Below are 61,624 nucleotides of genomic sequence, written 5' to 3'. Positions count from 1 at the left end.
AGAACAGATATCTCTTTAGTTCTTCCGGAGGAACTACCGAAGCACATTCACCCGAATCTGGATCGGAGTAGCCTGACACCTCTCCTTCTTCGGAACTCTCATCCAAATCCCATCTGGGCCTCTTGCGATGGGGGGGGGGATTGTGCTGGTACGAGTGCAGCGACTGTAGTCTACACCTCCTCTCCAGGAACAGCTGGAACACACGCCAGCCAACATCGTGATGCCCTCTCTCAGTGCCCCTTTGGAAACCACGCTCCCTTCCCCGACACATCAGGTATATGGAGCGCCGAAGGCCCCGATGCTAAGAAATCCCAGTGTCACGGGTTCGGAATCCCACAGACCCACTCCCGGATGTCATCACTGGCACACCTCCTGATGACGCGGCAGGCCGGAAGTTCTGAGCACGAGACGCCGGCTGACACTGCAGCCGACACAGCAGCCACTGCCCACGGCCTGCTGAAGGGATGCAGCAGCTTTGGGAGCACCCAGCTCTACCAGACTCCTAGTGACCTACCTCGGTATCAACGTCGTTGCGGAGTCTTATTTCCAGGCCATGACTCCACCGCCAAGAGCCCGATAGAGGGATGTGGCCATTCCGGGAGCCTCCTGCTTTATCAGGATCTGACGTCCCTAGGGTCCGCCGGCATGCAGGTACCATCTCATCTTCTGCGCTCCTCTGCATCTGTCCCTGAAAGGGACAGGAAAAACACCTGAAGGGTGGTGGTAGGGAGGGGCCATTTAACCTCTTCTGTGTGATATGAAGGACAACCTCCTGGTGGTGCTGTTAGGAGGGACGTCCTGGAAAACTAGTGTATGGGCACATGTTGGGGCTTGGAAGAGAACTGGTGACGATTTGGAATGCGACGATATCATGTCGCATTTGGAGAGCCCCTGATGTGCCTAATCTGTGGAAGCCATCCACAAGTGACCCCATTTTGGAAACTACACCCCCCCAAGGAACTTACCTAGATGTGTGGTGAGAACTTTGAACCCCCAGGTGTTTCTCTAGTCACCTCCCACGACAGCCACTTCGGAGGTTGTCTTCCCTGCCCTAAAAGGGGACAGGAACACAAAGAGGTTAAATGCCCCTCCCCTTCCTGCAACCACCAGTGTTTTCCTGTCCCCTATGGGGCATGAAGAGGATCTGAACGGGCTGCCGTGGCCGGTGATCGGAGCTCCACACACACTAGCTTTCAAGCCGGGCAGCCAAGGTCAGGGGCTTGTCTCTCCTGCGGTGCTATTCCTGTCTCCTAGCCTCGGCAGGACTTGGGACCTTCCCGCCTCTCCTGCGCCCCCCCGGGGGTTAAAGTGGGGCGGTGACGTGCATGCCGGGGGCCTACGATAGCCCCCCAGTTTCCTCCTCTGTTATGGAGCACTGGGGGAGGGTGGCGCGCGTCTCGGCGCTTTGATGCGTCACTTCCAGTCTCTTCCTGTGCATTCCACGTGGATCGCACTCGCACGCCGGCCGTTGATTCCTTCAGCGGGCAGATACCGGGGTGTTCCAGAAAGGATTCCCCCCAACTGGGCCAGGATTGGGGGAGGAGCACAATTGACGCTGACCCTCGATCCCCTTTAAAGATCCGGGTGGGGGAGACACCAGGTAAGACCTGTCTGACGCTGACTGTGAACGGACATGGACGCTGACAAACCCCCTTGCTCTGCATCTGCAGAACCCAGCGTACCCCCTCCTACTGTAAGTAGCGGGTGTTGGCCCCGGCTATCCCATATACATTCTTATAAGCGGCTTAGTGACCCCCTTTTTCTTGCTTATAGGGAGAAAAGGTCTCTGATCCTAGAAGAACAAGCCACAAGTGCAAAGTGTGTGCAGCCAGACTCCCATCTACATATGGGAAAAAGCTCTGCCAGTCTTGTACAGATGAGGTCCTACACACTGAGCAGCCCTCTCTTTTGGATAGCATAAGATCGCTCATTAAACAAGAGGTCCAGTCTTCCATGACTACCCTCTCCCAGATCCCGGGGCCTCAAGTTCAACCACCTCCTCCTAAGAAGAGGAAAACGGCCCCAGTAGAATCCAACTCGGACTCTGGGGAGATTCAATCCTCGGGTTCGGGGGACATTTGGGAAAATGAGGGCTCCACTTCCACCACCCCTAAATCAGAGAACAAGAAATATTACTTTAATTCTGAGAATATGGGTGACCTAGTCAGTATAGTAAGAGGCACCATGGGGGTGGAGGATGAGGAAGTTAAACTTACGGTACAGGATAAGATGTTTGAGGGTCTAAAGCCCAAAGATCAAAAAGGGTTTCCTGTACATAAAAATATACAGAATCTAATTCTACACGAATGGGGCCTCCCTGAAAAAGGTTTCAGTATCCCCTCAGAACTAAAAAACCGTTTCCCCTTGGACGGAGATAACTCCTTATGGGAGACCCCAAAAGTGGATGTACAAGTGTCCAGGGTAACTAAAAAAACAGCCCTTCCATTTGAAGACTCTTCCCAGCTCAAGGATCCAATGGATAGTAAGATAGAGAGCTTGTTAAGAAAGTCCTGGGACACCTCCACAAACTTACTAAAGACTAACACAGCCTCCACATGCGTGGCCAGATCTTTATTCATCTGGTTACACAAACTTGAGGATCATTTGGAACAGAGCACCTCAAGAGAGGAGATTTTAGACTCCCTACCCCTGCTACAAAAAGCAACAGGGTTCCTAGCCGACGCTTCTGCTGAGTCTGTCAGAGTAGCCGCAATATCTTGGACAAGGCAGCGGATCAGAAGAAATCTCTCCCTGAACAAAGAAATCCTAAAAGACACTTTTTTTGTCCCCCCGTGATAAATCTTCACAGAAGGATTATAGGGGAAAAGGCACACAGGGAGATGGAGTTATCCCAAATGAGGCAAGGGCAGGAACATCCTTGCCCCTCAGACTCAACAGACCCCAGATAAACAATGACGGTGCTCCGGTCGTAGGTAGACTCTCACTTTTTCACCCAGCGGACAACATGACCACAGTGGCCTATCTGCGACACCAGGGAGGAACGAAGTATGCCGGTCTGAAGGAAATCGCAGCAAGAATTTTTTTCTGGCAGAGAAAAACCTTCTGTCAGTCACAGCGGTACATCTAAGAGGGTTAGACAATACTCAGGCAGACTTCCTCAGCCGGAAAGACATACACCCAGGAGAGTGGTGTCTTAACCAAACAGTGTTCATGTCCCTAACCTTGAGATGGGGAACTCCAGAGGTGGATCTGTTTGCCAAGAGACAAAATGCAAAGGCGGAGGCATTCTTCTCCCTCTATCGCACGGATGGAGCCCATGGAATAGATGCGTTCTCACAACCGTGGAGGTTCAACCTCACGTATGCTTTTCCACCCATCCCCATGCTGGCAAAGACACTACAAAAAAAATCAGAACAGATCGGGTCACCACAATCCTAAATCACTCCACTGTGGCCCAGGAGGAGCTGGTACAGTGCCCTACTGGGCATGACTCTAGAGGGTCCCTGCCTTCTACCTCAAAAAGTCAACCTCCTTCACCAAGGTCCCCTACTGCACCCGAACCTACACAAACTGAACCTGGCGGCATGGTTACTGAAGCCAGAATTTTAAGAGCCAAAGGACTCTCGGATAAAGTAATCCAAACTCTCCAAAAAAGCAGAAATTCAGTAACCAATGCCATCTATGCCAAGGTCTGGGAAAGGTTTACGTCCTGTGTTCCCCTGAAACCCCAGACCCCTTCCATCCCAATATAGCACAGGTCTTAGACTTTTTACAGAAAGATTTAGAAATGGGCCTTACAGTTAGCACACTCAAAATGCAAGTATCTGCCCTTAACACCTTTTTTGATCTAGACTTAGCCGGCCACCACTGGACCAAGCGCATTATGACATCAGTATCCAGGATTCGTCCTAGACTCCGTAGTAAGGTGCCTCCTTGGGACCTTAATATCGTTCTTAAGAGCCTAACCCAAGATCCGTTTGAACCCCTGGAATTTTCTTAGTCGCAATCACTACGGCTAGACGTATAGGAGTTACAGGCCCTGTCCATACAGGAACCCTACCTGATGTTCACTACGGATAGCATTATACTGAGACTAGATCAGTCCTTTCTACCTAAAGTAGTCTCAGATTTTCATAGGGATCAGGACATTGTGCTGCCCTCATTCTGCCCAAACCCATCCAACGCTAAGGAAGAGACCTTCCACACCCTTGATGTCCGCAGGGTGGTTCTATCTTACCTACGACAGACTGAAGCCTGGCGAATTATAATAATATCTATGCTAATATCCATGGGGTTATGTCGGTATCTATGTATGAAAAGATAAGAGTCTAAATGGCTTCTGCACTGGCACTATTTGCATCTTAACTTCTGGTCTCTATTGAGATACTGTAGCTATGCACTTTATCTGTAATATATGTGACCCTTCTATCGGTCTATATATTTATTTTTAATTAAATATACATATCTTCACACTTTGCACTGTTCTCACTTGTATTTACTGGTTGGGAGTATAATATCTGGATTCTTCACTGCATGTATATATATATATATATATGCGTGTATGTGGGTATATACATATACGCAGGTATGTACTCTATATATTTAGTTCACACTGTCGGGGGTCACCCTTGGATGTATAAGGTAACCCTCTAGAGACCTTATGGTATCCAAATTGGATGGATCTCAGATTAATTGGGTCTCTGCACTTTTTCTTGCACTTGTCTACTTTTCTATTTCCATTATTATATTTTTTTGGTCACTTTGTACCTAGTCTCGTGATATATACCTTGCCATACTGACTCGTAGGTGCAAGTTGGTCGTTTATATGTCTATTTATTTTACCGATCTGTTTTAAGTATGTCCTTGTATACATAGAGTTGGACTAAGACACACGGGAGATAGGGCTTTCCCTCTTTATTGAGGGCGAATCATATGAGGCTTAAGACTCACCCAGATTCGGGGTGTGATGACTGATGTCCGATCTGCACTATTGATACGGACAATCCCCTTAGATGTTCGTAGTCCGCGGACAGTGAAGTATGGCTGTGGCGCATGCGCTCAGGCACTCCGGGGGAGTGGCCAGCGGTGGTGCTCGTCACATGCGGTGGGCGGACTGATGGGCCGGGTCTCCCTCCGTATGCGGCTGCGCGGCTGGGGACTCTGTGCTCATTATGTCGTCAGCTGCCGTGGGTGTGCCTACCTTTCCGGCCTGCTCCGGGATCGCCAATGTCGTGTGTGCCATGTTTTGTTAGTACTGAGTGGGGAATCTCTGTGATCCAAGACTACAAATACCGGCATGCCACTCGGCTGGGCTGTGGCACCATCTCCTGAACACCAGCAAGGACTGATATATCTATGTAAGTACCTCGATATACACTGTTCTTACCATTATGAGTACTACTGGGTAGTGGGAGCCGGGTATGCCACTATGGCTTTAAGTCCCTTACGGGGTACCTGAGGTATTGCTCTCTGATTCCCACCTAGAACTATGCTAGTCCTATGAATGTATCGATGTGGGTATTACTATTTCTCTGTAATGCTGCTTGTTCAGTAGTGGTGCCACATATATTTGTTTGGCTCACATCCCGAGCATTTTTTGGCTACCAGATTTTAAATTGTGTATGTTTCAATTGTTTTTAAGGCAATATTTTCTCTATTCTAATAAAGATTTGTTCTTTATACGCTTTTTCTGTATATGCTTTCTTTATATATGTAGGGTAGAACACATGCTGACTACGGATTTATGTGGACGCTGTACTATATATTCCTTTTTTTAGTCTGTTTGGATATGCGTCCTTTAGATTAAGGGGTATTTGTTAGGCTTCCTAAGAAAGAGACCTTCCACACCCTTGATGTCCGCAGGGTGGTTCTATCTTACCTACGACAGACTGAAGCCTGGCGAATTGATCAAAATGCATTCATCCAGTTCTCAGGACGGAACAAAGGCAACAAGGCGGCAAAGAACATGATCGTGAATTGGATCAAACAGTCTATCTGCCTGGCTTATTCATCACAGAAACTTGATCCACCTGCTTCACTGAAGGCACATTCTACCCGGGCAATGGCAACATCATGGGCAGAGAGGGGGAATGCTACATCAGAGCAGATATGCAGAGCCGCCACCTGGTCGTCCGTGCACACGTTCACCAGACATTACCGGCTAAATTTCAATAGAGATTTAACTTTTGGCAGACAAGTTCTGCAGGCTGTGGTCCCGCCCTAGAGAAATTAGCTGCTGGTACTACTCCGAAGTGGCTGTCGTGGAAGGTGACTAGAGAAAATAGAATTAGGCTTACCGGTAATTCGGTTTCTAGGAACCTTCCACAACAGCACTAATTTCCCTCCCTATCTGATGACTTATTGAACGATTCCTGCACTTTTGTGGTAATTAAACATGCTACTGTGTCCAGGAAAACACTGGTTGTTGCAGGAAGGGGAGGGGTATTTAACTTCTTTGTGATCCTGTCCCCTATTAGGGCGGGGAAGACAATCTCCGAAGTGGCGGTCGTGGAATGTTCCTAGAAACCGAATTACCGGTAAGCCTAATTCTAATTTCACTAAAGTTTATAGCGCAGAGGCGTGAAAATAAATAAATCATATATTTTCCACAAACATGATCATTTAGTCCCCAATTTTTCTATTTTCCCCAAGGGTAACAGGAGAAATTGGACCCCAAAAGTTACTGCACAATTTGTCCTGAGTACGCTGATACCCCATATGTGGAACCACTGTTTGGGCGCATGGCAGAGCTCAGAAGGAGCACCTTTTTTTTTACTTTTTCAACACAGAATTGGTGGAATTGACCATGTCGCGTTTGGATAGCCCCTGATGTGCCTAAACAGTGGAAACCCCCCAATTCTAACTCCAACCCCAACACACCCCTAACCCTAATCCCAACCATAACCCTAACCACCTAATCCAAACACAGCCCTAACCCGAATCCAAACCGTAATTTTAACTTTAGCCCCAATCCTAACAACCCTAGTGGGAAAATGGAAATAAATACTTTTTATCTTATTTTTCCCCTAACTAAGGGGGTGATAAAGGGAGGGGGGGGGGTGTGATTTACTATTTATATCAGGTTTTTATGTTTGGCAGCGGTCACACACTAAAAAACACTTTTTATTGCAAAAAATTGTTTTTGCATAACCACATTTTGTTTTGAGAGCTATAATTTTTTCATATTTTAGCCCACAGAGTCATGTGAGGTCTTGTGTTTTGCAGGACGAGTTGACGTTTTTAATTGATACCATTTTCGGGCACATGACATTTTTTGATCGCTTTTTATTCCAATTTTTGTGAGGCAGAATGAACAAGAACCAGCAATTCATGACTTTTTTTTTTTTTTTTTTGGGGTGGGAAGGGGGGGAGTTAGGGGGGCTGTGACGTTCAGGTCAGAGGGCACCATGACGTGGTTAGTGTGTGCCCTCTGCCAAAACAGTCACTGCAGAGAACCGGCAACGCGGAGGAGCAGCAGGCAGCGACAAGAGGTATGTAATTTATTTTTTTATTGCAGCAGATATACAGTAATATCAGCAGAAGCTGCACTGATATGATGAGCATTATATGGGACAAATTTTCTATGGAGCATCTTATGAGGCTCCTGATTCAATATGGATATTCAAAAACATTTAACATAATGCGGTCTCAATTTTACATTTATTTGTATCTAGTTTTGTGTGGCAAAATTAGGTACCTCGGCTTATACTCGAGCATATACAGTAGTTTGTGAAAAAAAATGAAAGGGACTTAAATAAATCAGTATTTGGTCAGTATTTTACATCAGTATGCGTAACCCAAAACCAAGAGAGGAACAATCAGAGGAAAAGTATAATAGAAACCAGTCACCACTTCTGGATTTATCAGCCACTCCTAATTTTGGCACATGTGGAGGTAAAATAGTAATACTGAATATGTGAATGTTGCCTAGCCCTGGGATTCAGCCTTTTTCTACAACATTTTAGTGTTCAGACATCATCAACTGATGATCAGACACATTAATACTTCATGTAATATGGTTTAAACTGGTTAACCCCTTCCCGACCCATGACGCCACGTAGGCGTCATGAAAGTCGGTGCCATTCCGACCCATGACGCCTATGCGGCGTCATGGAAAGATCGCGTCCCTGCAGATCGGGTGAAAGGGTTAACTCCCATTTCACCCGATCTGCAGGGACAGGGGGAGTGGTAGTTTAGCCCAGGGGGGGTGGCTTCACCCCCTCGTGGCTACGATCGCTCTGATTGGCTGTTGAAAGTGAAACTGCCAATCAGAGCGATTTGTAATATTTCACCCATTATAACGGGTGAAATATTACAATCCAGCCATGGCCGATGCTGAAATATCATCGGCCATGGCTGGAAATACTAGTGTGCCCCCACCCCACCCTTCCGATCGCCCCCCCACCCCCCCGATCTGGCCGGTACACTGCTCCGGCTCCCCTCCGTCCAGTGCTCCGCTCCCCCCCGTGCTCGTGTCCGCTCCCCCCGTGCTCCAATCACCCCCCCGTGCTCCAATCACCCCCCCTGCACTCCGATCCACCCCCCCCGTGCTCCGTTCCACCCCCCCGTGCTCCATTCCAGCCCCCCCGTGCTCCGTTCCACGCCCCCCGCGCTCCGTTCCACCCCTCCCGCGCTCCGATTCCCCACCCCGTGCTCCGATCCCCCCCCCGTGGTCCCCCCCCCCCTATCATACTTACCGATCCAGCCGTGGTCCCGTCCGTCTTCTCCCGGGCGCCGCCATCTTCCAAAATGGCGGGCGCATGCGCAGTGCGCCCGCCGAATCTGCCGGCCGGCAGATTCGTTCCAAAGTGCATTTTGATCACTGAGATATAATCTATCTCAGTGATCAAAATAAAAAAAATAATAAATGACCCCCCCCCTTTGTCACCCCCATAGGTAGGGACAATAAAAAAATAAAGAAATTTTTTTTTTTCCACTAATGTTAGAATAGGGTTAGGGTTAGGGGTAGGGTTAGGGGTAGGGTTAGGGTTAGGGCTAGGGCTAGGGGTAGGGTTAGGGGTAGGGGTAGGGTTAGGGTTAGGGGTAGGGTTAGGGGTAGGGTTAGGGTTAGGAATGTGCACACGTATTCTGGTCCTCTGCGGATTTTTCCGCTGCGGATTTGATAAATCCGCAGTGCTAAACCGCTGCGGATTTATGGCGGATTTACCGCGTTTTTTTCTGCGCATTTCACTGCGGTTTTACAATTGCGATTTTCTATTGGAGCAGTTGTAAAACCGCTGCGGAATCCGCACAAAGAAGTGACATGCTGCGGAATGTAAACCGCTGCGTTTCCGTGCAGTTTTTCCGCAGCATGTGTACAGCGATTTTTGTTTCCCATAGGTTTACATTGAACTGTACACTCATGGGAAACTGCTGCGGATCCGCAGCGTGTGCACATACCTTTAGAATTAGGCCATGTGCACACGGTGCGGATTTGGCTGCGGATTCGCAGCAGTATTCCATCAGGTTTACAGTACCATGTAAACATATGAAAAACCAAATCCGCTGTGCCCATGGTGCGGAAAATACCGCGCGGGAACGCTGCGTTGTATTTTCCGCAGCATGTCAATTCTTTGTGCGGATTCCGCAGCGTTTTACACCTGTTCCTCAATAGGAATCCGCAGGTGAAATCCGCACAAAAAACACTGGAAATCCGTGGAAAATCCGCAGGTAAAACACAGTGCCTTTTACCCGCCGATTTTTCAAAAATGGTGCGGAAATATCTCACACGAATCCGCAACGTGGGCACATAGCCTTAGGGTTAGGGTTGGAATTAGGGTTGTGGTTAGGGTTAGGGGTGTGTTGGGGTTAGTGTTGTGGTTAGGGGTGTGTTGCGGTTAGGGTTGTGATTAGGGTTATGGCTACAGTTGGGATTAGAGTTAGGGGTGTGTTGGGGTTAGTGTTGGAGTTAGAATTGAGGGGTTACCACTGTTTAGGCACATCAGGGGTCTCCAAACGCAACATGGCGCCACCATTGATTCCAGCCAATCTCGTATTCAAAAAGTCAAATGGTGCTCCCTCACTTCCGAGCCCTGACGTGTGCCCAAACAGTGGTTTACCCCCACATATGGGGTACCAGCATACTCAGGACAAACTGCGCAACAATTACTGGGGTCCAATTTCTCCTGTTACCCTTGTGAATCTAAAAAAATGCTTGCTAAAACATAATTTTTGAGGAAAGAAAAATGATTTTTTATTTTCACGGCTCTGCGTTGTAAACGTCTGTGAAGCACTTGGGGGTTCAAAGTGCTCACCACATATCTAGATAAGTTCCTTGGGGGGTCTAGTTTCTAAAATGGGGTCACTTGTGGGGGGTCTCTACTGTTTAGGCACACCAGGGGCTCTGCAAACGCAACGTGACACCCGCAGACCATTCCATCAAAGTCTGCATTTCAAAAGTCACTACTTCCCTTCTGAGCCCCGACGTGTGCCCAAACAGTGGTTTACCCCCACATATGGGGTATCAGCGTACTCAGGAGAAACTGGACAACAACTTTTGGGGTCCAATTTCTCCTGTAACCCTTGGGAAAATAAAAAATTCTGGGCTAAATAATTATTTTTGAGGAAAGAAAACGTATTTATTATTTTCACGGCTCTGCATTATAAACTTCTATGAAGCACTTGGGGGTTCAAAGTGCTCACCACACATCTAGATAAGTTCCTTTCAGGGTCTAGTTTCCAAAATGGGGTCACTTGTGGGGGGTTTCTACTGTTTAGGCACATCAGGGGCTCTGCAAACGCAACGTGACGCCCGCAGAGCATTCCATCAAAGTCTGCATTTCAAAACGTCACTACTTCAATTCCGAGCCCCGGCATGTGCCCAAACAGTAGTTTACCCCCACATATGGGGTATCAGCGTACTCAGGAGAAACTGGACAACAACTTTTGGGATCCAATTTCTCCTGTAACCCTTGGGAAAATAAAAAATTCTGGGCTAAATAATTATTTTTGAGGAAAGAAAACGTATTTATTATTTTCACGGCTCTGCATTATAAACTTCTATGAAGCACTTGGGGGTTCAAAGTGCTCACCACACATCTAGATAAGTTCCTTTGGGGGTCTAGTTTCCAAAATGGGGTCACTTGTGGGGGGTTTCTACTGTTAAGCCACATCAGGGGCTCTGCAAACGCAACGTGACGCCCACAGAGCATTCCATCAAAGTCTGCATTTCAAAACGTCACTACTTCACTTCCGAGCCCCGGCATGTGCCCAAACAGTGATTTACCCCCACATATGGGGTATCAGCGTACTCAGGAGAAACTGGACAACAACTTTTGGGGTCAAATTTCTCCTGTTACCCTTGGGAAAATAAAAAATTGCAGGCTAAAAGATCATTTTTGAGAAAATAATTTTTTTTTTTATTTTCATGGCTCTGCGTTATAAACTTCTGTGAAGCACTTGGGGGTTCAAAGTCCTCACCACACATCTAGATTAGTTCCTTTGGGGGTCTAGTTTCCAAAATGGTGTCATTTCTGGGGGATCTCCAATGTTTAAGCACACAGGGGCTCTCCAAACGTGACATGGTGTCCGCTAATGATTGGAGCTAATTTTCCATTTAAAAAGCCAAATGGCGTGCCATCCCTTCCGAGCCCTGCCGTGCGCCCAAACAGTGGTTTACCCCCACATATGGGGTATCAGCGTACTCAGGACAAACTGGACAACAATATTTGGGGTCCAATTTCTCCCATTATCCTTGGCAAAATAGGAAATTCCAGGCTAAAAAATCATTTTTGAGGAAAGAAAAATTATTTTTTATTTTCATGGCTCTGCGTTATAAACTTCTGTGAAGCACCTGGGGGTTTAAAGTGCTCAATATGCATCTAGATAAGTTCCTTGGGGGGTCTAGTTTCCAAAATGGGGTCACTTGTGGGGGAGCTCCAATGTTTAGGCACACAGGGGGCTCTCCAAACGCGACATGGTGTCCGCTAACAATTGGAGCTAATTTTCCATTCAAAAAGTCAAATGGCGCGCCTTCCCTTCCGAGCCCTGCCGTGTGCCCAAACAGTGGTTTACCCCCACATATGAGGTATCGGCGTACTCGGGAGAAATTGCCCAACAAATTTTATGATCCATTTTATCCTACTGCCCATGTGAAAATGAAAAAATTGAGGCGAAAATAATTTTTTTGTGAAAAAAAAAGTACTTTTTCATTTTTACAGATCAATTTGTGAAGCACCTGAGGGTTTAAAGTGCTCACTAGGCAACTAAATAAGTTCCTTGGGGGGTCTAGTTTCCAAAATGGGGTCACTTGTGGGGGAGCGCCAATGTTTAGGCACACAGGAGCTATCCAAACGCGACATGGTGTCCGCTAACGATGGAAATAATTTTTCATTCAAAAAGTCAAATGGCGCTCCTTCCCTTCCGAGCCTTACCATGTGCCCAAACAGTGGTTTACCCCCACATGTGAGGTATTGGTGTACTCAGGAGAAATTGCCCAACACATTTTAGGATCCATTTTATCCTGTTGCCCATGTGAAAATGAAAAAATTGAGGCTAAAAGAATTTTTTTGTGAAAAAAAAGTACTTTTTCATTTTTACGGATCAATTTGTGAAGCACCTGGGGGTTCAAAGTGCTCACTATGCATCTAGATAAGTTCCTTGGGGCGTCTAGTTTCCAAAATGGGGTCATTTGTGGGGGAGCTCCAATTTTTAGGCACACGGGGGCTCTCCAAACGTGACATGGTGTCCGCTAAAGAGTGGAGCCAATTTTTGATTCAAAAAGTCAAATGGCGCTCCTTCCCTTCCAAGCCCTGCCGTGCGCCCAAACAGTGGTTTACCCCCACATATGAGGTATCAGCGTACTCAGGACAAATTGGACAACAACTTTCGTGGTTCAGTTTCTCCTTTTACCATTGGGAAAATAAAAAAATTGTTGCTAAAAGATAATTTTTGTGACTAAAAAGTTAAATGTTCATTTTTTCCTTCCATGTTGCTTCTGCTGCTGTGAAGCACCTGAAGGGTTAATAAACTTCTTGAATGTGGTTTTGAGTACCTTGAGGGGTGCAGTTTTTAGAATGGTGTCACTTTTGGGTATTTTCAGCCATATAGACCCCTCAAACTGACTTCAAATGTGAGGTGGTCCCTAAAAAAAATGGTTTTGTAAATTTCGTTGTAAAAATGAGAAATCGCTGGTCAAATTTTAACCCTTATAACTTCCTAACAAAAAAAAATTTTGTTTCCAAAATTGTGCTGATGTAAAGTAAACATGTGGGAAATGTTATTTATTAACTATTTTGTGTCACATATCTCTCTGGTTTAACAGAATAAAAATTCAAAATGTGAAAATTGCGAAATTTTCAAAATTTTCGCCAAATTTCCGTGTTTATCACAAATAAATGCAGAATTTATTGACCTAAATTTACCACTAACATGAAGCCCAATATGTCACGAAAAAACAATCTCAGAACCGCTAGGATCCGTTGAAGCGTTCCTGAGTTATTACCTCATAAAGGGACACTGGTCAGAATTGCAAAAAACGGCAAGGTCTTTAAGGTCAAAATAGGCTGGGTCTTGAAGGGGTTAATGAAGAAAAGCAGCGCAAAGGGGGTGGAAGAAGAGAAAAAAAAAAACATTCTCAACAGAAAAAAATAAATATAAATTATGACACATTTGCTATGCATATACTTAAAGCATGCGATAAAATATTCGGACATTGCATTACCTCAATTTATGGGCAAGGGCTGGGATGTGTGGTCTTTCTAATGCTTTGAAGAAGTTAAAGGAATTATGTGGTCTTAAATTACAAGCCGGCAGTCACTACACATTACTTCAGTCATGTGAATCCGAATGTGCACTGTGAGAATTCTCCAGCACAGGTAGCGGGAGGTCGTGTGACTGCAGGTGTGTGATATGTATATTCTCAGCCACATTCCGAGTAGCCAGTTTCTTTTCTTGCTCAATACGCTAGCATTGAGAGAGGCCACCCTCATCTAGCTGGAATGTGGCCAGGAGTATGTATATGGCATATTTGCAGTCAGAGGACCACCGTTCCCAGCACAGACACTGTACAATCCTTAGAGAACGCATAAATGTGAGGATTCACAAGTCTGCAATCACACAGAGTGGCTGCTTTATTTGTAGCTCAAAACAGGACAAGCACTTTAAACATGATGAAGCTTACCTGCTGTGCAACGTTTAAGGACCTACAGAATATTGGCTTAGGCTACAGCTTATATTCTGGTGTTCTCCCTCCAAATCAACTATGATCAGTTCAGTGACATCATACCTAGCTGTGATGGATGAAAGTCCAGCAATATAATGGAATTCTCTAAAAAGTCACAGCTAAAGGTACGCAGCACAGACGTCGGTAAAAGAAAAACCCCAACCTTAGTCTCATAAGGCATGCATCTGCCATAGTTATTGAGCAAGTGTGCTCTGACACATTAGCAAAGTGAGTTTATTAATTTTGGGTAGAATAATAACATTTAATAACATTCTGTAGGTCACCAATAACATACAAGAGCATATAAATATGCACTGCAAATGGGACAGGGATTGTCATAAAAGTAATACCTATAACTGGAATATAACACATGGGCATTTTAAGAACAGTGAACAAAAAATACTGATGAATCTGTAACAAAAACAACACTTGCATGACTATGCATTTTGGATGGAGCAGCCCTTCATATTGCTTGTTGTATTTTTGCTTGGAGACATCTCTCACGGGTTAAATCCATGTATTCACATAACAGAAACCACACTTTGTGGAGAAATACCGTTACCCTCGGTGTGAGTTTTCTTATGTTTTACAAGATCCGAATTGGTGAGGAAACCTGTTGAACACTCAGGGCAGGAATACAACTTCTCTATTGTGTGAGTCTTTTGGTGACTGAGCAAGTTGGAATGACGCCTGAAACACTTGCCACACTCCAAGCAGCAGTGCGGCTTTTCACCAGTGTGTATTTTATTGTGATCAATAAGATTTGATACTCTTGAAAACCGTCTTCCACATTGCAAGCAAGCGTACGGCTTTTCTCCTGTGTGAATTCGCGCATGTTTAACAAGTTCGGACTTACTGATAAAACACTTCCCACACTGACAGCAGGAGAAAGGCTTCTCTCCTGTATGGATTCGCTGATGGCTTAAAAGATTGGAATTCAATTTAAAGCTTTTTCCACATTCAAGACAAGAATACGGCCGCTCTTCCATGTGAATCTTCTGATGTCGAAGGAGATGTGACTTGTATGGAAAATTCTTCCCACATTCAACACATATGAAACACATGGGATCTTTCTTTTTAAACTTGCTGTCACTTTTGGTAAAAATCCATAAAGGATGATCCATGATATTTTCTTCATCACCTGAAACAGGTTCATCTTTAATATGTGAAAACGAACCTTTACGAACACTATGTATAGGTGCAAACGTGTCAGTGTACTGTTGGAGATCTGTACAGATATCCGAGCTGGTAAGATTTTCTTCTGCATCCAAAATAGACTCTTCCTTATTATGCAAATATTTATTAGGGGATTGCTCGGTGCGCACGTTGAGGGCAGTATTTGAAGTGTTGCCTCCACCACATAACACAGATTCCTCCTTAACATGAGAAGGTGAGTAATTTGTGTATTGTGCAAATTTATACATTTTAGTCTTGGTGATCGATGGTTCTTTACATAAAGCTGGTGTCTCAATAGTGTTTTGTGGACTGTCGACAATATCTGGGACATCCGATGCGTACTTTCCAGTTCCTATGGTAATATCGTTGTCAATCATATCATCCTGAGAAGAAATAGGGGAAGGAGACCCCCCTGATATTTCTGTATCAGTTAAATCTGTTGGGAAATGAATACATCATGTTAGGAGGTTAGAATTACTGCCATGCTTTAGTAAGGCTTCTTGCTGTGACAAGCACTGTCAATCAACATAACATTATACCAGATGAAGGCGTGATGCATCTCCATACAAGCACAACTCCAACCACTTAGCACAGACTGGAAATTGGTCTAGTTATAGTCATCATATAGAATATGAATAGAACCCTAATTCAGAGAAGTAGGTCGAGTTCCTAATTAATTCTCTTTTCTCATAAAAAGAACAGATTTGAACACTTTGGGGATAGGGGAAAATATGTGTAAGTGGGTTAAGAGCTGGCTCAGGGATAGGAAACAAAGGGTGGTTATTAATGGAGGAAACTCGGACTGGGTCGTGGTCAGCAGTGGGGTACCACAGGGGTCAGTATTGGGCCCTCTTCTTTTTAACATTTATTAATGATCTTGTAGGGGGCATACAGAGTGGAATTTCAATATTTGCAGATGACACTAAACTCTGCAAGGTAATCAATACAGAGGAGGACAATTTTATATTACATGATTTATGTAAACTAGAAGCTTGGGCTGATAAATGGTAAATGAGCTTTAATGGGGATAAATGTAAGGTCATGCACTTGGGTAGAAGTAATAAGATGTATAACTATGTGCTTAATTCTAAAACTCTGGGCAAATCCGTCAATGAAAAATACCTGGGTGTATGATAAACTCACATTTAGTGGCCAGTGTCAGGGAGCTGCTGCAAAGGCAAATAAAATAATGGGATGCATTAATAGAGGCATAGATGCTCATGAGGAGAACATAATTTTACCTCTATACAAGTCACTAGTGCGACCACACTTAGAATACTGTGTACAGTTCTGGTCTCCGGTGTATAAGAAAGACATAGCTGAACTGGAGCGGGTGCAGAGAAGAGCGACCAAGGTTATTAGAGGACTGGGGGGTCTGCAATACCAAGATAGGTTATTACACTTGGGGATATTTAGTTTGGAAAAACGAAGGCTAAGGGGTGATGTTAATGTATAAATATATGAGGGGACAGTACAAAGACCTTTCTGAAGATCTTTTTAATCATAGACCTGAACCAGGGACAAGGGGGCATCCTCTACGTCTGGAGGAAAGAAGGTTTAAGCATAATAACAGATGCAGATTTTTTACTGTAAGAGCAGTGAGACTATGGAACTCTGCCATATGATGTTGTAATGAGTGATTCATTACTTAAATTTAAAAGGGGACTGGATGCCTTTCTGGAAAAGTATAATGTTACAGGGTATATATACTAGATTCCTTGTTAGGGTGTTGATCCAGGGAACTAGTCTGATTGCCGTATGTGGAGTCGGGAAGGAATTTTTTTCCCCAGTGTGGAGCTTACTCATTGCCACATGGTTTTTTTTTGCCTTCCTCTGGATCAACATGTTAGGGCATGTTAGGTTAAGCTATGGGTTGAACTAGATGGACTTAAAGTCTTCCGTCAACCTTAATAACTACTGTATTTTCTGGCGTATAAGACTACTTTTTAACCCTTGAAAATCTTCTCAAAAGTCGGGTATCGTCTTATACGCCAGGTGTCGTCTTATAGGGCAGGTGCGGAGTAATCTGCAGTCGCCGCATATTGTGGGGGGAGCGACCCCAATGACGAGGTGAGGGGGCACCTCACCGGGAAGGTGTAAGTGAAGCAGAGGCAGAGAAGGAGATAATAGGATACCAGGGTGAGACAGATTAGTGAAAGAGGAGTGTTTTTCTAAGCACAGCACCGCTCTCTCTCTTTTTTGCATAACCCTGGCATCCCAGACGCAGACAGTTTGCTTCACTTACACCTTCCTGGTGAGGCGCTCCCTCACCTCGTCATCGGGACCACTCCCCCCCACTATATACGTCGACCGCAGATTGCTTCGCACCCACCCTATAAGACTACACCCGGCATATAAGACAACCCCCGACTTTTGAGAAGATTTTATATTTTAACTGGAAAAGTTGGGGGTCGTCTTATACGCCCAGTCGTCTTATACGCCGGAAAATACGGGTATGTTACTTTAAAAGATCATTCTGCACACTGGAGCTAGTTATAGTAACCCTCTTACCAGGTGATGTGCAGCTTTGGCGAGATTCCATCTTGATTTCCACGTTCTGATTCTTGCATCTTTCTGAATATTCCCACTCCTCCATTGAAGAATCATCATCTTCCTCTTGAAAACAGTCAGGGACCTGAGAAGGACAATGATACATACAGGTGTTGTGTGAATGATAAACTGTATAATGATTTTCATGAACAAATTTAGCTGTATGTTCTTTGTACTATAGTCCTCATACTTATTTGCCCAAAATGGATCATTCAGAAGAAATAATGACATGATTAGGGTTGTATTAAATGGGTTGTTGGGCATTTATAATAGATGGCCTATCTTTAGGATGGGTCCGATGCTCGGTATCCCCAACCATCAGTTATTGGCACAGATGGCAACCAGATGTAATAAATAAATAATCACTGATCTGTTCAAACTGTGGATCATCTTCAGGCCAGATATATATCAGTGATAGATATACATAGTAAACTAATTAGATACCTAGTTTAACACCTTGGTACAAAATGATATACCTATATAGTGCTTCTAGTGGATGCTCAAGTCTGCACTGACTCTATATTGAAAAAGAACCCATACATGTTTGGTGTCTATGAACTCGTAATGACCTGGGGAATCATATTGGCCAGTTTTACAATTTAGTGAATACGGTAAAAAAACAAAAACAACAACAACTGTGGAATTGCATTGTTGTGCAATTTCACTGGACTTGGATTTTTTTTCATTTTCCAGTTAAAACCAATGGTGTTGTTAAAAAGTACAACTCATCCCACAAAAAATAAAACAAGCCCTCACATGGTCATATTGACCAAAAAAAAAAAAAAAAAAAAAAAAAAAGAAAAAACTTATGGTTCTGGGAAGAAGGGGAGCAAAAGATGGAAACACAAACAATACCACCTCCGGTCGTTAAGGGGTTAAAGAGCTTTTGAAATGTCCAATTACTTTTAATCTCTTAAAAAAAAAAACAAAAAAAAAAACCAGCTAAATATGAAAAGAATTGTGATTCCTAAACCCTTACTCCAATTATGAAGTAAATGCACTCAAATTAACCGCTTTACCCCCGAGTGTGGTTTGCACGTGAAGGACCAGACCAATTTTTACAATTCTGACCACTGTCCCTTTATGAGGTAATACTCTGGAACACTTCAATAGATCCCAGTGATTGAGACTTTTTTCGTGACATATTGTAATTCATGATTGTGTCAAACATTCTTTGATATGACTTGAGTTTGTGGAAAAAGAAAAAAAAAACAAAAAAACACAGAGACTTGGGTAAAATGTTGCAATTTTCCAAATTTGAATTCTTAAATCAGAGAAAATATGTCACACAAAATAGTTCATAAATAACATTTCCCATATGTCCACTTTACATCAGTACAATTTTGGAACCAATTTTTTTTGTTTGTTTGTTAGGAAGTTATAAGGGTTAAAAGTTGACCAGCGATTCCTCATTTTTACAACACCATTTTTTTTTTCTTTTACGGACCACATCACATTGGAAGCCATTTTGAGGGGTCTATATGATATAAGATACCAAAAAGTGAAAGCTTTTTAAAAACTGCACCCCTAAAAAAAACACATTCAAAAAGTTTATTAACCCTTGAAGGTGCTTCACAGGAATTTTTGGAATGTTTAAAAAAAATAAAAATAAATATGAACATTTAGCTTTCAAAAAAATTACTTCAGATCCAATTTTTTTTTTAAATTTCACCAAGGGTGACAAAGTTGTGAAATTTCTCCTGAATGTGCTGATACCCCATATGTGGGGGTAAACCACTGTTTGGGCACATGGCAGAGCTCGCAAGAGAAGGAGCACCGTTTGACTTTTTCAACGCAAAATTGGCTGGAATTGAGATCAGACGCCATGTCACGTTTGGAGAGCCCCTGATGTGCCTAAAGAGTAGAAACCTCCCACATTTTTCTAAGGGCTACTAAGAAATTATTATTTTTTTTTTTTACAACAAACTGAGGTCAATTTTTTCCTGAGTGCACCAATACCCTACATGTAATCAGGAAATATTTTTCAGGCACAGTGCAAAGCTCAGAAGGAAAAAGAGCACCAGATTTTACCATTATGGTTTGCAGGTGCCATGGCCCACTGGGAGAGCCCATGAGGTGCCAGAACAGAAGAACGCCCCATAAGTGACCCCATTTTATGAGCTACACCTCTCAATGAATTCATCTAGCTGTGCAGTGATCATATTGACACCACGGGTGTGTCACAGAATTGTATACAATTAAACAGTAAAGACAAAATATCTACATTTTTCCCACCAAAATTTTGTTTTAGCCAAATATTTTACATTTTCACACAAGAAGTGGGTGAAAATGGCACCAAACTTTGTCCCACAATTTCTACTGAACATGGCAATACCCCATATGTGGCTGTACAGTACTACCTAGCCATGCGGAGAGACTTGGGAGGAGCGCAGCACTATTTGCCTCCTGAAGCCCAGATTTTCATAGAAGAACTGGAAGAACTACCGAAACGCACATTAAGGGGGTCCACTGTTGCAGGTTGGAACTCTTGTAAATATCAACACACCGAATAAACAATGGACGGCACTAGAGAAGCACAAATCAATATGGACATTAACTCCTTAAAGAACATCCGAAAAATACACAGGTGGCACGTATGTTCTGGGTATACGGTGCTCAGCACTAATAAGCAATCCACAGTAAATTCGATGAAACAAGAAAAGAAAACAGTGCGGCACTCACCCTTTTTTGAAGCTGTGAAATCGTGCTCTTTATTGGAGAAAAATATATTTAAAACATCCGTTAGGACATCAGGTCAGGTCTCCCCTATGCCTCCAAGCTACTGGAACAACACGTTTACCTTGAACTGTCCTCCCATCTCTCTTCTTGCTCCCTCTTTGACAGCTTACAATCTGGCTTCCGGTCACACCATTCCACTGAAACTGCCCTAACTGAGGTCACCAATGACCTCTTAACCGCCAAGAGCAAGCGACACTACTCTGTCCTCCTCCTCCTCGACTTGTCGGCTGCCTTTGACACAGTGGACCATTCCCTATTATTACAGACCCTCCTATCCCTTGGCATCGCAGACTTGGCCCTATCCTGGATCTCATCATACCTAACAGACCGGACATTCAGCGACTTCCACTCACACACCACCTCCTCACCTTGCCCCCTATCTGTCGGAGTACCACAAGGTTCAGTCCTTGGGCCCCTGCTCTTCTCCATTTACACCTTTGGCCTGGGACAGCTCATAGAATCTCATGGCTTTCAGTATCACCTCTATGCTGATGACACACAGATCTACATCTCTGGACCAGATATCACCTCCCTTCTAACCAGAATCCCTCAATGTCTGTCCACTATTTCATCCTTCTTCTCCGCTAGATTTCTGAAACTTAACATGGACAAAACAGAATTCATCATCTTTCCCCCATCTCACGCGACCCCCCCCAACGAACCTATCCATTACAGTAAATGGCTGCCCACTCTCCCCAGTCCCACAAGCCCGCTGTCTTGGGGTAATCCTTGACACTGATCTCTCCTTTAAACCACATATCCAAGCCCTTTCCACTTCCTGCCGACTTCAACTCAAACATATTTCACGAATCCGTTCATTCCTCAACCATGAATCTGCAAAAACCCTAGTCCATGCCCTCATCATCTCTCGCCTTGACTACTGCAACCTCCTGCTCTGTGGCCTCCCCTCTAACACTCTCGCACCCCTCCAATCTATTCTAAACTCTGCTGCCCGACTAATCCACCTGTCCCCCCGCTATTCCCCAACCTCTCCCCTCTGTCAATCCCTTCACTGGCTCCCCATTGCCCAGAGACTCCACTACAAAACCCTAACCATGACATACAAAGCCATCCACAACCTGTCTCCTCCATACATCTGTGACCTCGTCTCCCGGTACTTTCCTGCACGCAACCTCCGATCCTCACAAGATCTCCTTCTCTACTCCCCTATTATCTCCTCTTTCCACAATCGCATACAAGATTTCTCTCGCGTATCACCCCTACTCTGGAACCCTCTACCCCAACATATCAGACTCTCGCCTACCATCGAAACCTTCAAAAAGAACCTGAAGACCCACCTCTTCCGACAAGCCTACAACCTGCAGTAACCACCGATCGACCAAACCGCTGCATGACCAGCTCTATCCTCGCATACTGTATTCTCACCTATCCCTTGTAGATTGTGAGCCTTCGCGGGCAGGGTCCTCACTCCTCCTGCACCAGTTATGACTTGTATTGTTTAAGATTATTGTACTTGTTTTTATTATGTATACCCCTCACATGTAAAGCGCCATGGAATACATGGCGCTATAACAATAAATAATAATAAATAATAATAATATAATAAAGTTTTTTGGTGTTTTTTTTCATAAATCTTGCTATTATGTGCCACTGAAAACATCTACTGTGTTTATTTCAGCAATATTACCTGTTATCATGCTGTAGCAGCACATCTTTAGTGCTGGATCCAGCTCTCATTGGGTTAATCGACAACTTCCTTTCTCCTGAGTTATTGTGGTCTAATACTACAAGTTCCATGATGCATTGCACTCGCATGTAACTCTGCACTGGCACACCCACTCCAAAACACACCCAAACCCCTCCCTCCTCTCTGTTCAGGCTGATGAGGAGAGGTCACATCTTGGTCACAAGCTGTAAAGCAGCACCAAGCACTGCACAACCATGTGATCAAGCTTTGAGCTTTTTTTCTTTCTCATCTATTTCATAGTATAGTTTAATATACATATATGATATACTGTAAAGAGATCTCACTGCGTATATGTCTTAGATATGTAAATTACACAGTACATGTGTGGGTATATACAGTGGGGCAAAAAAGTATTTAGTCAGTCAGCAATAGTGCAAGTTCCACCACTTAAAAAGATGAGAGGCGTCTGTAATTTACATCATAGGTAGACCTCAACTATGGGAGACAAACTGAGAAAAAAAAATCCAGAAAATCACATTGTCTGTTTTTTTAACATTTTATTTGCATATTATGGTGGAAAATAAGTATTTGGTCAGAAACAAAATTTCATCTCAATACTTTGTAATATATCCTTTGTTGGCAATGACAGAGGTCAAACGTTTTCTGTAAGTCTTCACAGGGTTGCCACACACTGTTGTTGGTATGTTGGCCCATTCCTCCATGCAGATCTCCTCTAGAGCAGTGATGTTTTTGGCTTTTCGCTTGGCAACACGGACTTTCAACTCCCTCCAAAGGTTTTCTATAGGGTTGAGATCTGGAGACTGGCTAGGCCACTCCAGGACCTTGAAATGCTTCTTACGAAGCCACTCCTTCGTTGCCCTGGCGGTGTGCTTTGGATCATTGTCATGTTGAAAGACCCAGCCACGTTTCATCTTCAATGCCCTTGCTGATGGAAGGAGGTTTGCACTCAAAATCTCACGATACATGGCCCCATTCATTCTTTCATGTACCCGGATCAGTCGTCCTGGCCCCTTTGCAGAGAAACAGCCCCAAAGCATGATGTTTCCACCACCATGCTTTACAGTAGGTATGGTGTTTGGAGGAAAAAGAATACTGAGTTGCATCCACCAAACACGACAAGTTGTGTTTCTACCAAACAGTTCCAGTTTGGTTTCATCAGACCATAGGACATTCTCCCAAAACTCCTCTGGATCATCCAAATGCTCTCTAGCAAACTTCAGACGGGCCCGGACATGTACTGGCTTAAGCAGTGGGACACGTCTGGCACTGCAGGATCTGAGTCCATGGTGGCGTAGTGTGTTACTTATGGTAGGCCTTGTTACATTGGTCCCAGCTCTCTGCAGTTCATTCACTAGGTCCCCCCGCGTGGTTCTGGGATTTTTGCTCACCGTTCTTGTGATCATTCTGACCCCACGGGGTGGGATTTTGCGTGGAGCCCCAGATCGAGGGAGATTATCAGTGGTCTTGTATGTCTTCCATTTTCTAATTATTGCTCCCACTGTTGATTTCTTCACTCCAAGCTGGTTGGCTATTGCAGATTCAGTCTTCCCAGCCTGGTGCAGGGCTACAATTTTGTTTCTGGTGTCCTTTGACAGCTCTTTGGTCTTCACCATAGTGGAGTTTGGAGTCAGACTGTTTGAGGGTGTGCACAGGTGTCTTTTTATACTGATAACAAGTTTAAACAGGTGCCATTACTACAGGTAATGAGTGGAGGAAAGAGGAGACTCTTAAAGAAGAAGTTACAGGTCTGTGAGAGACAGAAATCTTGATTGTTTGTTTCTGACCAAATACTTATTTTCCACCATAATATGCAAAAAAAATGATAAAAAAACAGACAATGTGATTTTCTGGATTTTTTTTTCTCAGTTTGTCTCCCATAGTTGAGGTCTACCTATGATGTAAATTACAGACGCCTCTCATCTTTTTAAGTGGTGGAACTTGCACTATTGCTGACTGACTAAATACTTTTTTGCCCCACTGTATGTCCATCTACATACACTTGTGTGCATGTTTATATTATGTGTGTTCTTATTTTACACTATTTGTGCTCATATACAGGCACAGTCCGGCCGCAAATTGGCCCCCAACTACTTCCGTCCAGTCAGTGCCCCCTCCATACTCCCCTCCAGTCAGCGCCCACATAGCGTTTTGGGATTGCGTTTCTCCGTGGCATAACGCAGTCCTTTAACGCTGTCATTAATCGTCTAAGTGTGCCCAATTTTTACTATTGATGCTGCCTATGCAGCATCAATAATAAAAACATATGATGTTAAAAGGAACACACAAAAAAAAATTACATTATATTCTCACCTTCCGCGCCAGCCTTTCACACTACTCGCGACGATCCGGTCCAAATAATGCATTGCGGCAATGCCCGAACATGACGTAGCGTTCTCGCGAGACCGCTACATCATCACGTGTTATGGCCGCAAGGCATTACTGGCAACGGAACGTCACAACATGGCCTGGATGCGGGGGACGCCGGAAGGGGAGTATATAACAATTTTTTTTTTTTTTTTTTTTAACAGGGATATGGTGCAATATACTATGTGGGCTTTGTTATATACTACGTGGGCTGTATTATATACTACATACATATTCTAGAGTACTCGATGCGTTACAATCTGGCCAACATCTAGTAAATCTTATTCACGCAGCGTTTCCCAGTTGAAAACAAAATGGCAAAATACTAGGCAGAAACATGTGTTAACGCTGTGATAAAGTGCATAGTGCTAATAAGGTGATACATATAGTGCTTACTCATGTGGGTATGGTGCCCGCTGAGTACGTAGCTCCAACGCACGTTTCACAATATTTGCTTCTTCGGGAGGCTTGTGTACTGCTGCTTCAGATTGTTGTGTCATCACTAGTGTTGAGCATTCCGATACTGCAAATATCGGGTATCGGCTGATATTCGCTGTATCGGAATTCCGATACCGAGTTCCGATATTTTTGCGATATCGGAAATCGGAATCGGAAGTTCCTATAGTGCAATTATGCAGTATAATGAAGAGTGGGCGGTGCGTGGGCGGAGACTGGGTGTGTATGTGCGGGCGGTGTCTGTGCATGACCGTGGGGCTCTCTGCGGCGGGCGTGGTCTCTGCACGGTGGGCGTGGTCTCTGCGCGGCGGGCGTGGTCTCTGCGCGGCGTGTCTCAGTGTGGGCATCGTCCGATGGGGCTACAAGTCCCATCGGACGATGCCTACTACACTGACAGTGATTGAAACATTAGCCAATGATGGGACAGTAGTAGTCCCATCATCCAGCTAATGTGTTGAATGAAAAAAATAAAATAAAATACTCCATACATACTCCATACATGACATACAGTACATTAAACATAGAGTTCATACTCACCATTACTTGTCATTTTGATCCCCGAAGCCAGTGTCATCTGTAAAAAAGGTGAAAAAAAAAATAACCAATATACTCCCTGTCCACAGAAATCCACGAGTGTCCCACGACGATCTCCCGTGGAGAACAGTAGCAACAGCTGTTGCAACCACTCTCCAGGGGCCCCAGAAACACAATGACGGGAGGAAGGGATTCATCCGCCGCTGTGAAAAAAATAGTCCCTAGCCTCACTTATGGCATTGCTGGGTGAGAAATTTTCCCACGCAGCAATTGCCATAAAGTAAGACTTTGAACTTTAGTAACCTCAGTGATGCACTGCAGGAGCCATTGTCTCCCGATGTCACTGTTCTATAGGGGAGATCGTCGTGGGACGCTCGTTATTAATTGGACTATGGCGGACGGGTAGTATACTTTTTTTATTTTTGTTTTTTTTTTGCAGGTGCTGAAGTATGGTATGTATGGTTAAAATGGTTAAATGAAGATTAAAATACTTTTTTCCGAATGTGTGCGTGTTTTATTAACCCTTTCTTACTATTGGATTAATAATGGATAGAGGCGTCTTATTGACGCCTCTCCATTATTAACCCGGCTTAATGTCACCTTACAATAGCAAGGTGACATTAACCCCTTATTACCCCACATCCCACCGCTACACGGGAGTGGGAAGAGATTGGCTAAATGCTGGAATTGGCGCATCTGACAGATGCGCCATTTCTGGGGCGGCTGCGGACTGGCATTTGTAGCCGGGGGAGGGGGGGGGGGGGGGGGAGGGGGGCAATATCCATGGCCCCTCTCTAGCCTATGAATATCAGCCCGCAGCTGTCTGCGTAGCCTTTCTGGCTATAAAATACAGGGGGACCCCACGTCATTTTTTTTGGGGGGGACCCCTATTTTAATAGCCAGTAAAGGCTACGCAGACAGCTGCGGGCTGGTATTCATAGCAGGCTACAAATATTGGCCCCCAGCTTTCCCCCTCTGGCGCAGAAAATTGCGGGGGAGCCCACGCCATTTTTTAATTTTTTTTTTAAAATTCAACACTCATTAAGGCCTCTTTCACTCTTGCGTCGGTACGGGTCTGTCGCTATGCGTCGGGCCGATGTACCGATGCACGTTGTGAAATTTTTGTACGACGTGGGCAGCGGATGAAGTCCGTGGAGGAAGGGGCGGAGTTTCTGCCGCGCATGCGCGTTAGAAAATGGTGGGCGCGACGGCCAAAAAAACGTTGACTTGAACGTTTTTTTTCGTGCCGACGGTCCGCCAAAACACGACAGATCCATTGCACGACGGATGCAACGTGTGACCATCCATCGCGATCCGTCGCTAATAAAAGTCTATGGGTACAAAACGTATCCTGCGAGCACATTTGCAGGATCCGTTTTTTTTTTCAACAGATCCGTTTTTTTCTCAGAGTTGTATTAGCGCCGGAGTGCGCCTGATGGCCACACGTTTCATCCATTTTTTGCTAGATCCTTCGTTGTGCGTTTTTTTGACGGACAGAAAAACCGTTCCTCTGTATGTGTTTTCCATCCGGCGGAAACAGCGTTTTTGACGGATCCTGCAAAACACGGATGAAACGTGTGGCCATCAGGCGCAATCCGGCGCTAATACAACTCTACGAGAAAAAACGGATCCTGCAAATGTGCTCACCGGATGCGTTTTATCCAGACTTGTATTAGCGACGGATAGCCACAATTCGCGTCCGTCGTGCTACAGATCAGTCGTGTTTTGGCAGACCGTCGGCACGAAAAAAACGTTCAAGTGAACGGTTTTTTGGCCGTTGCGCCCGCTATTTTCTACTGCGTATGCGCGGCAGAAACTCCGCCCCCTCCTCCCCGCACTTCAGAATGGGCAGCGGATGCATTAGAAAACTGCATCCGCTGCCCACGTCGTGCACAAATTTCACAACGTGCGTCGGCCCGACGCATAGCGACGGACCTGTACCGACGCAAGAGTGAAAGAGGCCTTAATGAGCGTTGAAATAAAAAAAAAAAAAAAAAAAAGGAAAAAAACGGCGTGGGCTCCCGCGCAATTTTCTGCGCCAGAGGGGGAAAGACGACGGCCGGGGGCCAATATTTGTAGCCTGCTGTCTGCGTAGCCTTTACTGGCCATTAAAAAAGGGGGACCCCCCCAAAAATGACGTGGGGTCCCCTCATATGATATTCATAGCCTAGAGAGGGGCCATAGATATTGCACCACCCCCCCCCCGGCTACAAATACCAGTCCGCAGCCGCCCCAGAAATGGCGCATCTGTAAGATGCGCCAATTCCGCCACTTAGCCCCTCTCGTCCCACTCCCGAGTAGCGGTGGGATATGGGGTAATAAAGGGGTTAATGTCACCTTGCTATTGTAAGGTGACATTAAGCCGGGTTAATAACGGAGAGGAGTCAATAAGACGCCTATCCATTATTAATCCAATAGTAAGAAAGGGTTAATAAAACACGCACACATTCGGAAAAAAGTAATATTCTTCATTTAACCATAATTACCATACTTCAGCACCTGCAAAAAAACGTAAAATAAACCGTATACTACCTGTCCGCCATAGTCAAATTATTAACGAGTGTCCCATGACGATCTCCCCTATAGAACAGTGACATCGGGTGATGTCACTGCTCTATAGGACCCTCAGTGACACACTGACAGGAGACAATGGCTCCTGCAGTGCATCACTGAGGTTACTCTAGTTCACTGGTCTCACTTTATGGCATTTGCTGCGTGGGAAAATGTCTCACCCAGCAATGCCAAAAGTGAGACTAGGGACTATTTTCTCACAGGGGCGTAGGAATACATTGTGAGGAATACATTGTGGAAGGATACCTTCCATCATTGTGTTCCTGGAGCCCCTGGAGAGCGGTCGCATGAGCTGATGCGCCTGCTCTCCATGGGAGATCATCGTGGGACACTCTTTTTAATTGGATTTCTGTGGATCAGGGAGTATATTGTTTGTTTATTCTAATATTTTTTACAGGTGACAATGGCTTCGGGGAACAAAGTGACAAGTGATGGTGAGTATGTACTCTATGTTATATGTACTGTATGTCTATGTATGTTGTATGTATGTACTGTATGTCTATGTATGTATGTACTGTATGTCTATGTATGTTGTATGTATGTACTGTATGTCGCATGTCCCATGACGCATGTCGTCGCATGGTGCAGGTCGTCGCATGGTGCATGTCGTATATATGTATGTACTGTGTATGTGTTTTTTTTATTTTTTTACATTGAACACATTAGCCGGATGATGGGACTACTACTGTCCCATCATTGGCTAATGTGTCACTCACTGTCATTGTAGCAGGCGTAGCCTGATGGGACTTGTAGTCCCATCGGACGATGCCTGCGCGCGCACGCGCACACACACACACACACACACACCCCAGCAGACCCCCGGCGCCGGCACGCACATACCGGCGCCGGCACGCACATACCCCGGCCGCAGTCCGACTCCGCACAACAATCATCCCTGGCAAGCCCCGCCCTCTCCTAGCACAGCCCTGCCCACCCCCAGCACCGCCCCGCAGGCAGCCCCCCAGCGCCACCCACAGCCCAGTCACTCTTGATGAGTGACTGCTGTCTGTGGGGGCTGGTCACGCCTGCTAGTGCTACTGACGTCACGTCAATTTCCAGAGTCCAGAGAAATGAGCGGCGGCTGCAGCCTGGGGGTCACGTGACCCGGACTCAGCTACCGGAATAGCGCCGCTCAAAAGCGAAAACGGCAACGCAAGGTATTTGCACAATTTATTAGGGGCCCCGGGGGGGATACATTGGGGGGTTAATTGAAAGTAGTGGACAACCCCTTTAACCCTTACTGTCTTGAATGTTCATTATGATATATATTGCATTGTTAGGGTGATTAGGACTGCAGCATATAGGTACTTACTAGTTTACAGGCTCTATATGTGCAAACCCCTATAAATGGAGTGGTTCTTAATATAATCTCTGCACAGTATATTTTTTGTTTTTCTGTTTATTATGTGTCATCTCCTTTTTATGCACCTTTTTCAAAATTATTGTTAAATAAAAATCAATAATTTTTAGACACTATTTTGCATTTGGAGGATTTTTTTTCCCTTATTGATTCTTAGTCTTTCACGGTCCTCTGTAACTATTTAGGGCATAATAGGCTCTCGGATCACAGTTGGCGTCCACAGTGCCAGGGAAGAAGCGTTACAGTAAGCGCTGTTCTCCGGCACTTGGTGCTGAACAAGGCTCTCATCATTCTTCTCTGCTCTGCCAGAATTCGGAGCGAGCAGGGGAGAATGAGGAGTTATATTTAAGTGATAAAAGAGAGAGCAGGTGGTGGCTGATGGGACTAGTACTGCCATCAGCCTACCCCTGCTGCCGCTAATAACAGTGACAACAGGAGCAGCTGATGGGGGTATTCACTTTATTTTTGTGAGGTGAGCTGAATAATTAATGCTATTTTGGGGTAGATAAGACAATGTGCTTACCCTTTGTATTGTAGTGTGTGATATATAGGATTTGGCTCACCTCACAAAAATAAGCCCTCCTATACTGTAGCTCCATAAGAAAAGAAAAACAAAAAACAAACCATACTATACAAGATGGATATCGCCATACTAGTACTGACCTGATGAATCACAAAGGTTCTTTTTTACTATACAAAGTATGTGGTACAAAAATAACAATTAATTTAATTTTGTCACCATTTTCATCCCACTTGGATTTTTTTTTACCAGCTTTCAGTACATTGTAGTTTATTCATTTTACCATATACTGTAACTTCTTACGCAAAAAAATTACTGTTTTTTTCACCAAAACAAACAGTTTAACATTATAACGGAACTTGCAATTTGGCATTTATTGTTTACTGTTTGTTTTTTTACCATTTGCGCTTGTTTTGTTCATTTCTATCTGGAAGAATACAAGTGGGGTTTTAATTTCTAAATTGAGAGCATAATATTTAGAATTGAGAGTCCTCAGTGGTTGATACCTTTTAAAGGCTAACTGAAAAGATGCCATTTTTCTTTCTACTATTGCAAGGAGCCTTCTGAGATTGCTGGCTGGGGATGCGTGCACTTTGTTAAGGTACTGTGTTTGGTGCTGTTCGAATTTTTTAACCTAAATATTTTTCTGTGGAAATCTGCACCTTTTGTTTGGCCATATATTTGGCCTTTTATTGGACTATGGATAATAATTTTGAGCCCGGCGTTTTTGCATTTACTGACTAAGAAGAGGAAAGAATTCTTGGTAATGTGGAGGTTGATGCCACATTTTTGAGTACTCAATCACTATTTGACCTAAAAACTAAATAAAAAATAATTAAAAAAAAAAATAAATCATTAACACTACGTTTGCACTTGATAACTTTAACCCCTCTCTGACCTTAGACGTACTATCCCGTTGAGGTGCCCTGGGCCTATCTGACCCTCGACGGGATAGTACGTCATAGCGACCGGCCGCGCTCACGGGGGGGGGGGGGGGGGGGGGGGGGACACCAAAATATGGAAAAATTATAGCTCTCAAAATGTGGTAACGCAAAAAATATTTTTTGCAATAAAAAGTGTCTTTCAGTGTGTGATGGCTGCCAATCATAAAAATCCGCTAAAAAACCCGCTATAAAAGTAAATCAAACCCCCCTTCATCACCCCCTTAGTTAGGGAAAAATAAAAAAATTAAAAAAATGTATTTATTTCCATTTTCCCGTTAGGGCTAGGGTTAAGGCTACAGTTAGGGTTGGGGCTAAAGTTACAGTTAGGGTTTAGATTACATTTACGGTTGGGAAAAGGGTTGGGATTAGGGTTAGGGGTGTGTCTGGGTTAAAGGTGTGGTTAGGGTTATCGTTGGGATTAGGGTTAGGGGTGTGTTTGGATTAGGGTTTCAGTTATAATTGGGGGGTTTCCACTGTTTAGGCACATCAGTGGCTCTCCAAACGCGACATGGCGTCCGATCTCAATTCCAGCCATTTCTGCGTTGAAAAAGTAAAACAGTGCTCCTTCCCTTCCGAGCTCTCCCGTGTGCCCAAACAGGGGTTTACCCCAACATGTGGGGTATCAGCGTACTCAGGACAAATTAGACAACTTTTGTGGTCCAATTTCTCCTGTTACCCTTGGGAAAATACAAAACTGGGGGCTAAAAAAATAATTTTTGTGGGGAAAAAAAAAGATTTTTTATTTTCACAGCTCTGCGTTATAAACTGTAGTGAAACACTTGGGGGTTCAAAGTACTCAGAACACATCTAGATAAGTTCCTTGAGGGGTCTAGATTCCAATATGGGGTCACTTGTGGGGGGTTTCTACTGTTTAAGGTACCGTTACACTAAACGACTAACCAATGACCACGACCAGCGATACGACCTGGCCGTGATCGTTGGTAAGTCGTTGTGTGGTCGCTGGGGAGCTGTCACACAGACAGCTCTCTCCAGCGACCAACGATCAGGGGAACGACTTCGGCATCGGTGAAACGGTCTTCAACGATGCCGAAGTCTCCCTGCAGCACCCGGGTAACAGGGTAAACATCGGGTTACTAAGTGCAGGGCCGCACTTAGTAACCCGATATTTACCCTGGTTACCATTGTAAAAGTTAAAAAAAAAAAAAAAAAAACACTACATACTTACATTCCGATGTCTGTCACGTCCCCCGCCGTCAGCTTCCCGCACTGACTCAGAGCCGGCCGTAAAGCAGAGCACAGCGGTGACGTCACCGCTGTGCTCTGCGTGCTTTACGGCCGGCGCTGACAGTCAGTGCAGGGGAGCTGACGGCGGGGAACGTGACAGACATCGGAATGTAAGTATGTAGTGTTTTTTTGTTTGTTTTTTTTTTACTTTTACAATGGTAACCAGGGTAAATATCGGGTTACTAAGCGTGGCCCTACGCTTAGTAACCCGATATTTACCCTGGTTACAAGTGAACACATCGCTGGATCGGCGTCACACACGCCGATCCAGCGATGACAGCGGGTGATCAGCGACCAATAAAAGGTCCTGATCATTCCCCTGATCATTCCCCACGACCAACGATCTCCCAGCAGGGGCCTGATCGTTGGTCGCTGTCACACATAACGAGATCGTTAGCGGGATCGTTGCTACGTCACAAAAAGCGTGACGTTGCAACGATATCGTTAACAAAATCGTTATGTGTGAAGGTACCTTTAGGTACATTAGGGGCTCTGCAAACGCAATGTGACACCTGCAGACCAATCCATCAAGTTTGCATTCCAAATGATGCTCCTTCCCTTCCGAGCTCTCCCATGCGCCCAAACAGTGGTTTACCCCACATATGGGGTATCGGCGTACTCAGGACAAATTGTACAACAACTTTTGGGGTCCATTTTCTCCTGTTACCCTTGGTAAAAAAAAACAAATTGGAGCTGAAGTAAATTTTTTGTGAAAAAAAGTTAAATGTTCATTTTTATTTAAACATTCCAAAAATTCCTGTGAAACACCTGAAGAGTTAATAAGCTTCTTGAATATGGTTTTGAGCACCTTGAGGGGTGCAGTTTTTAGAATGGTGTCACACTTGGGTATTTTCTATCATATAGACCCCTCAAAATGACTTCAAATGAGATGTGGTCCCTAAAAAAAAAAAACGGTGTTGTAAAAATGAGAAATTGCTAGTCGACTTTTAACCCTTATAACTCCCCAACAAAAAAAAAAATTTGGTTCCAAAATTGTGCTGATGTAAAGTAGACATGTGGGAAATGTTACTTATTAAGTATTTTGTGTGACATATCTCTGTGATTTAATTGCATAAAAATTCAAAGTTGGAAAATTGCGAAATTTTCAAAATTTTCGCCAAATTTCCATTTTTTTCACAAATAAACGCAGGTAATATCAAAGAAATTTTACCACTATCATGAAGTACAATATGTCACGAGAAAACAATGCCAGAATCACCAGGATCTGTTGAAGCGTTCCAGAGTTATAACCTCATAAAGGGACAGTGGTCAATTGTAAAAATTGGCCTGGTCATTGACGTGCAAACCACCCTTGGGGGTAAAGGGGTTAAGCGAATATTTTAGAGCAAAAACGCTCCAATATTCGCCCTAACCTCATGACTGGTGATTCATCTTTTTGTACAAAGTTTTGTATGATTTCTAACAAATATAGTTTGGATTTAATATTGTTGAACATTGAATATTTACAATAGGAGTTATAAAAAATATCAACTAGAATGGTTTCCTGTGGAATCAGAAATTAAGAGATTTTTGAAAGAGGATTAATGGAACAGTTTTAAAATATCGGCTGATAAGATTGATAAATTACGATTAGAATTGGAGGATGTGAAACGGAAGAAATGGAACCGCGACATGGATGATTATAAAAGTCAGGCAACATCTATAACTGACAAAGGGAAGGTCAAGGGAACTGGAGAAAGAAAGGTCCATGGTTCAAAAAGAAAATAAATCTTTTTCATAGAGATACTGATTATGTGGGGACTAATTTTGATTTTTCCAGATATGGGTCCTCAAAAAGACAAACAGAAACCATCAGGAAAAGGGGAGGAAAGAACACCGGAGACCACAAAAAAAAGGAGAGAAAAGGGGAAACAAATCAGCAGTGGCAAAACAAGTAGCAACAAGGAGCAAGGATCAGGTTTAATTGTAAATATCTCTAAAAAAGTACTAACTGCTGATGAAATATCTGTGTTATCCCAAAGAATAATCCCTTGTTTAAGTACACGTTGATTGGTTCCAACTGACTGTTGATTTACAAAAATATTTTTAGATCCCTTAAACTTAAAGAGTGGTTTAGTAACAAAGTAATCACAGAATCAGCTTCAGTTGGTGAACTGGAGGTATCATTGAAAAATAGGAGTAATTTTGTACCACAAGTAGTCCACCTGTGATAGAAGAGTTTATTACTGCTGTAACGAGAGATATTGAGGTTTTGAAAAACTACTATGAAAAGGGTTTTAAAAACCCAAATATGACGAGAGGTGAAATTGAGGCTTTACATGATTTATCACACAATGAAGAAATTGTCAAAAAAAGTGCCGATAAAGGCGGCTCAGTGGTAATCATGGATCACCAGAATTATATTCATGAGACTGAAAGACAATTGGGGGCCCGGGAGGTATATGATAGACTTAATTATGATCCTAAATTTGAAATTGCAAGAGAGATTAAGAATATTCTGAATGATGCTTTAAATGAACAGATAATTGATAAAGATTTATTTGATTTTTTGAACACTGAACATCCAATTAGACCGGTTATATATATCCTCCCAAAAATCCATACGTTTCTCATTGATCCTCCTGGGAGGCCCATTGTTTCAGGCTGTGACTCCATTTTATCTAACATTTGGGCCTACATGGATAAAGTTCTCAACCCGATAGCTAGTCGTACTGACTCTTTTGTTAAAGACACTATTGACTATTTGCAAAAAATTAACCAAGTCAGCATATCGGGTGAAATAATTGTAGCTTCTTTTTACGTCACGTCACTTTACACCTCCATTTACCACTCTCGGGGGCTAAATGCAGTAAATAAGAAATTGACAAACACTGAATTTTCTATACAGGCAAGGGAATTTATCTTACAACTTTTGAAATTGGTTTTGGCAAAAAACTATTTTTTGTTTGGAGATGATTTTTATCTCCAGCTGCGCGGAGTCGCCATGGGTGCTAACATGGCACCCGCGTATGCTAACTTGGTAATGAGTGTCCTTGAGGAGGATTTTGTCTATGTGTCCCACCACTTCAGCTATGTTGCTGCATGGCGGAGATACATAGACGATATCTTCCTCATTTGGACTGGAACAGAAGCGATGCTCTTGGAGTTTCACAGATATATGAACACCATTGATGAAATGATTAAATTTACCTTGGCCCATTCAAATACTAATATACAGTTTTTGGATGTAGATGTAAAGATTATGGTTGAAGGCTTTACCACACAGTTATATACTAAAGTAACCAACAAGAATAAATTCGTTATCATTCAAAAGTCAGCATCCAAAAAAAATGATAGAAGCAATTCCTCTTAGTCAACTGATGAGAGTTAAACGCATTGAGAGCAATCAAATTTCACGAGAGATCAATGATTACTATGATGAAAATTTTTTCAAACAGATTACCCAAAAAATTTGCTGAAACGCCAAAAACATAAGGTGGATGAAATAACTAGGGTTGATTTATTTCAAAACAAAACTACTACTAAAAAATTTAACCGTATTCCCTTTGTCACAACATATTGCGAGGAGAGAAACAATTGCAAAAATAGTCCATGAACATTGGGGCATGTTAAATAGGTGCTTGCAAGAGTTTAAAAAAAAAACTCCGATCTTTTCTTATAAGAGGAATTGCACCGAAGGTTCTAATTTGATGATATCTGATATTGGATCGTTCAAGAAATCTTATCAGACTACACTGACTGGGAGGGACAGAAGGGGATGTTTCCCGTCTGTGATGCGTCAATTGTTGCCTCATGATTAAAGGTTCCAAATTTTTAAATCCCGTAACAAATGAAGAATTTAATATCTAACATTACTTGGCATGTGACTCCGATTATGTTGTATATCTTCTGCAGTGCCATTGTTCCTTGTGGTATGTTGCTGAAACTACGTGTGATTTGAAAACCAGGATTAATCAACACCGACATACCATAAAGGAAGAAGAGGATGGATTTACCAGTTTCAAAACATTTCACGGAAATACTTCACACAGAGAAACAATTGCGTTTCCGTATTATTGATGTAGTACCAGGTCTGAGGAGGGGAGGAGATCGTATTCAGAAATTAAAAAGAAAGGAACTCGAATGGATAATGAGATTACACAAGTTGAGACTGTTTGGTGTCAATGTGGATTTCAAGTTGGGTCAGGTCATTTAGTGGTATATTAAGTTATAGCCTCATCTTGACTACTGATATTTAATATTTTGATATTCACATATTGTTTTATCTTTTTTTCTTTTTCTGGTCTAGGGTTTTCATCCTTGGGTTCATCGCACTCGCGTGCTCTTTTTTTATTTTTTTGAATATTTTTTATATTGAGCATGCCTGTGATTGGATATATAACATAGTAACATAGTTATTAAGGTTGAAGGAAGACTAAGTCCATCTAGTTTAACCCATAGCCTAACCTAACATGCCCTAACATAAATAAAGTAAATTTTCCTAAGGGACAGGATGAAAGGGAAATGTGATTTTTTTCTAAGAGATATCTGTCATACATGTATAAAGGAATAATATGGAGACTGAAGCTGAACTCTGTCGTCTATTTGCTGTTTATATCTCACATTTGCATATGTTGGGGTGATATTCCCTTTATGGATGCTGGTTACGGATTTTTTTTATCACTGCAATGAATATTTTAATGTGGAAAAATGATATCTATAATATAACGCTGGGAGCGTCACTCTGTCCGAAGCCTTTACAGACTGCGCAAGCGCAGGCGCAGTCTGGGCCTCACAGAGTGACGCTCCCGGGAGATCGCGGTATGCGTTAACACTGAACGCACACCGCGATCTCCAACAGAGAAGCAGGGACCGCCAGGAGGGTGAGTATCAGCTATATTCTCCTGTCCTCCGTTCCACCGCTGCGCGCCGCCATCTTCCCGGTCCTCGGCCTGTGACCTTCAGTTCAGAGGGGGGGCTTAATGCACGGCGGCGCCACCCTCTGACTGACCAGTCACAGCCAGAGGACTGGGAAGATGGCGGCGCGCAGCGGTGGAACGGAGGACAGGAGAATATAGCTGATACTCACCCTCCTGGCGGTCCCTGCTTCTCTGTTGGAGATCGCGGTGTGCGTTCAGTGTTAACGCATACCGCGATCTCCCGGGAGCGTCACTCTGTGAGGCCCAGACTGCGCCTGCGCAGTCTATAAAGGCTTCGGACAGAGTGACGCTCCCAGCGTTATATTATAGATATCATTTTTCCACATTAAAATATTCATTGTAGTGATAAAAAAAATCCGTAACCAGCATCCATAAAGGGAATATCACCCCAACATATGCAAATGTGAGATATAAACAGCAAATAGACGACAGAGTTCAGCTTCCCCGCCTGCTCAGGCCCCCCAGCACTTGGCGCCCAGCGACGATAGGCGAGTATGTTTTTTTTTTTTTTTTGTTTGTTTTTTTTTTTTTTAATATATTGCAGCAGCATACGGGGGCATATAAAATGGAGCATGTTAAGGGGGCCATCAACCATAATGGATCAGTGTACGGGGGCATAGAGTATGGAGCATCTTATGAGGCCATAAACCATAATGGAGCAGTGTACGGGGGCATAGAGTATGGAGCATCTTATGGGGCCATAAACCATAATGGAGCAGTGTACGGGGGCATATAGTATGGAGCATCTTATAGGGGCCATAAACCTTTATGGAACAGCGTACGGGGCATACACTATGGAGCATCTTATGGGGCCATAAACCATAATGGAGCAGTGTACGGGGGCATATACCATGGAGCATCTTATGGGGCCATAAACCATAAAGGAGCAGTGTACGGGGGCATATACCATGGAGCATCTTATGGGGGCCATAAACCTTTATGGAACAGCGTACGGGGCATACACTATGGAGCATCTTATGGGGGCCATAAACCTTTATGGAGCAGCGTATGGGGCATATGGATGGGAGCAGCAAATTAAAGAACGGTGGCGCAGGATGGGAGCAGCACATGACAGAACGGGGGGCGCAGGATGGGAGCAGCACATGACAGGATGGGGACGCAGGATGGGTGCAGCACATGACAGGATGGGGACGCAGGATGGGTGCAGCACATGACAGGATGGGGACGCAGGATGGGTGCAGCACATGACAGGATGGGGACGCAGGATGGGTGCAGCACATGACAGGATGGGGACGCAGGATGGGTGCAGCACATGACAGGATGGGGACGCAGGATGGGTGCAGCACATACCAGGATGGAGACCATATACCAATATAAATGCTCGCCACACGGGCGTAGAATGGGTCCAATAGCTAGTATATTTATAGGGCAGTTGGATCCTTGTTGCCATTGTGGGAAGCGGAGGGTGGGGATTACATTCCTCTCCTTTCTGTTTCCCCATTAAGGTGTGGGATATCCCACTTCATTGTTGGGATTTTCCCCCACCTAGTGGCATCTCTGGGACTTACGCCCTGCCTATTATGGTATGGTTTATGCTATTTATTTGTCCACATAAAATACTTAAAAATGAAAAATTTTATTGGTTATGCATTTGTGACGCTGCTAACCTTACTATGTAACCAATGCTGTATATATATTCCGGATTTATAAATTGAATGACTGAATCTGTTGATTTTAAAGTTATGGGAATAGATTGCATATTTGACCAGGTGCAGGTGAATATTGAAAGTGCCGGGGGCCTGAGCGACAGAGGTGAGTATGTGATTTTTTTTTTTATCGCAGCAACAGCAAATGGGGCAAGTGTCTGTATGGAGCATCTATGGGGCCATAACGTTTGTGCAACACTATATGGGGGCCATAACGTTTGTGCAGCACTATATGGGGCAAGTGTTTGTATGGAGCATCTATGGGGCCATAAAGTTTGTGCAGCACTATATGGGGCAAGTGTCTGTATGGGGCCATAATTAACGTTTGTGGAGCATTACGTTATATGGGGCAAGTGTCTGTATGGAGCATCTTATGGGGCCATAATCAGCATTTGTGCAGCATTATATTGGGCAAATGTGTGTATGGAGCATCTCATGGGGCCATTATTAACCTTTATGCAGGATTATATGGGGCATATTTTAATATGGAGCATCTTATGGGGCCATCATAAACTTAATGGAGCATTATATGGGGCTCCTGATTCAATATGGATATTCAAAAACTCTTAACCTACTGATATCTCAATTAATTTTATTTTTATTGGTATCTATTTTTATTTTTGACATTTACCGGTAGCTGCTGCATTTCCCACCCTAGGCTTATACTCGAGTCATTAAGTTTTCCCAGTTTTTTGTGGCAAAATTAGGGGGGTCGGCTTATACTTGAGAATATACGGTATATTGTGCACAATATTTAATATGTATTATTGATATAATGATGTTTTATAAAAAATTAAAAAAAATCTCATGTGTATGCATTAAGCACTAATTACATACTTTGTATATATTGTATACTTTCTAATAATTTGTGAATAATTGATATATCAAATTGATGAATAGAGCACCTATATACTGTATGTGTGCACTTGTAGTATATTCATTGCTTGAGAAAGGATTGTATCCGAAACGTCGCCATGCCATTTGGGCAATAAACATCACTTTTTTTTTCTGTAAGTCTGCTGTGCCGTTTCCCCCTTTTTTTCTACTATTGCAAGGAGCCTTCTGAGATTGCTGGCTGATGAAGAGACCCGAGTAGTCTGGAAAAATTGCAGTCTGTTACCATCTTTTCAATTAGCCATTAATAGGTATCAACCACTGAGGACTCTCAATTCCAAATATTATTCTATCTACTGGCTAACACAGTGCAAAGCTATATATCTTCCCTGTATCTAAATTGAGAGTAGAGTCAAAATATACCTGCAATAAGAAAAAACAAAGTGTCATGCTCACCCCTCTGTTCAGCAGCTCAATGATCTTGTTGGCGAGTTCCAAAATCTTCTGATCATTGCTGCTCTCCTGCATCGATAAGCGAGTCTGAGGCTCTGTGATTAGATGCTGGGTCCTGCTCCGACCTCTTGACACGTTGCTGTGAATGCTAGATGTCACATGCTTCCTGGACTTCTTTGTTGGGCCATAATACTAAACATAAGAAGAAATAATTTTAAATATTCAACTTATTCATGATCAAAGGTTAAAGGGAACCTGTCACCCCGAAAATCGCGGGTGAGGTAAGCCCACCGGCATCAGGGGCTTATTTACAGCATTCTGTAATGCTGTAGATAAGCCCCTGATGTTACCTGAAAGAGGAGAAAAAGACGTTATATTATACTCACCCAGGGGCGGTCCCGCTGCTGGTCCGGTCGGATGGGTGTCTCTGGTCCACTGCGGCGCCTCCCATCTTCATTACAAGACGTCCTCTTCTGATCTTCAGCCATGGCTCCGGCGCAGGCGTACTTTCTCTGCCCTGTTGAGGGCAGACAAAGTACTGCAGTGCGCAGGTGCCGGGCCAATCTGACCATTCCGGCGCCTGCGCACTGCAATACTTTGCTCTGCCCTCAACAGGGCAGAGAAAGTACGCCTGCGCCGGAGCCATGGCTGAAGATCAGAAGAGGACGTCTTGTAATGAAGATGGGAGGCGCCGCAGCGGACCAGAGACACCCATTTGACCGGACCAGCAGCGGGACCGCCCCTGGGTGAGTATAATATAACGTCTTTTTCTCATCTTTCAGGTAACATCGGGGGCTTATCTACAGCATTATAGAATGCTGTAGATAAGCCCCTGATGCCGGTGGGCTTACCTCACCCGCGATTTTCGGGGTGACAGGTTCCCTTTAAGAAAGGAGAATCTGCAATGTCATGTGATCCAACTCCTTGCATCTCACCTCTCCAGTTAGCAGGTAAATGATTTCCAAGGTAAATTTTAATATGTTTTCAGTCACGTCACTTCTGTCCTTGTCCATCTCCACTTAGGTTCACAGACTGGAACGATGGAGCGTATTGTCAAGTTTTGCCAGATTTAGGATGAAGTCTATTTTAAAATAAAATATTAGTTGAACTCATTGCTATCAAAAAAAAAAAAAAAAAAAAAAAAAAGGCACCTTATTTCCCAAACCTGTTCTGCGCTCACTCTTTAAGCATCGTGTCTCTCAGCGATCTCGGGACATTGTCCAACTTTACCGTGAAAGCAGCGAACTTACGTGACAAACAATGTCATGAGATCACGGGAGAGACGGTGCTTAAAGGAGAAGCAGTGTTGGCCGTGGAAGGTAAGGATGCAGTGTTTGGATTTTATGATGATATCAACGTTATTAAAAAGGGGATGTCCACTTGTGGATAATCCCTTTAAATACAACAAGACGGTAGGTTACTGTGCAAGTTTTAGATAGATGTGGAAAAGATACTGCAGTGTAAGAATGCATGAAAAATACAAGTGATAATAGTTTATAATTATCAATTAATACAAAGTTTTCTATCCTGACCCCTGCATCTACGGTCCTCAATGTTGCCAATTAATTGCCTGTATTTAATTATCATTGAAAATACCAGACACTTATTTAGCAATACCATCAGGAAAACCGATGCTTGGCGCCAAATTATTTCTGCAGAAGGACAACAATCTCAAACAGTGGCGTACATAGAAGTCTCAGGGCCCCATAGCTAAAGTTACATAGAAGGAGCCAACGTAGCCTGTAGGGTTTGAAGAGTGTGTGTGGAAGAATGGGCCAAAAAGCACACCTAAGGCCGGGGTCCCACTCAGGGTATGAAAATACGGCCCGTTTTCCGTTTTTTACGGCCGTAATACGCAGCAATTGTTTCAAAACACTGTTCCGTATTCAATGCGAGGATGCGATTTTTAATGCACAAATTTATCAGTGTCATCCATATGGCATTCGTATAAATAATAAAATTATATATATATATATATATATATATATATATATATATATATATATATATATATATATATATATATATATATATATATACACACACACACATATATATATATATACATATGCATACATACATACACTATATATATATATATATATATATATATATATATATATATATATATTTTTTTTTTTTTTTTTCTTTTTTCAGCGCTAGATAGCAGAAAAGCCGGTAAATCAATTGCCGGCTTTTCCTATCTCCTTCACAAACCCGACATGATATGAGACATGGTTTACATACAGTAAACCATCTCATATCTTTTCTTTTATTACATATTCCTCTTTAGTAATGTAAGAAGCGTCTTTGTGTCAAATTTGGGGTCTCTAGCTATTAAATTAAAGGGTTAAATCCCAGAAAAAATTGACGTGGGCTCCCGCGCAATTTTCTCCGCCAGAGTGGGAAAGCCAGTGACTGAGGGCAGATATTAATAGCCTAGAGAGGGACCACGGCTATAGGACCCCCCATCCCCCCTGGCTAAAAACATCTGCCCCCAGCCACCCCAGAAAAGGCACATCTGGAAGATGCACCTATTCTGGCACTTAGCCACTCTCTTCCCACTCCCCTGTAGCAGTGGGATATGGGGTAATGAAGGGTTAATGTCACCTTGCTATTGTACTTGTATTGTATTGGTTAATAATGGAGAGGTGTCAATTATGACACCCATCATTAATACAATAGTTCGAAATCCTATTTTGTAGTAAACATGCAGGGGAATTGGCCTTCACATCCGTGATGGGCCTGTAGTGTCCTGAAAATCCTAAAGGGGCGGCGTTCCAGTGCCCAGTAAGATCTAGAGTGCGATGTGGAGGGTAGATGGCGAATTTAATCGCTGTCAGAGGTAGAGTTGCACCAAAAATGCTGCGTCTGCGGTACCCTGGAATAGTGGCACATCCGTGTCCAATCCGATAGAGTGCACTAGGATAAATGGGGGTTGCGCAACACTCCGAGCAGGGCATGGGAGCGCCGCTCCCTCTTTCATGAGGTCCAGGTCATCACAGGTCCAGCATTCCTGGTGCAGCTTCATTTTTGGGGGTACATAGACCCGCCATCCCCCGTCATCCGAGTGCACCATACCCAACTTGGCACTGATGTGCCATTATTCCAGGACACCACAGGTCCAGCACAATTAGTCCAGCAATACTATTGGGGGCAAATAGACCCGCCACCCCCCTTAACCCTAGTGCATTCTATCGGATTGGACACGGATGTGCCACTATTCCAGGGCTATTCACAGCGTTTAAATTCGCCATCTACCCTCAACATAGCACCCCAGATCTTACTGGGCACTGGAACGCCGCCCCTTTAGGTTTTTCAGGACACTACAGGCCCATCACGGATGTGACGGCCATTTCCCCTGCATGTCTACTACAAAATAGGATTTTTACATCCTCTCAACACCTTATACCAAGTGACAGGATTTACATTAGAGAGATTGCCCTACTGCTCTTTTTTGCCATTTATGTACGCACATCTGGAAACCAAGTAACCCCATGAATAAGACCCTGGTGGGTCGAAACATTGGGTTTGGTTTCGATTTAAACGTACTGCTCTTATTATCCTGTGGCAACCTTTTTTGTTATGAAAATAAATTTGTTGAATACTTTTTGCATCACATCAAGTCTGAGTGTGCGGTAATTTTTGCTATATTACTTTAGTTGCAAAGCATATATTAATAGTGCCATGTAGTGCATTCAGGATGTAACTTTTTGTGCCCTGACTACAAGTGACTTTGTATCCTTCTTTGGAATTCTGTAGTAGTAAGTAATGGTTTATATACACTGCTCAAAAAAATAAAAAGGGAACACTAAAATCCCACATCCTAGATATCACTGAATGAAATATTCCAGTTGTAAATCTTTATTCATTACATAGTGGAATGTGTTGTGAACAATAAAACCTAAAAATGATCAGCCTAAATCCCAACTAATATCCAAAGGAGGTCTGGAGTTGGAATGATGCTAAAAATCAAAGTGGAAAATGAAGTTACAGGCTGATCCAACTTCAGTAGAAATGCCTCAAGACAAGGAAATCATGCTCAGTAGTATGTGTGGCCTCCACGTGCCTGTATAACCTTCCTACAATGACTGGGCATGCTCCTAATGAGGCGGCAGATGGTCTCCTGAGGGATCTCCTCCCAGACCTGGACTAAAGCATCCACCAACTCCTGGACAGTCTGTGGTGCAACGTGACCATGGTGGATAGTGCAAGACATGATGTCCCAGATGTGTTCAATCGGATTCAGGTCTGGGAAACGGGCGGGCCAGTCCATAGCTTCAAGGCATTCATCTTGCAGGAACTGCTCACACACTCCAGCCACATGAGGTCTGGCATTGTCCTGCATTAGGAGGAACCCAGCGCCAACCGCACCAGCATAAGGCTTCACAAGGTGTCTGAGGATCTCATCTCGGAACCTAATGGCAGTCAGGCTACCTCTGGCAAGCACATGGAGGGCTGTGAGGCCCTCCAAAGAAATGCCACCCCACACCATTACTGACCCACTGCCAAACCGGTCATGCTGGAGGATGTTGCAGGCAGAAGATCGCTCTCCATGGCGTCTACAGACTGTCACATGTGCTCAATGTGAACCTGCTTTCATCTGTGAAGAGCACAGGGCACCAGTGGCGAATTTGCCAATCCTGGTGTTCTGTAGCAAATGCCAAGCGTCCTGCATGGTGTTGGGCTGTGGAAACAACCCCCATCTGTGGATATCAGGCACTCAGACCATCCTCATGGAGTCGGTTTCTAACCGTTTGTGCAGACATGTACATTTGTGGCCTGCTGGAGGTCATTTTGCAGGGCTCTGGCAGTGCTCTTCCTGTTCCTCCCTGCTCAAAGGCTGAGGTAGCGGTCCTGCTGCTGGGTTGTTGCCCTCCTACAGACCCCTCCACATCTCCTGGTGTACTGGCCTGTCTCCTGGTAGTGCCTCCAGCCTCTGGACACTACGAAGGAGGACTATAAAGAATTGTCTGTTAGCTTTGGCTGCAAGTAGATAGTTCGTAATTTGGGTCAGGGCAGTCTCAGTGGAATGATGGGGACGGAAACCAGATTGTAGACTGTCAAAGAGCAAGTTAGATGAGAGGTAGGATGAAAGTTCAGCGTGGACGTGCTACTCCAGGAGCTGCCAATCAGAGCGGGTTCAGCGATGCCTGGATTGCCAGGCACTAGTCTAGGATCAGTGCTCCTGAAGCACTGATCGTGGGCTGGGACATCAGTGTTTCAGGAAATCTGACTGCCTGAAACACTGAGAAATGCTGCCATTGGCTGTTCAGAATTGGGGGGGTACTTTTTTGTACTTTCTCATTCTTGGGTCCTGTACCAGAGGCCTGGGAGTTTGAGAGTTCTGCGCAGGATCTTAGTTGTTCCCAGCAAAGCGTTTTTTGTGGACAGAATTCAGATGTTGCTCCTGGGATCTGTTGTAGCCATTTTCACAAGTTAGGAGTCACTGCTCCAACTACCAATAGAATCACTGTTGCCTTCACCTTCCACATCTTCTCCAGGTCTCCTTTGAGGCCCTGGTATTTCTCCAGCTTCTCATATTCCTTCTTTCTGATGTTGCTACCACTTGGTGCTGCCACATCCATTATCATTGAGGTCTTCTGATCCTTGTCTGCTATCACAATGTCTGGTTGGTTAGCCAACACCTACTTATCCGTCTGGATCTTGACGTCCCACAGGATATTAGCCCTTTCATTCTCCACCACTTTTTCTGGGGTCTTCCACCCGGACTTAGCCCATATGCTGTACAGATGTTCCTGTATACAATTCCCGCTACTTGGTTGTGGCGTTCGGTATATGCTGTTCCTGCTTGCATTTTGCATCCTGCCACTATGTGTTGGACTGTTTCTGAGGTTTCTTTGCATAGTCTGCACCTTGAGTCTTGTTTTGTGTGATAAATTCCTGCCTCTATGGATCTGGTGCTTAGTGCTTGCTCTTGTAACGTTATGATGAGTGCCTCTGTTCTGTCGTGGGAGTCCCGCTTTCTCCAGCCATTGGTAGGATTTCTCTACGTCAGCTACCTCCATTATCTGTTGATGGTACAACCTATGCAGCGGCTTGTCTTGCCATGGCACTTCATGTTCCTCTTCTTCCTTCCAGATCTGTTGTTGCTGCCTTATGCTTTCTCTCAGCATCTCATAATTGGTGCCATTTTTCTGATGTATTCCTGGATACTTTTTGTTTCATCCGTGATTGTGGCTTGGATGCTTATCAAGCCTCGACCACCCTCCTTTCTGTTGGTATACAATCTTTGGGTGCTAGACTTCGGGTGGAGACCTCCATGCACTGTGAGGAGCTCCCGTGTCATCATATCTGCAGCTTCCATCTCTTCTTTTGACCAGAACACTAAGCTAGCAGGGTATCTGATAACTGGAAGGGCATATATACCTTTTGATGGTATTTGGATGTTACTGCTTTCCTTGCCTCCTCATCATGGTTACCGTATCGCTGTGGGATGCCGAGGTACTTGTAGCATGTCTGTACATCTGCTATGTGCACTGCTGGTAATTCCACTTTATCAATCTTGACTACCTTGCCTCTCTATTACCAATCGGCCGCACTTCTCCAGTCCGAAGGACATATCGATGTCTTTGCTGCAGATCCTTGTCAGGTGGATCAGTGAATTGATGTCTCGTCCATTTTTCGCATACAGCTTGATGTTATCCATGTAGAGGAGTTGGCTGATCGTGCTTACACTCTTGTACTCATTGTAGTTGGGAGTACACTTTGGATGGTTCTTTGAAGAACAGGGCATATATCTTCTTGGACTCAGCTTCTCTAGTGTATCTCCCTAGTCTTACAGCGAGTGCTGTAAGCCTTTGTTTAACAGTCTCTAGGGCAGTGATGGCGAACCTTTTAGAGACCAAGTGCCCAAACTGAAATCTAAAACCCACTTATTTATCGCAAAGTGCCAACACGGCAATTTAACCAGAATACTGAGGTTTTAGATTAAAAAAAACAACTCCTACATTAGCACGCTATAGCATCTATAGCAAAGAGCTTGTAAGCGCTGCACTCCAAGCTTTAGATACTAGCCACCAATTGCAGTGCAGATCAGTTCTTAAGCATGAATGGAATTTTTATTCAAAAGTAAAACTGCCAAGTTGTTGTTTTTTTACAACCTCTTTGCAATTGCAACCCTTTATCATGATGAGAATAACCCTTAAGCATGGGATGTCAAACTAAATACACAGAGGGCCAAATTAAACTTTGACAAAGTTGTGGGTCAACCTTGATATTTGTTTAAAAAAAAAAAGTATACAATTGAGACAACAAAGAATGATGACCCCATCAAAATTGTCTTCCTCTGTATTGATTACCCTGCAGAGTTTAGTGTCATCTGCAAAAATTGAAATTCTGCTCTGTATGCCCCCTACAAGTTCATTAATAAACATGTTAAAAAGAAGAGGGCCCAATACTGACCCAGTCCGAGTGTGCTCCATTAATAACCACTCTTTGTTTCCTATCCCTGAGCCAGCTCTTAACCCACTTACACATATTTTCCCCATCCCCATTGTTCTCATTTTATCAACCTTTTGTGTTTCACCGTATCAAAAAGCTTTTGAAACGTCCTTATACACTACGTCCACAGCGTTCCCTTGGTCTAGTCCGGAACTTGGAACAGCAAAAGCACAAAAAGAGGATTCAGAGATCCTCCAAAAATTTGAAAAAACAGCAAAACACGGCAGAGGGTCTTACCTGCCTAGGCCTCCAAACAAATGGATGCAGTGGACCCATGTGGTTAAAACAGAAACACAGATGCAGCATAACCGATGAGGCAGCCACTCACCAGCTACCAAACTAATGGAGGGGGTGGCTGCTTGGCACAATGCTGCACATAAAAACTTGTATGTGGCGCTGTTCACACAATGGAGATGCACAGCATCCAGGCAGGCCTAGTAGTGACACCCTTCTATTAGATCAGGCGGGCCTGCCCAGCGCTATCAAAATGCACCCCATGTGAACAGACACCACAGTTTACAAGAAGAAAATGGGCCCAACTGCACCCCGGAAAAAAGTGCAAAAAACACATTAAAAAATTCTTTATGTGAGGTATTAGTTGATATTTTGGCCAAAATATGGAAGCTCATGACCCGCGACAAGGGTCCCCACGCTCATGAGTCCTAACTCTAAACAGCAAAAGCACAAAAAGAGGATTCAGAGATCCTCCAAAAATTTGAAAAAACAGCAAAACACGGCAGAGGTTCTTACCTGCCTAGGCCTCCAAACAAATGCACTAACAGGATGCAGTGGACCCATGTGGTTAAAACAGAAACACAGGTGCAGCATAACCGATGAGGCACCTGTTCATTGTGTGAACAGCGCCACATACAAGTTTTTATGTGCAGCATTGTGCCAAGCAGCCACCCCCTCCATTAGTTTGGTAGCTGGTGAGTGGCTGCCTCATCGGTTATGCTGCACCTGTGTTTCTGTTTTAACCACATGGGTCCACTGCATCCTGTTAGTGCATTTGTTTGGAGGCCTAGGCAGGTAAGAACCTCTGCCGTGTTTTGCTATTTTTCCAGTCCGGAACTTACCTCTTCATAAAAGCTTATCAGATTAGTCTGACAGGAACGGTCCCTAGTAAACCCATGTTGATATTGGGCCATGAGGTTATTCCTCTTCAGATACTCCAGCATATCATCCCTTAGAATGCCCTCCAGGATTTTACCCACAGTAGAGGTTAAGTTTACTGGCCTATAATTTCCGAGTTCAGCTTTTGTCCCCTTTTTGAATATTGGCACCACATTTGCTATACGCCAGTCCTGTGGTAAAGACCCTGTTATTATGGACTCTTTAAAAATTAGAAATAATGGTCTATCAATGACTGTACTTAATTCCTGCAGTACTTGGGGGTGTATCCCATCCGGGCCCGGAGATTTGTCAATTTTAGTGATTTTTAGACACTGCCGTACTTCCTGCTGGATTAAGCAGCTGACATTTAATGGGGAATTTGTGTTATCACTGATCATACTGTCTGCCATGGGATTTCTTGTGATGAAAAAAAAAGTCATTTAGCATATTGGCTTTTTCCTCCTCCTCATCCACCATGACTATTTTTAACCCCTTCATGACCCAGCCTATTTTGACCTTAAAGACCTTGCTATTTTTTGCAATTCTGACCAGTGTCCCTTTATGAGGTAATAACTCGGGAACGCTTCAACGGATCCTAGCGATTCTGAGATTGTTTTCTCATGACATATTGGGCTTCATGTTAGTGGTAAATTTAGGTCAATAAATTCTGTGTTTATTTGTGATAAAAACGGAAATTTGGCGAAAATTTTGAAAATTTTGAATTTTTATGCTGTTAAACCAGAGAGTTATGTGACACAAAATAGTTAATAAATAACATTTCCCACACGTCTAATTTACATCAGCACAATTTTGGAAACAAAGTTTTTTTTTGCTAGGAAGTTATAAGGGTTAAAATTTGACCAGCGATTTCTCATTTTTACAACGAAATTTACAAAACCATTTTTTTTAGGGACCACCTCACATTTGAAGTCAGTTGAGGGTCTATATGACTGAAAATACCCAAAAGTGACACCATTCTAAAAACTGCACCCCTCAAGGTACTCAAAACCACATTCAAGAAGTTTATTAACCCTTCAGGTGCTTCACAGCAGCAGAAGCAACATGGAAGGAAAAAATGAACATTTAACTTTTTAGTCACAAAAATTATCTTTTAGCAACAATTTTTTTATTTTCCCAATGGTAAAAGGAGAAACTGAACCACGAAAGTTGTTGTCCAATTTGTCCTGAGTACGCTGATACCTCATATGTGGGGGTAAACCACTGTTTGGGCGCACAGCAGGGCTTGGAAGGGAAGGAGCGCCATTTGACTTTTTGAATGAAAAATTGGCTGCACTCTTTAGCGGACACCATGTCACATTTGGAGAGCCCCCGTGTGCCTAAAAATTGGAGCTCCCCCACAAGTGACCCCATTTTGGAAACCAGACGCCCCAAGGAACATATCTAGACGCATAGTGAGCACTTTGAACCCCCAGGTGCTTCACAAATTGATCCGTAAAAATGAAAAAGTACTTTTTTTTCACAAAAAATTCTTTTAGCCTCAATTTTTTCATTTTCACATGGGCAACAGGATAAAATGGATCCTAAAATTTGTTGGGCAATTTCTCCTGAGTACACCGATACCTCACATGTGGGGGTAAACCACTGTTTGGGCACATGGTAAGGCTCAGGAGGGAAGGAGCGCCATTTGACTTTTTGAATGAAAAATTATCTCCATCATTAGCGGACACCATGTTGCGTTTGGAGAGACCGTGTGCCTAAACATTGGAGCTCCCCCACAAGTGACCCCATTTTGGAAACTGGACCCCCCAAGGAACTTATCTAGATACCTAGTGAGCACTTTAAACCCCCAGGTGCTTGACAGAAGTTTATAACGCAGAGCCATGAAAATAAAAAATAATTTTTCTTTCCTCAAAAATGATTTTTTAGCCTGGAATTTCCTATTTTGCCAACGGTAATAGGAGAAATTGGACCACAAATTTTGTTGTCCAGTTTGTTCTGAGTACGCAGATACCCCATATGTGGGGGTAAACCACTGTTTGGGCGCACAGCAGGGCTCAGAAGGGAAGGCACGCCATTTGGCTTTTTAAATGGAAAATTAGTTCCAATCATTAGCGGACACCATGTCGCGTTTGGAGAGCCCCTGTGTGCCTAAACATTGGAGATCCCCCACAAATGACCCCATTTTGGAAACTAGACCCCCAAAGGAACTAATCTAGACATGTGGTGAGCACTTTGAACCCTCAAGTGCTTCACAGAAGTTTATAACGCAGAGCCATGAAAATAAAAAAAAAATTTCTTTTCTCAAAAATGATTTTTTAGCCCACAATTTTTTATTTTCCCAAGGGTAACAGGAGAAATTTGACCCCAAAAGTTGTTGTCCAGTTTCTCCTGAGTATGCCGATACCCAATGTGTGGGGGTAAACCACTGTTTGGGCACACGTCGGGGCTCAGAAGGGAAGTAGTGACTTTTGAAATGCAGACTTTGATGGAATGGTCTGCGGACATCACGTTGCGTTTGCAGAGCCCCTGGTGTGCCTAAACAGTAGAAACCCCCCACAAGTGACTCCATTTTGTAAACTAGACCCCCAAAGGAACTTATCTAGATATGTGGTGAGCACTTTGAACCTCCAAATGCTTCACAGACGTTTACAACGCAGAGCCGTGAAAATAAAAAATCATTTTTCTTTCCTCAAAAATGATGTTTTAACAAGCAATTTTTTATTTTCTCAAGGGTAACAGGAGAAATTGGACCCCAGTAATTGTTGCGCAGTTTGTCCTGAGTATGCTGGTACCCCATATGTGGGGGTAAACCACTGTTTGGGCACACGTCGGGGCTTGAAGTGAGGGAGCACCATTTGACTTTTTGAATACAAGATTGGCTGGAATCAATGGTGGCGCCATGTTGCGTTTGGAGACCCCCTGATGTGCCTAAACAGTGGAAACCCCTCAATTCTACCTCCAACACTAACCCCAACACACCCCTAACCCTTATCCCAACTGTAGCCGTAACCCTAATCACAACCCTAACCCCAACCCTAATTCCAACCCAACCCTAAGGCTATGTGCCCACGTTGCGGATTCGTGTGAGATTTTTCAGCATCATTTTTGAAAAATCCGCGGGTAAAAGGCACTGCATTTTACCTGCGGATTTACCGTGGATTGCCAGTGTTTTTTGTGCGGATTTCACCTGCGGATTCCTATTGAGGAACAGGTGATAAACGCTGCGGAATCTGCACAAAGAATTGACATGCTGCGGAAAATACAACGCAGCGTTTCCGCACGGTATTTTCCACACCATGGGCACAGCGGATTTGGTTTTCCATATGTTTACATGGTACTGTAAACCTGATGGAACTCTGCTGCGGATCCGCAGCGGCCAATCCGCTGCGGATCCGCAGCCAAATCCGCACCGTGTGCACATAGCCTAATTCTAAAGGTATGTGCACACGCTGCGGAAAACACTGCGGATCCGCAGCAGTTTCCCATGAGTTTACAGTTCAATGTAAACCTATGGGAAACAAAAATCGCTGTACACATGCTGCAGAAAAACTGCACGGAAACGCAGGGGTTTACATTCCGCAGCATGTCACTTCTTTCTGCGGATTCCGCAGCGGTTTTACAACTGCTCCAATAGAAAATCGCAGTTGTAAAACCGCAGTGAAATGCGCAGAAAAACCGCGGTAAATCCGCGATAAATCCACAGCGGTTTAGCACTGCGGATGTATGAAATCCGCTGCGGAAAAATCCGCAGAGGACCAGAATACGTGTGCACATTCCTAACCCTAACCCCAACCCTACCTCCAATCTTAGTGGGGGAAAAAAAAAAATCTTTATTTTATTATTGTCCCTACCTATGGGGGTGACAAAGGGGGGGGGGGGGTCATTTACTGTTTTTTTTTTTTTATTTTGATCACTGTGAGGTTTTATCACAGTGATCAAAATTCACTCTGGAACGAATCTGCCGGCCGGCAGATTCGGCGGGCGCACTGCGCATGCGCCCGCCATTTTGCAAGATGGCGGCGCCCAGGAAAGAAGACGGACGTACCCCGGGAGGCTAGGTAAGTATAAGGGGGGGGGGGTGAGATCAGGGCACGGGGGGGGGGGCGTCGGAGCACGGGGGGGGGGGCGGGATCGGAGCATGGGGGGGTGGATCGCAGTGCGGGGGGGGGGGGTGGATCGCAGTGCGGGGAGGGGTGGATCGCAGTGCGGGGGGGGGTGGATCGCAGTGCGGGGGGGGTGGATCGCAGTGCGGGGGGTGGGATTGGAGCACGGGGGTGGGATTGGAGCACGTTGGGAGCGGACAGGAGGACGGGGGAGCGGAGCACAGGACGGAGGGGAGCGGACCACAGATCGGGGGGCTGGGGGGCGATCGGTGGGGTGGGGGCACATTAGTGTTTCCAGCCATGGCCGATGATATTGCAGCATCGGCCATGGCTGGATTGTAATATTTCACCAGTGTTTTAGGTGAAATATTACAAATCGCTCTGATTGGCTGTTGAAAGTGAATCTGCCAATCAGAGCGATTGTAGCCACGGGGGGGGTGAAGCCACCCCCCCTGGGCTAAAGTACAACTCCTCCTGTCCCTGCACGCCGGGTGAAATTACAGTTAATCCTTTCACCCGGCCTGCAGGAACGCGATTCCGCCATGACGCATACGCTGCTTCATGGGTCGGAATGGCACAGACTTTCATGACGCAGCGTATGCGTCAAAGGTCGGGAAGGGGTTAAGGGGGCCAACACTCATTTTTTAGTTTCTTACTATTTATGTAGTTGAATATTTTGGAATTATTTTTACTCTCTCTGGCAATGAGTCTCTCTGTCTCAATCTTTGCTGCCTTGATTTGCTTTTTACTGAATTTATTTAATTTTCTGTATTTATTTAATGACTCATCACTACCTACTTCCTTTAATTCTCTAAATGCTTTCTTTTTGTCACTTATTGCGCCCCTTACAGCTCTATTTAGCCATATTGGTTTCCTCCTATTTCTAGTATGTTTATTCCCATACGGTATATACTGTGCACAGGTCCTATCCAGGATGCTAATAAACGTCTCCCATTTTCTTTGTGTACTTTAATGCCTTAGAATATCGTCCCAGGGCAGCACGGGTTCAAATCCTACCAAGTACAACATCTGCAAGTTGTTTTTTATGTTCTCTCCATGCTTGCTTGGGTTTCCTCCAGGTACTCTGGTTTCCTCCCACACTCCAAAGACATACTGATAAGGAATTTAGATTGTGAGCCCCTTCGGGGACCGTGATGATAATGTGTGCGAACTGTAAAGCGCTGCGGAATATGTTAGCGCTATATAAAAATAAAGATTATAAAAAGATTATACTATTATTATTGCACCAAGATCCTCTCATCCGTTGGAAATTTGCCCTCCTGAAGTTTAGTGTCCGTGTAACCCCTCTACTACACATTTTATTAAAGGATACATGAAAACTTATTATTTTGTGATCGCTATTTCCCAAGTGACCCCCAACCCTTATATTTGATATGCGGTCTGGCCTGTTGGTTAATATTAGGTCTAGCAGTGCCCCCCTTCTTGTTGGGTCCTGAACCAGTTGTGAAAGGCAATTGTCTCTCATAGTTGTCAAAAACCGATTACTTTTGCTGGAACTGCAGGTTTCTGTTCCCCAATCTATTTCAGGGTAGTTGAAGTCCCCCATAATAATGACTTCTCCTTGAGTCGCAGCTTCATCTATTTGCTTTACGAGGATATTCTCTATTGCTTCTATTATTTATGGAGACTTATTACAAACCCCTATCAGTAATTTATTATTCCCCCCCTTTATTTCCACCCACAGTGACTCTACATTTTCATTAGACACACTATATTATCACGCAGGATGGGTTTTAAGGATGATTTTACATATAGACACACCCCACCCCCTCGCTTATCCGTTCGGTCATTTCTGAACAGACTATAACCCTGCAAGTTAACAGCCCAGTCATGGCTCTCATCCAGCCAAGTCTCAGATAGCCCCACCATGTCATAACTATGCTCCAACAACATTAATTCTAATTCGCCCATTTTGTTGGCAAGGCTCCTGGCATTAGTATACATGCACTTTATGTATCTCTCTGTTCTCCTTTATTCTTTCTTAAATTAACTGTTCTAACCCCCCCCCCCCCATGCCACCCCCACCCTTAATGTCTTTATTTGTGCCCAGGTCTCTATCTGCACTATCTTCCCCTCCTATAAAATGAATACCCTCCCCCCAATCCCTAGTTTAAACACTCCTCCAACCGTCTAGCCATTTTCTCCCCCAGCACAGCTGCACCTTCCCCATTGAGGTGCAGCCCGTCCCTAGCGTAGAACCTGTAGCCAACTGAGAAGTCGGCCCAGTTCTCCAGAAACCCAAAGCCCTCCTACCTACACCAATCCCTGAGCCATTTATTTATCTCCCTAATCTCCCTTTGCCTCTCTGGCTTGGCACGTGGTACAGGCAGTATTAATTTGTTATTCTTCAATAATTCTTAGCTCGGAGTCCTACTATGAAATAGATCCATCCTAAATTGATCAATGTATTAATTATGCATTTTGGATTATGATATAGCCCTTTGATCACATACTTTTTAATTATGGTTCTACCTATATGTACTTCAATGAGAATATTAATAGCTTATATGAACTCCATTTTTATGCACAGGTGCTTTTTTGAATAATCCTTATGGATTAATTTTTATTTTTTCTTGGGAAGATATTGCTATCTAATATTTGTGCAATCTCTTCTGTACATGTTCAGCCCTTCAATTTTCAATGATTAATTTTTATTGAGATGCACTGACTGCTTATATATATTTTAAAACATGTTTAATAGGATCCCTATCCACAGGTGTCCCTCACATTCGAGGCATAGTTTTCGTTTTGTATTTTTGTGATAATTGTTCTTCAATAAAGATTGTATATCATTTTCTGCATATATTGTCAGTGTGTTCTTCTCTGGGCAATCTGTCTCCTCATGTGGAGTGACATAGTGACTCAGTGTTTTTTTTATTATTCATGCCACATCTATATGCTAAATTCCTTGCTCCTCCATCCTCATATACACAGCTGTATATTGTATTCCCTGTGCTTGATATAGGGGAATATACATAGAATATGTGAAGAATATAGAGGAATGGGCACATTCCATATATACAGCTGTATATTGTAAACTAGATTGTGGCCCGATTCTAACGCATCGGGTATTCTAGAATATGCATGTCCCCGTAGTATATGGACAGTGATGATTCCAGAATTCGCGGCAGACTGTGCCCGTCGCTGATTGGTCGAGGCAACCTTTATGACATCATCGTCGCCATGGCAACCATTATGACATCTACGTCGATACTGTGCCCGTCGCTGAATCAGAAACGTGGGATTTCTACGTCCTTTATGACATCATCGTCGCTGTGCCCGTCGCTGATTGGTCGAGGCCTAGCGGCCTCAACCAATCAGAGACGGGGGATTTCCAGGACAGACAGACAGAAAGAAAGACGGACGGACAAACCCTTAGGCAATTATATATATAGATTTACCTGAAGGAAGACTTTGTGATGAGACAGAGCCAGATGGACTCTAAAACACTGCTACCTTCTGGCAACCCTCACAGCACGTGCAGTATCCCGGGGCAGGGCCTCCTCTCTCCTCCTGTACAGTGACAACCAGGGCTGTGGAGTCAGGGTTGGTACAAAATTGACCGACTTCAACAATATATAATAAATTGGGCACAGTAGTTCCTCACAACACATACAGTATCCCTGTGCAGGGTCTTACTCTCCCCTCCTGTACAGCAGCCATAGTGTCCTCCCTCCCTACACATACACTATCCCTGTGCAGGGTCTTCTCTCCCCTCCTGTACAGCAGCCATAGCGTCCTCCCTCACTACACATACAGTATCCCTGTGAACGGTCTTACTCTCTCCTCCTGTACAGCAGCCACAGTGTCCTCCCTCACTACACATACAGCATCCCTGTGAACGGTCTTACTCTCTCCTCCTGTACAGCAGCCACAGTGTCCTCCCTCACTATACCTACAGTATCCCTGTGCAGGGTCTTACTCTCTCCTCCTGTACAGCAGCCATAGTGTCCTCCCTCACTCCACATACAGCATCCCTGTGCAGGGTCTTCTCTCCCCTCCTGTACAGCAGCTATAGTGTCCTCCCTCACTACACATACAGCATCCCTGTGCAGGGTCTTCTCTCCCTTCCTGTACAGCAGCCATAGTGTCCTCCCTCCCTACACATGCAGTATCCCTGTGCAGGGTCTTACTCTCTCCTCCTGTACAGCAGCCATAGTGTCCTCCCTCACTACACATACAGTATCCCAGTGCAGGGTCTTCTCTAACCTCCTGTACAGCAGCCATAATGTCCTCCCTCCCTACACATGCAGTATCCCTGTGCAGGGTCTCCTCTCCCCTCCTGTACAGCAGCCATAGTGTCCTCCCTCACTACACATACAGTATCCCTGTGCAGGCTCTTCTCTCCCCTCCTGTACAGCAGCCATAGTGTCCTCCCTCACTACATATACAGTATCCCTGTGCAGGACCTTACTCTACCCTCCTGTACAGCAGCCATAGTGTCCTCCCTCACTCCACATACAGCATCCCTGTGCAGGGTCTTACTCTACCCTCCTGTACAGCAGCCATAGTGTCCTCCCTCCCTACACATACCGTATCCCTGTGCAGGGTCTTACTCTACCCTCCTGTACAGCAGCCATAGTGTCCTCCCTCACTACACATACAGCATCCCTGTGCAGGGTCTTCTCTCCCCTCCTGTACAGCAGCCATAGTGTCCTCCCTCCCTACACATGCAGTATCCCTGTGCAGGGTCTTACTCTCCCCTCCTGTACAGCAGCCATAGTGTTCTCCCTCCCTACACATACAGTATCCCTGTGCAGGGTCTTACTCTCTCCTCCTGTACAGCAGCCACAGTGTCCTCCCTCACTACACATACAGTATCCCAGTGCAGGGTCTTACTCTCCCCTCCTGTACAGCAGCCATAGTGTCCTCCCTCCCTACACATGCAGTATCCCTGTGCAGGGTCTCCTCTCCCCTCCTGTACAGCAGCCATAGTGTCCTCCCTCCCTACACATGCAGTATCCCTGTGCAGGGTCTCCTCTCCCCTCCTGTACAGCAGCCATAGTGTCCTCCCTCCCTACACATGCAGTATCCCTGTGCAGGGTCTTACTCTACCCTCCTGTACAGCAGCCATAGTGTCCTCCCTCCCTACACATAACGTATCCCTGTGCAGGGTCTTACTCTACCCTCCTGTACAGCAGCCATAATGTCCTCCCTCCCTACACATGCAGTATCCCTGTGCAGGGTCTTCTCTCCCCTCCTGTACAGCAGCCACAGTGTCCTCCCTCACTACACATACAGTATCCCTGTGCAGGGTCTCCTCTCCCCTCCTGTACAGCAGCCACAGTGTCCTCCCTCACTACACATACAGTATCCCTGTGCAGGGTCTCCTCTCCCCTCCTGTACAGCAGCCATAGTGTCCTCCCTCCCTACACATGCAGTATCCCTGTGCAGGGTCTTACTCTCTCCTCCTGTACAGCAGCCATAGTGTCCTCCCTCCCTACACATAACGTATCCCTGTGCAGGGTCTTACTCTACCCTCCTGTACAGCAGCCATAATGTCCTCCCTCCCTACACATGCAGTATCCCTGTGCAGGGTCTTCTCTCCCCTCCTGTACAGCAGCCACAGTGTCCTCCCTCACTACACATACAGTATCCCTGTGCAGGGTCTCCTCTCCCCTCCTGTACAGCAGCCACAGTGTCCTCCCTCACTACACATACAGTATCCCTGTGCAGGGTCTCCTCTCCCCTCCTGTACAGCAGCCACAGTGTCCTCCCTCACTACACATACAGTATCCCTGTGCAGGGTCTTCTCTCCCCTCCTGTACAGCAGCCACAGTGTCCTCCCTCACTACACATACAGTATCCCTGTGCAGGGTCTCCTCTCCCCTCCTGTACAGCAGCCACAGTGTCCTCCCTCACTACACATACAGTATCCCTGTGCAGGGTCTTCTCTCCCCTCCTGTACAGCAGCCATAGTGTCCTCCCTCACTACACATTCAGTATCCCTGTGCAGGGTCTTCTCTCCCCTCCTGTACAGCAGCCACAGTGTCCTCCCTCACTACACATTCAGTATCCCTGTGCAGGGTCTTCTCGCCTCTTGTGCAGTGACCAGCACACCGATCTGTGCACATGAACATTACCAAGCCACCCCTGGCAGCTATGTTCATGGCGATGTTCCTCCATACAGGTATACGGCCGGCAGACCTGGCTGCCACACTGAGGACATGACATTCACAGACACAATCCCCTCACCTGGCCAGGGTCTGTCGCCGGCGTCCGACAAGAACACAAGCTGCTGCCGGAATGAAGTCGGGTTCATCAGATCATCTCCACAAGGGAGGGCGCACTTCCGGGATGGAGTCGCGCTCATTAATACGTCACTCTTTGGGCGCCTGTGGAGAGTAGGGACTGTCAGTTGCCGTTCATTGCGCAGGCGCCGGCAGCGCTTATACTGAGAAGTAACGAGTAGGGGTCAGCTGGAAAGATGGCTGTTTGCACAGTCCGCCTGCTACTGGGGACGGCTGTGGCTCCCATAGCGTTAGAAAGGAGCCATACTGGGACAGGCTTATACTGGGGCAGTGTTATACTGGAGCTTTGTATTCCCTGATATAGAAAAGCAGGAGGCAATTGTTTCTAGCAACCAGACTACCTCTGAGAGGGGTGGTTGTTGCTATGGGCAACTGCTGCCTGTTTTCTCTGGCATGTGGGTTTAGCTCTTCATTCTACTGCCCATTGCTGGGATCACCGGTAAGGCGGCGGTCACACTAGTGTTTGGCGTTCTATAGTTCTGTAACATAATTGAAATGGAAAATGGAACTTCTGCCAAAAAACACACACAATAAAAAAAACATCCGTACTGCATAGGATCCAAACAAAGATCCAATTTATTATCAGTGCCCGGAGACCCACGCTGTGAGCATCAGCCTTGGAATCAGGACTGTATGTCACATAATATTAATAATCTTTATTTATATAGCGCCAACATATTCCGCAGCGCTTTACAGTTTAACAGTTTCAAACACAAAAGTCATAAGTAACAACGTTAACAATACAATAATTAACACAGCACTGAAATCTTAATCCACCTGGATTCCTGCTTTTCACAGTCAACGACGCATCCTGCGTCCATAGGTTTCCATTATAGCCACTGTTGTCGCAGGTCTCGACTGTTATGATCCGGTGACCTTGGAGCCGCATGAATAACTTTCACTGGTGTAGGTGGTAACTATACTGACCGCAAATCCTGATCTAACACCGCAACTAGAAGTAGCCGTGGGGTGTGCCTAACAAACCCTAGACACCTCGTCACAGCCGGAGGACTAAATACCCCTATAGATGGAAATAGGAATACTACCTTGCCTCAGAGCAGAACCCCAAAGGATAGGCAGCCCCCCACGAATATTGACTGTGAGTAGGAGAAGAAAGACACACAGGCAGAAAACAGGATTTAGCAAAAGAGGCCACTCTAGCTAAAATAGGAAAGGATAGGACAGAATACTGTGCGGTCAGTATTAAAACCCTTCCAAAAATATCCACAGCAGATTATACAAAAAATTCCTCCATCTAACTAAAGATGTGGAACATATATCTGCAACTCCAGAGAATCCTACACACACAGCAGAAATACAATAAAAAATCCAGCACACAGCTTGTGTGCCATAGAAAAAAAAACAGACACTTATCTTTACTGAATTGGCAGCTATGCAGGAGAAACCAGACAGAGGTCCAACACCTCCCAATAACCATTGACAACTGGAAAGGACTAATGAATCCTGCAAACCTAAATACCCCAGTCAGAATTGCAATCAGCAGATACACCTGACCAGGACTGCAGCCCAGGGACAACTGCATTACCACCTACAACCACCGGAGGGAGCCCAAAAGCAGAATTCACAACACTCGACCTGCTCTCTGATGAGTCCAGCTTAGGCTACTTTCACACATCAGGTTTTTCGCCGCATGCTGGTTCAGCTGTTGCGCCGCAGCATCGGATCCGGCTTATTTTGTGAAAACCGCCTTTCTTCGTCGTCAAATCGGTTAAGGGTTTAACCACGCTGGAAAAATTAGCAATGAAACGGCGATAAAAATTTGCAAAACCCCAAAATTTCTGAAGGCTCTTCACGGATGTGGGCTGAATCCAAGCATGAATGGCCTGAACCTTAACCGGATCCATCTCTATAGACGAGGGAGAAAAAATGAAGCCCAAAAAAGAAACCTTCTGCACCCCAAAGAGACACTTAGACCCTTTCACAAACAGGGCATTGTCACGAAGCATCTGAAATACCATCCTGACCTGTTCCACATGAGACTCCCAATCATCGGAAAAAATCAAAATAGCATCCAAATATACAATCAAGAACTTATCAATATAAGTCCGGAAGATATCATGCATGAAGGACTGAAAAACAGATGGAGCATTAGTGAGCCCAAATGGCATCACAAGGTATTCAAAATGGCCTTCGGGCATGTTAAACGCAGTTTTCCATTCATCACCCTGCTTAATACGAACAAGATTATATGCCCCCCGAAGGTCAATCTTCGTAAACCAACTAGCTCCCTTAATCCTAGCAAATACATCGGTAAGCAAAGGTAAAGGGTATTGAAACTTGACCGTGATCTTATTCAAGAGGCGATAATCAATACAGGGTCTCAAGGAGCCATCTTTTTTAGCAACAAAAAAGAATCCCGCTCCCAACGGTGAAGAAGATGGCTGAATATGCCCTTTCTCCAAAGACTCCTTAATATAGCTCCGCATGGCGGTATGTTCAGGCACAGACAGGTTGAAAAGTCGACCCTTAGGAAACTTACAGCCTGGAATCAAGTCAATCGCACAATCGCAGTCCCTGTGCGCCACGGTGGAAGGAAGCTGGACTTGGGCTCATCGAATACATCCTGAAAATCAGACAAAAACTCTGGAATTTCAGAAGAGGAAGAA

The 61,624-nt window shown here is 44.5% G+C and overlaps 1 protein-coding gene across 3 annotated transcripts; it reads right to left on the bottom strand.

Annotated features, from left to right (window-relative positions):
• Nucleotides 1-13,476: 13,476 nt before the first annotated feature.
• On the bottom strand, nt 13,477-59,075 carry LOC138667091 (oocyte zinc finger protein XlCOF22-like). 3 transcript variants are annotated; one of them, XM_069755389.1, is made up of 6 exons: nt 58,942-59,063; nt 56,148-56,259; nt 41,020-41,165; nt 40,088-40,276; nt 17,810-17,933; nt 13,477-15,734 (listed from the first exon to the last, which is right to left on the bottom strand). In XM_069755389.1, exons 3-6 carry the CDS (start codon nt 41,095-41,097, stop codon nt 14,644-14,646), a joined length of 1,482 nt encoding a protein of 493 aa, XP_069611490.1. In that variant the 5' UTR covers nt 41,098-41,165; nt 56,148-56,259; nt 58,942-59,063; the 3' UTR covers nt 13,477-14,643. The 3 variants fall into 3 exon arrangements, with proteins under 3 accessions (XP_069611490.1, XP_069611491.1, XP_069611492.1); XM_069755390.1 differs by lacking the exon at nt 56,148-56,259 and having other exon boundaries at nt 58,942-59,075; XM_069755391.1 differs by lacking the exons at nt 40,088-40,276; nt 41,020-41,165; nt 56,148-56,259; nt 58,942-59,063 and adding an exon at nt 25,614-25,645.
• Nucleotides 59,076-61,624: the final 2,549 nt, after the last annotated feature.

Source organism: Ranitomeya imitator, chromosome 2, assembly GCF_032444005.1.
Source record: "Ranitomeya imitator isolate aRanImi1 chromosome 2, aRanImi1.pri, whole genome shotgun sequence".
NCBI lineage: Eukaryota > Metazoa > Chordata > Amphibia > Anura > Dendrobatidae > Ranitomeya > Ranitomeya imitator.
This window is presented reverse-complemented; position numbering and strand designations above follow the sequence as displayed.

What these genes read in the sequence shown, in the direction of transcription:
- LOC138667091 (XM_069755390.1), bottom strand. Translation starts at nt 41,097, where the DNA reads ATGGACAAGGACAGAAGTGACGTGACTGAAAACATATTAAAATTTACC. An exon ending in TTGAGCTGCTGAACAGAGGG is followed by an intron (nt 17,934 to 40,087) that starts GTGAGCATGACA and finishes TGTCCTTCTCAG; the next exon opens with GTCCCTGACTGTTTTCAAGA. An exon ending in CCAAAGCTGCACATCACCTG is followed by an intron (nt 15,735 to 17,809) that starts GTAAGAGGGTTA and finishes ATTTCCCAACAG; the next exon opens with ATTTAACTGATACAGAAATA.